The sequence below is a fragment of the Diprion similis genome, chromosome 12 (genome assembly GCF_021155765.1).
Source record: "Diprion similis isolate iyDipSimi1 chromosome 12, iyDipSimi1.1, whole genome shotgun sequence".
In the NCBI taxonomy this organism is placed as follows: domain Eukaryota; kingdom Metazoa; phylum Arthropoda; class Insecta; order Hymenoptera; family Diprionidae; genus Diprion; species Diprion similis.
This window is the reverse complement of record NC_060116.1, coordinates 7,337,828-7,403,415: the sequence shown is the minus strand read 5'-3', so window position 1 is coordinate 7,403,415 and position 65,588 is coordinate 7,337,828. Positions and strand designations below refer to the sequence as shown.

Genomic DNA, 65,588 nt, shown 5'->3' with positions numbered 1-65,588 from the left:
CTCACATATCCGTCAACGCGAAAAAAAAGGCGAGAGCGGAAAATTAATCCGAACATTAGGCAGGAAAATTAAGGGGTGCGTTAAAACAATGGACCTCTCGTTATTACGAGAAATTCGTTAGCGTACGGCAAGAGTCATTAATATGTCGATGTTGCAATGCTCCGTCGTGGCTTTCATCAGTTCTGCCAATAATACGGCGAGAATATATTTATCGCGAATCGTATCTGGTGGTGCGGGGAGTGGAAATGTAGAAGAATTAGAAATCACAAGATTCACGATATCGAATTTTCAGAAACGCGAAAATCAAATTCCTTGTACAAGTTGGAATTGCGGAAAGCCAAAATATGTGAGACCGTCAGAATTTTTAGGATTCTGCATCTGGTTTTCTGTACTTTACTTTTCTAGTAAATTTCCGCTTTCTACATGTGAAAATTCCAAAAAATGGACCCTCACGTTTTTGAATACTCAATATTGTTAGCCGACTATTTTTCGATTTTTATACATTTTTACGACTAACCATCCATCCGACACTTGATACATCCATGAATTACTATACCACTGCTTCACGGCACTTGAGCAGAGCTGTTATACCCAGACGTTCGAGAGTTTGAAATCGGCTTTAGGTATAACCAGAAAGTTTGCAATTGGCAAGTGACAATTCCCATGCCGTCGCGAATTGCCGATGAACACCAGACTGGGTCTGAAAGCAACCCTCGAGCAGCTCTCGCCGTAAGCCGTGGTCGGCCTCGACTCCCACGTCTGTAAACAGCTTAGCGATATAAGAAGAAGACCAGCCCAGCTTTTCCGAGATGGGCAATTCTCATATCCCACAATCGTTTCGGAGTAGAAATGTTATACCGTTTTAACGGCTTACCGATGTTTCTCTTCCGGAACTAGTGGAAGATATTCAACGTCCTGTCCATTTCCACTTTCATATATGGGTGAAGAAGTATTCCAACATCGGTTGCAGTGAAGCGATTATTTCTGGCTTCTGCAACTCATTACAAAAATAATTTATTCCCAGTAACACAAAGTCCGATTTTTAATTTATTATTAATTGCAGCATAATTCCGGGTATTCAACTACTACTTTATGCAACTTACTGCATGGCTGCATAAACTTTTCCGACGTACCTCGTGTGGACGCGCATAAAGTATATCTTCGCGTATACGCCGTTGCGATTAAAGCTTTAGCAGTATCGATTTCGCACGCGTTAGCTATGACAGACAGAGGGATCGTCAAAGAGCATAATAATTACTGCGCCCGCAGAGAAGAGCTCAACCCTTTGTTCCGCGCAGTCACTTTGCAAAAGGGCTGCTGCAGGGGCGAACGTCACGGTTATAACGGTGGGACAGAAAAGGAAGGCAGCATCCATTTCGGCTACACCATTATGTAATTGATTCATGTTTTACATGTCACTCCGATAGCCAAATGCGTTTGCGCGCCTTACGTTGCAGGCCAGAAATCGATTTGTCAAAAACATAAGGGTTTCTTGTTACATTGATGCTGTTTGAGATTGGAGAAGTATTATAATATACGTAAAACTCGCGCAAGGAAATGTTAATTTGAATTCAATTTACCGATCAGAAATGAAGAAATTAAAAGGAGTAAAAAAGTTTGTTATCGCAAGAATAAGAAACAATTGCAGCGATTTCGGTTAGGAAACTGTGGAACAAATAATAATTTCCATTTGTATAATAAGTAATAAGCGGCGCAAAGACAATCAAGGAAAGATTATACCCGGCTGCACATTCGTTTCATCTCTCGCGGTAGATGTTTAATTAAAGCGTTATTTGCGAGGAAAACTTTCGTATAACTTCAGAAATTAGTCATACAGACATTAATTGCCAAAGAGCTATGATGTTTGTCGTCTAAAGCGAGGCGTCTTCCGGTCGTTATCACTTCCCGAAACGCAGTTATTGAATATTCCTCACTTATACGTGAACGGCCAGATTACACGCGGTGCAAAGACGGTTTAATTGGGATTATTCGATCCTCGATGCATTAATCGCAATAAAATCAATTGAACAGCACGATTCTTGCTTATATAACTATTATGTATACCTATAAGATAAATTTATTTTTATTACTTGTTTATACCCTCATACAAATTAGCACTTATTTCATATAAATCATCTAAAAACGCAGTGAATTTTCATCAACGTTGATCTTTTATCTAAATGCACGAGGAAGGACCGTATTTTTTCTTATAATGTCGCCAAGAGACTAAAAGTCCGGTAACCAAATCGTAAAGAGCCTTTCTGTTCTTTTTTCGTATGCCATCACTGTCTATATTTATATTGCCTCTCGCCACGCCGATTCGTTTTTGTGCCCATGTTTTAAGGAGAAATAATTCTTGGTCCTAGCACTCAATAATCCAATAGCATTAGCGTAACTTTCGAAAGACCATAAGTGACTAGCAGAACAATTTGCTTTACAGTGTGAAGCGTAAGGAACTCATCCAAGAACAAGTCTGACGACTCAGTCAGATTCGATACTATAACGTAAACGTATTCGTGCCAAAGACAGCGCCGGTCAAGACCCGCGTTATCCTTTGACCCTGGCCTTTCCCCGCCATCGCCAACTTCCTTAAACTCCATTTCGGACTTTAGGGTCGATCCTTGTTGTTCCTCGAGTGTTTAGCCCGCACCCAAACTGCACGTAGAGATCATGATGCACCAGATGTGGATAGATCTTTAACCAACGCAGTAAATTAAAAATCTCTTATAATTATATATCAGTCCAGAAATTCACCGGCTCTACAGCCCTGAGCTTTGGTTCGATAAAATATTCCGCAATCTCGTTAATCAGTCCATCCGTTAATACCAATTTCAATAGGAACGGTCCGCCCCTCAATAAGATGCTGCAAAGAGACGTGAAGGTTTCTCGTTTTCCTCTCTCTTCTTCTATCTGTCTCGATCTTTTTCTACCGCGAATTTTCCCATCGCTACTGCAGTTTGTCATAAAAATTTTGACTCAGCCAATCATACCAACGCCACATGAGCGTCAATTACGCAAGAGTCGCATCGAGCATAAGGTAGCGATGTATTACTGCAGGAATATCAATGTGACACCGATGTGCCGTAAAATCACACACTCTTGCATATCGGAAGGTACTAAAAAACTTTTGCGACACATTATACTAATCGCGCTGTCACCTTTAACAACGGCCATGCATTCATCACGAATTTCTAGACATTGCAAATCTACTCTTTATTTTATCCCAATGTAGAAGCTTTATTTTCTGGGACTCAAAGTGGTGGTAAAATATGGAATCAAAAGCCATTGCTTTTTTGCATTTAAATCAGAAAAGTACATGGCGCCTTGACAAGCCTTCAAAATAAAATCCGTTCCCAGTGTCTCGCTTTTGACACGAAAATTTAACGCTCATTGAAATGGGTTACAAGATTGGAGTGTCAGTGACGAAAGGACCGAGATATACAGTTATAATAATAACGTAATACCGTCGTCGCGAAAAGCAGTGAGATAAAAATGACTGTGCGCATAAGCGAGAAGTGAATATACTGTTGCTAGAACACCGAAGGTGAATTTTTTTACGAGAAAGCGTATACGCCGTCGTTTTAACGGAGCTCTTTTCATGACGCCACGCATGCATACATGCATTCCCGTGAAGTTGGAAAACGCTGGATGGCCTGCGGTATATAATTTCAAGCACCAGGCGCTTCAATGCGTCTCTTTTTTAAGGCTGAGCTGGTGCATTTTTGCCATTAGACGAATCTGAAGTCTGTAGGGTTTTTGCCTGGTTTTTCTAAGTTCTCGTAATTGGCCAACACCGTCTGCACGGTGAATCCCCATATCGTCTCATAACCCAAAATTAATGCCGTCAGCGTAGCTCCGGCAGAAACGGCACCGCAAATTTCAGTCAGCCACAGCTGTTTATGCGGAATCACGCGTACATTACACAAAATATCAAACCATGCAGCATGCTGGAGTACCGCAGCGAATGTCACGATCATGTCTCCGTACTCTAAATGAGCCGGCAACTTATACCGTATCACGTTTGCGTAGGCACGTGTCGATAGAAATGTGTTTCTCACAATCGTGGCCGCAGTATATTCCTTGCAGACATCAATTCGTAACCACGGTATATTTTTTTTTTTTTAATGCCCAGCTATTTCATGCATCAGATAGACAGAATTTGACAGAATTTGAATTTTCGCATATCTTAAGACTTTGGAAGTTGTTGCAACTTTCGAGAAGAGTGTATCGATCTTGAACCTACATCGGAACTCCCGGAGATGTTGAAATGTGTCTGTCAATCTTTGCAGAGTATATTATAAGACGGATCGGTAACTTCGGGTGATATCGATGCAACGCCTGAGGTTCGAAACGCGTTTCATCCCTGCAAGATTCTGACTGTATGATAAATGACTTTATTTGTAAGATATCGGGCGTATCTGTGTAGTTAGAGCAATCATAAAAAACGTCGCTTCCGATCGTTTATTGAGCAACCTACTTTCTTCCCATGGCGAATTACGTATTTGATCTCCAATCAATGGGGTAGTAAACCACCCCATCGAGTTTTCGCAAATCTTCTCTAAGAACGATGCGACGGTATCAATATTACATTCAGTAGCTAGAATAGCAACCTCAATTGGTTTTTCAAAACACTTTACAGCTTGTATTTTGTTTCCCTCTTCTACAAAAGCTTTTCGAAATTTCACAGGTTTTCGATTCTCCTGTCGTGTGATCCGAACTAAACGACATATACGCGTAGACACGAAAACAAGAAAAGAGATCTTGCAATTCGAGTTTACCAATACGGAAAAAAGTAAAACTGTTTAAATTATTCAGAGATTTATCACCAATTCTTCGTACTATCTTAAATGATACAACTCCGGACGTAATGATTACAGACTCGAGGGTAAAAACCGCGATCGAAACAGCTAATATGTACCGTACATGATACAAAGATGAGCTTGTCGGATTGTGAGACGAAGCATCACGCGTGGAGAGTGTACTGCAGGATCGGGATAAACGTAATGTGTATGCTCAGATTGTGAGAGATCTCAACTCGCGTTATCAGAACCAGATGTACCGCGACTCACGCTTTCATGATTACATGTGCATGTGTGTGTGTGCGGGTGTGTGTGTGGGTGGCAGAGAGGAAGAGGGGGATGATATCCGGCGTCGCATCCGCGTTCTCTACTTGGAAAGCAACAAGGCCCCAATGCGCGAGCCGCGGATACGTGGGTCGCGTTAAGTGTGGCGGAGCTCTATGATTCTCACTCGTTTCCAGTCCTCGGCAGCCCCCCAGCCACCCTTCTCCCCCCTCGCCCTCCCCCCCATTTCCCTTCAACCCCAGCTCCGACGAGCCGAGGATCCCTGGCTGGCAGTCGCATCGCATCGCAAACAAAAGACGAGCTAGCGCGCGCCACTCATCGCCTGCGCTCGATGCGACAGCGAGTGACGTCCTCCCCCCGCCACCCTCCACCCTCTGCACCCCCGGCGTTCCCTATTCCCCACCGGTTCCCTCTTCCCGATACCCGCGCATCCCGCGCCACCCCCCACGCCGTCGACGAAAGAACGATCTTCCACCCCCGCAGCCCCAACTCTATCGCGCCCGGGCTGTTGTCACCCCCCCCCCCCCCCCACAATCCGCCCTCTTCCTGCCCATCCACCACATTTCCCCACCCCGAGCCCCCAGGCAGCGGAGCTATCTGTTGTTATCACCAGTTATTTGCATCCCTTCGTCGGAGGGATAGCCGTCGTTGTATATCTATATATACGGGACGCGAAATTTCCTGGAATTTATTTGCGGGTGGCACTCTCGCGGACGCGATTCTTCGCGAGAATTTTCACCGTTTTCACTTTTGACGAATACAGTTTATATAATGTATGTACATGCACGTTTTATGTTATACGGATTTATCGAACTTGGGTCTAATTGTAAGACGATTATTGAGGAACTTGCAGAACAGGCTTTGCACGTGATTCTGCAGGCGCAAGGTCAAGAGAAGGATGGATGCTCGGGTGACACGGTTCGTTTTACGAAACCCTCTCTCCGCAACGCTCCTTAATTAACCTGCGCTTAGACCGGGCAAACCCCACTCATTTTGGTAATCATCCCCCATACGTTAGCGCTTGGCACGGAGGTGTGGGCGCTCGTATGTATATATATAATGTAATACATGTACATTATACATAGAGAGATGCGAACGCGGCGCGTGCGGAACTGAGGTAAAAAATAAATACGTGCCAGAAGGGTTAGGGGGAAGGGGCGGATTTCGTTCGGATTTAAAATTAAGTCACCTAGTTGATGAAAGGCGTATCTGTGCCCGCGGTCTTGGATCCATGGTGTACAACGGCGAGGCGTCGAAAGTGAATTCTCAAGCCTCGGGAGAGAATCCCTGTCTTCGGAGAATACTCCCCGAAACTCCCCGGGATGCCTGTAAGTCCTTGTTCTCCGGAATGTTCCCCAACTCAGACCATTCGAAACGTCGGACGGTGCTCGCGGCGGTTGAGGGTTGCGCTGCCGGGGCTGCGAGAAGAAGGGGCTGTGACGAATCACCGGTGTTTAAAATTCCCGTGAGGCTTCGCGGTTTCGCACCGTGACGGGGTGGCGGGGGACGCTCTCGGGAGGAGAAGGAGAGCGCGGCGGGGCTGCCAGGGTGGCGGTGACGAGGAAAGGGGTTGCGTCGAGAGCCGACAGATTGCGAGAGGGACAAATAAGAGTGTATCCACTCCAAAGTGGTGACGCGAATTTCGGGTAAATTGTTTTCAAGTCCTTTGTCTCCGGCGGATCTCGCCGCACAGATTCGCCCTCTTTTACCCCCCCTTTCCTTCCTTCTCGACGCTTCCATTTGACGCGTGATACCACCTACCCTCAACCAGCCGGATCCGTACGCTGGTGAGCATCCGTCAGATTGAAATTTCGATCACTTGAAATATGCTCGCCTGACTCCCGTCGACGCGGTGAAGCACCGGGAATCGGAATTTTTATTAATAGATGCACAGGCCATTTATACTGTCCGCGTGAAATCCGATTCAGTCACTAACGTGGCTTTCCAACTTCTCGCAAAACTAATATATTTGTTGATAAATACTTGTCTAACTACAAGAGAATCGATTGAGGTGAGTGTGCCAGTTATTGACCCTTTTATTTTCCAAAATTATAAATTGTTGTTGGCACGATCTGTGACTTTCTCAATGACTAAAACCAATTGCTATTATATAGAGGTTTAGAGATTAAAATTTTTTTTCTTTTTTATTTAAGAACTAAGGATCAAACAGATACAATTAAAAAATTAACATTGAAATGCTGATTACAATTGAATATAAGATAAAAGTAGCTACGAAAGCTGTTGTCATAATAATATCGCTCATTCAGCCGCGTTACGAATCGCGATTCGGGGGCGAATGCTGAATATGTCTGATTGTGAGTCCCGTAGCGCGTCCATCTTCCTGGGATTCTGACGAAGTGACAGATACAAATGAGTGGGGGTAATAATCGGTATACGAACAGACCAGACGAGTGGAAAAATATTTGGGTCGAAGCAGTCACACCACGGATCAGAAACGTTCGCGGAGAAACGTCCCCCTTCTCCGGGTGAAATTTAATACTCTGCACCTCGATCCGTTCCCTGGAAGAGTGCATGTCGATGCGAAAGAGGGTGGAGGGCGGGCGAGTGAGGGGGGCGACACGCGGGCGCGCATCGCACAATATGTGTGTACATGATAAATACGGGGGCAGATGAGCCGAGAGTGCGGGAACCGGTGTTCGCGGGCGTATAGGTATATCTGTTTTCCACTTTTTCATCCCCCACCGCCGTGTCGACGAGGATCCGAAGCTGCAGGGTTGCTTTTAGCGCGTCGCGCCTTTGCTCGTCTCCACAGCGTGGCATTCAACAGGGCCCCGCGCGACGTTCGGCATCGCGGCTGACGGGGGGTTGGTGGGGGGGGCGGCGGGGGCGGGCAAATGATGCGCAGATTGGCCGGATCATCTCAAAAACCACCCCTAGTAGTCGGGGGTGGAATTCACCCCTCTCGAGGCCGTCAACGCCGCCGCTGCTACCACCACCGCCTCCCTCACCCTCGAACGACCACCACCACCACCACCATCGCCGCCACCACCACCACCCATCCGACGACTACGACTTCTCGATTATTATCTCATTTGGCGGTCCGAGGTTTGCGCGCCCCCGACGACTGCAGTGACAACAACCGTCTCTGATCAGACCGCACGCACTCTACACCCGTCAACCGTCCCCGGTCGAGCTTTAACCCTCCGTTCGTCGAGGTCGCGGTTTCCGACGCTCTTGACGCTCTCGTTTTTTCCGTTCCGATAAGTTTACGGATTGTTTTAATAGTTCGGTTCGTCTCTCCTAACAAGACTACCAGGTAAGTAATACGATCTTCCTCACTACATCCTCACGATTTCCTGTCTCGAATCAAGCGATTTTTTCGCTAACAATAAGTCTGCGTGCAAGTAGTTCGCTGAATGTACGACACCGCAGTTTGATCAGTCCCTTATACCATCCGCATGTTTCACCTCTTCGGTTTGCTCTTAGGCCTTCTATCATTCCTGAAAACTATGAATTTTCTTTACGTGATAGATCGTTATCACTATTTTCGGGTGTAGATAATCGGCAAACGGATTCATTGCACAAGTCTGTGACACTTTTCGGCGACAACGTTGTTGTACGAATTCCCACCCTGTGTGTATAAACTCGAAAAAGTTGTAAACTGACGTAGCTTTGTCACTGGGACGAACAACTTGGCACGTGTGTTGCAACACGCGTTATAACGTGTACATACATACCCGCGTTGAACTCTGCACGAACTCGAAACTTTCTTATACCGCGATCTAGCGTATTTCACGAGTTGTTACCGAGAATTCACACTCGGCACGAAGCAAAGAGTTATTGTACTACTTTCCTACTTCGCGCCCCTAGAGATAGAAACAATTTCGAGTTACTGTAACAATTAGGTCCCAAGATTTCACAGGACCAAAACACAAATTGACAAAACTATGCTAAATAAGCGCGACGAACCAATTGCCGCATCCACTTCTGATCGATGTGTAACGATGGGGATGGTTTCACCTGTCCCATATCGCACTTTGCTATTCAACCCCGTTGATTTGGTGATTATTTGCATTACTAATTACTTACTGATCCCAATTATTTGTGGGTGCATTTCACAACATGTATTATTGTGTAACCATTTTGACCAACGTCATTCTTTCGATGGTAATTATTTATTGAAATGAGTACATAAAGCCAACGAAATTATACTCTCCAAATGTGAATCAGTTACGACGAGTATATCACTGGAAAAAATCAGTGTATATATACACTGGAAAACAGTGAAATATCAGTGTAAAGTCACCGAATCGTCAGTGCATATGCGCTAATTTCTTCCATGGTTCAGTTGTAACTGGAAATCTGGTAATTTTCACTGATTCAAATTTAGAGAGTAGTTCATTGGACGCGAATAGTCGACGAACCTTGCCAGCCGTGACAAATAGGAGAGCCCCTGTGGTAATCGAACTGTACTTTGAAGTAAACTTTGACCTCCCTTCGGTTTCCGAAATAGGTAGAACTATAAGGTACCGGAAATTTGATCAAGGTTATCGGTTTCCTTAACTGGTAATATAATAATTTATCAGCTATTTTTAACCCCCCCGAAATTTCGAAATTCAATATCCGAGTCTACGGAGGGTGTATCGGGTGATGTTAATTAAGCGTATCGAGTGTAGGAGAGTTGTTATAGATAGTCCGTGTCGAAGATCCGATAATTAATTAATTTTTCAAGGTTACAGTTATCGTTTGTAAAAAAAAAAAAATTATTCTGCTACCGCAGCAACGAATACATATGCATATAAGCAATATGCACAGCACAAGTTATATTACACTGCGGTGTACATAAATATTTGAAATTCACTCGTATTTTCCACCGTATTTTCCCAACGCTCATGCAAATTTCGTCGCGACAGAAATTGAAACAATCCGCCAATTAGAATCGTCAGTGTGACGAGATTATGCAGATTTCCAGCGAGAATACGCGGGGGCTGAAGGGGCGGTGGTGATTCAGGGGAAGAGGAGGGGTAAAAAGGGGTGGCTAACTGTGGGAGGAAGAGAGGCAGCCAGCTTAATACGCTCGACGTTCACTTAATTCAATCTCGGAGTTGTCTTATGAATCGTAAAGCGCTACGCGCCGTGCTACTGAAGCTCTACCTCTAGTTTGAGTTTCACGAATTATTGATGATAATAATAATAATAATAATAATAATAATAATAATAATAATAATAGAAGTAACAATAATAATAACAATAACGGGAGAATCACGGAAATGGCAGTAACCGCACAAATATTAATAATGATAAAACAAATTAAGGTAATTTCAACGATAATCCTATATATATATATATTTATATATAGATAGCTTTCGAGGACTCGAATATATCTTATTATCAGAATCGAATCCAGGGTGGCACTTTCTATTAGACAACTGCAATTTGAGGCTAATAACATAAGGAATTGTTGGTAATATTTATGATGAATGGTAGATACAATGTCTTCCTCTTCAACTTCGTGTTAGATGTAGTCGCAGCGTTGTATTCTGTACGAAAAAATATGAGCGTCGGAAGATCGTGCCGGAAAAGTCGTAGAAAACTTGAGTCGTAACAGTGTCCATACAGTGTAATGGGAAAACTCACACCGTTGACTTTGACTCGCATATAACAGCTCGACGTAGATACTTACTTACAGCGCGGCCTCGGAATAGGTAATATCATCGCTGCGGCAGGAGGGTATTTATCACAATGGGGGTAAAACTGACAGCGGTCCATTTCCTGTTCGCCAGTCCATCCGTCTGTCCCAACGTCCGTCCGAAACGAGCCGGCGTCCGAGTTGTCTGTCTGGGTGAACGTAATATCTCGTCACGAAACAACATGGCCGCCGTTTGTTTCGGAAACAATGGACCGAAACAATACCCAGTCCTCCTCGATGTTCCTGTATATACCTTATACCGCACCGGAATACCTCTCTGATGTAGCTTTTCCCCCGAAGAAGAGCGGCATCCGTTCGTTGCACCGACTCACTCCTTCACTCGTTGCATTTTCATCACTGCATCACTGATATTGGCAGAGTGAAGGGGGCTTTGTGACCATCGAAGCACGTATAAGAAGGGAATGAAATGACGAAGAGACAGGAATAGAAATTATATGTAACTGATAAACGAACGAGAAGATGAGTTTTTAAGTTGACGAAGATGATTCTTCTCAAAATACAGACTCCAGCACTTGAATTTTCTATTAACTTAGCTATAAAAATGAATGTTATAGGTATATGGGATATACTCACAATCAGGATACGATACCGCTGCTAAAATCTCGAGAATAATCCAAGCTAGGAAAAACAGTTCTGAACAGAGTTTACGGGCCCACTTCTCTTCTCAATTAAATGTAAATATCAGGGTCAATATCGATCAATTGCTTCGGGTATAACGGTCTTAATTATCAGCTTATACAGTCCTGTGTTTGCTGATGTGCAGTGTGACTGCGTGTAGATTACGTACAACCGTATGTCAGACGTAAGAATGAGGGAGGTTATTTCATTGGGACTGAATATCAACGCTCCTATACTGGCGAAGTTGGAACAGCGTATAATGCACTTGACAGAAATTAGCAATCCTTAATGGATCCGATGGCGTTAACCCTCTTCAGATTTCCCCACCCCCGTCAGCCCCCTCTGTCCTTCCTGCAGCCCGATTGCGGCTCCGTCTTCGTTGGTCTTAGACGCTGCAGCATATTCAATTAATTTCACAAGACAATAGTGCTTTGGTCCAATATTAGGTGCGTATATACTGGCTGGTACATACCTACTCCTTGTTATACCGTCTTTGTCTCGAGAACAAGGGTGAAGACGGGATCGTATCATTTGAAGAGGATGTGATTCCCTTGAATTTCTCACTCTCTCCGTCAATTATAATCTGCAGACTCAAGACTCATCTTCGGTGGTATTTGTTCGTAATTATTCTTTCCTTGCCTCTTGAAATTTCGTCACTTGGTACAAACGCGAGACTAAAAAGGAGGATCCTCTCTTCGGTCTTTGTATAATCCCTCCGCTACCTCAGCGAATATCGTCGTGTTTATTCGAAGTTTGGATCTGCTTCCCTAGATTCAGAATTTACCCGTAATTAAAAGTCCGCGAAGATATAAGACGAAGCCTGAGAATTAGATGGAGATTCGAGTGAAGTTGCTGTTGCGCAGAAGTTGCAATCAACGCAGATCTTGAACGCGTCCAATTATATACTCCGGGAAGTTTTCGAGTATTAATAGATCGCATTCAGGTTTTCACCAGGTTATAATTGACGATCCTTTGCAGGATGTCGATGACGACGGGAGACCCCTCGACTCTGAAAACACCATCGACGCTCTCGGGTGGCGACCTGGTGTCTCGATTGCTGGCAGCGACTCCTCCTTACCTCTACAACGTGCCCTTGACTCCGCACAGTTTTTTCTTCAGCGAGATGCTGCGCTCATTCGTCCAGGCAAAGGCCGAGGCGTCTTCGGTGGGAAGTGGACCTCCACCTCCGCCTCGACGCCGCAAGCGTTCGTGGAGAGACGCCCGAGATGGTAGAGACAGACCGTTGGAATTGACGACGAAGGAACGCCCCCACGAGAAATACTTCAGCGTGGACGGCCATTTGGAGCACAAAGGCAAACACTTGAGTATTCAGCACCCAAGTTTAGGCTTTGAAAATAAGACGACCACTTTCGGCGAGGGTGGGACGAAAAGCCCTGAGGATCACCTGCAGGGTAAGCAGGACTTCTGCAAGCACAAAAATTACTTCGACGACCGACAATCCTTCGGCTCGCATCATCTAGCGACGTCCCAGAGCCCGACGAGCTTCCCCGTCGAACAGAAAGTAAAACCGGAAGAACTGCCCAGCGGCGATCAAAAGCTTCAATTCAACGAGCGCAACCCCATCGAAAATCTGGCCAAGTCATCGGGTGAAACTGGCTTCGCCTCCGACTCGAAGACCAAGCTTGAATTCTCACCGAGAAACTTCCCCTCGAGTCTTACGGCGCGTTCCGAGGCTCTGGCCAACCCCCAGAACTTCGGTCTCGCCTCCGACGCCCCTAATGCCGACTTCCTTCCGGCCCCGATGTGGTACCCACCGTATCCGATGCCCCAGTCGTATCCCGGGATAGACCCGCTTCATTTCTTCATCGACCTTCGCGTCTCCGGTCACATTTGGGATCGCAAACTGCAGGCCGAGAGGCAGCCGTCTTTCAAGAGTAAGCACACGTCCGCTTTCAATGTTCCCCAGTCGAAGGAGTACAACCGGCCGTTGAATCTCACCCGAGACGAGGCGTCGAGCTCAAGGACGAAGGACGAAAACTCCAAGGGGACCCATTACATTTTGAAGAACTTGACCAAGACTTACAAGGGTATTCGCGGCGCTGACAAAACTCCGGAAACATCGAGGATCCTTAAATCTGGGGAAGAAATTGATACCGGCGAAGGTAAGTCGAATTATAGGTAGGAGCTGGGTTGTACCTCGATAACAAATGCGTTGCCGTATAAGAAGAATATTACATTTCGGGTTCCAATTTAAAAAAAAATAATTCCCACGATTACGAAATGGAGAGTAGAGTGAATAGAATAATTTTTGCAACTTTCACCTCGCTTATTTCGTATTATACGTAACGCGGAGGGGGTGTCTGTGTTCTCATTTTTACAGCTAGTGGAGGACCCAGAAGCGCGGACGCCAGTCAGTCGGATACCAAAAACGACGACAAAAAGGATATTCGAGCTCTTATTGGCCTGGAGCTTGTTGTAGACTACGTCAAGGATCCGAAGGAAGTAGCGGGGGGTAAAAATTCTCCTGAAATTTCCGAGTGAGGTAGTAGCTGCGGTCTATGGTGAAAAGAAACTTGAGAGAAAATCAAGCGCTGAAATATTTTGGCGAATTATAATATCAGTATTCGTAACTTTTACCTGTACCATACCTATTAATATAGCGATATAACACCGAAGTCGTATAAAATCGTATTTGCACTAAGTCCCGGTCTGTTCCTCCAGCAGAATTAATACTCTATGTGTCCTTTGTTTTCCGTTTTTTAAAGCTGCTCAGGACTCGACTTCCATTTAAAATTAAACGCTTATCCCGGGTAATCTCCGGCAAAATCCTCGCCTGCATGGTCTTTGAACGCTTCACCAAATTCACTAGAATATTTATTTTACACGGCACAGCGTGCAAATCAGATGTCAGGGCGCTACGATTACATAGCGCGAGCTTTAAACTGTGCAAAATCACCTATACTAGGACAATATTAAGTAATGGCAACGAGTGCCAGAAGTTTACGGAATGTGTTTAGTCTAAAAACCTGCAGAATTATAGTGCGGGCGAAGCGTTAACTCGATATTTAAGGCTTTGTAAGCAGCTGTAGGTAAAACGAAAACAAAAAAAGAAAAAAAAAATATCTAGAAACATTCTTCCGAATTCTAATATATGTGATATTATCTCTGTACATAGCAACTATCCTTTATAATATAACCCCATAAAGACATGTATCTATATTATATAAATATAAATATAAATATGTATACACAAATCTGATGATACGTATCCCTACATCTACGGTGCATCAGTGCCGCAGCACGCACCAACTTCCGGTATGTAAATAATATACACTCATATATATTATATATATGTATGTATGTATATCGTATATGTATATAAACTAATAAAATCACAATTAATTCACGTCTCATTAACGCAGAAATGTTTTCTCTTCAAATTTCACTCGTATATATTGTTTTTTTCATCGCGTTTCGTTTTTTACGATTAATTCAATCAAGAAATTGCGTAAATCACCGTATAAGCCTGCACGGTTCGCATTGAAATTCCGTCAAGTAGGTACGTTACTTGATGCGGTTGTGATCGATTGATTCCTTGTACTCTGATTGCGAGCTTTGAACAGAACACTCGGAGGTAAGTGTCCAACACGTTGTTGTGCCATGGGGTCTGCGGGATACGTACGCCATAATATATATATACCCGTGTATTTCTCTGTTCGACGACGAGAGTTATACATATTATATATCTATACGTAGATACTTGTACATCTATAGTGGCATATACCATGTAATATAGGTACGAAATAAAACACTCGCTTCGTCACTTCATCATGACTCGTTCCTCCGGCGAAGCTCTTCATTTTTCAATGTGCCTCGTTATATTTTAAGAGCCCTTAGCGCCGCATTGGCGCTATATATATATATATGTATATATGTAAGCATGTATAGTAGAGATCCCCGCAGAAATGTCACAGTCGGCCCTCTTCGCCTATTATTTGGCTAATCGTCTTTTATTACGCGGGCACATCTCCGGCTCGCCACTCTTATTACCGATTCTGTTCATCGTCGACGCTGCCGTTTCCTTCGTAGTGCTCCTTATTATTGCTCGCCGACTCTCCTCGCCCTCGTTCGAATCTTTCATTTTTACGTACGCGGTGCACTGCACTGCTCTCGACATTTTCTCACACCCCTCGACCCTTTTTTTTTATTCTCACATAGAATGAAAAACCGCCCCGGTACTTTACCCTCGGCAAAACAGAAGGTGTACTCGTTACACCCTCTCGTGATCCTGCGTCCAACAGCCGCTGTTTCGCGGATGAAAAAAAACTTGGAAATTCACGATTTATGCAACTAATTATACTCGGCTTTATTTAAAATGTAAAGTAATAACTAATATCCTTTCGGGATCAACGGCAAGTCGGACTTTTCTAAGTGAAATATGTGTATATAATGCAATTATTTTTTCTGACCGAGAAGTTACACAGCATCGTTGTTAGTTATTATTCTCAACTCCAGTATTACTTCGCCTTTACGATCCTCCCTGAACACCTGAGCCCATTTCGCGTTTTCTCTCGGATCAACGACGACTTCTTTGAATCTGGGTCGTTGCTCGGGTACTTCGATCAGCTTGTAATAAACGTGGGGGCGATCCATCTCTTGCTTAATTTCCGCGTACTTTTGTTCCAGGATTCCGTATGGACGGACCTAAATTTTGCCCGCAAATAACGCTCAAGATTAGTGAAAATTATATTATATTTATATACGATTTTGATGTAAAGTTATGAATTTTTACCGGATTGATCCGTTTGAAAATCGGCAAACCAACGTCTCTGTGATAGTTGTTATAGTTACTCGACGTGTCTCCGGTTGAAAAACTGAGGTCCAAATCACGCGAGGATTGTTCAAAATCGTTCAAATTTTCGTACCCAATAATATCTTCTTTGGCGGCTGGTTCGTCGAGATAAAATACGCGCGCGTTTGCAACGCTGTGTCTCAGAAGATATAATAAAACAACGATTATTGGTACAATCATTTCTGCGCGAATCATCCGTCGTTCGTGAGAACCGGTATACTGGCAGTATAAACTCGGAATGGAGAAGAGAGCCGTTAAGAGAAGGCTTATATCAGCTCCGTCACAGATGGCTGACAACAGCTTATAATCTACCATAAGACGATTTGCGTCTGCTGTCGTTCGATCGTTAATTGAATCTTAGGAATGGCTGTTTGGGTTCTATACAGACGCGAGTAAATAATATTATTGTAGCTGACTGGAGATTCGACCGAGATTTAACAGATCTCGAATCGCTGCAAGGATTGCTTCATTGTTTTCTGCAATCAATTCCCGCCATGCCATCATCCTCAAGGTGTTACTTATTTTCATCAGTGCGCAAAGTTGAAAATTAGATTGCGGTTGACATTGGAAATAGGAAATACAGATTCCGCGCGAACACAGCAGTCGAGGAAAGACACAGAGCGACACGTAGTGGTATTTAGGTATTTCTATGATTTTTCAAAAATTTCGAACCCGTTGATCGCAAGAATACGATGTCAACGTTGAACATCTCGCGTCCATAGCTGGTGCACGTTACAAGTGCTGAATAATGCATGAAATTTATCCGGGAATCAATTCCGCCCTCGTCACCGACGGCGTCGTCGGGAGGCGAGAGCGGGCATAAATCTAAATAATTTCTGCAGCCATCCTATTTTTATTATTCCTAGGAGGGAGCGTTGAATATGCATGCAACGTCATCAACACTTCTCTCCGCACTGCAAGTGTGCCACCTTATATCGTCCGTACGCTCAAGTGCCTCGAACGGCGACGTTGAAAGCTCCTGCTTTCCATCCTAGTTAGTTTACTCAAATCTCTCGTCATTTTTATACGACGACGCGATCAGTGACGGGAAATTATTATCGGCCCAAGGTGCGTCATCGATCCCATTACAACTCCGGCGAGACGTTGTCGTAGATCTTTTACGGTGTGCCGGAGGAGGAGGAGGAGGAGGAGGAGGAGGAGGAGGAAGATCAGGATGAGGGCTGAGACGAGGGAAAGGCGATACGGTGAGGGGTGGGTTGAGATTTAGGGGATGAGACACGTGGATCTGGGGAGAGCGGGAATTAATCACCCGAAAAATCCAATATTTAAAATTTATAAGGAACGAGTCATAATTCACCGCCGAGTCCTGATAAATCTTGAAGGAATTAACGAGCCCGCGAGACGACGACACGCGTCTCCGTCTTTTCCGCTTCGTCGTAACGCGGCGGGCACAGACGGTCCACCCCTCATCCTCCACCTCCTCCTCCGCTACAGGAGGTATGAAATATAGCCGGGAACTTTTCTCATACCAGTAAAGGATGCTGGCGGGGAGTTTTCCTTCGGAGGATATGACGCTACTGCCGTCTTTGGTGAATTGGATAGGCTGCAGAGGAGGAGGAGGAGGGGTAGGAAACCAGCTGTACACATTTTGAAAGATAAGATATGTGTATGTGGTTGGGGGGAAAGCAGCCGAACATTGCGACGAAGGTGTGAAGTGGTTGGAAGAGAATAAAGCAAGATTTAGCCTCGAGTGAAGGGTAATGGACTCGCTGTATTCTGCGTATAGTAGTATTCACGTTTTGTGAACCGGTGACAAAGTGAACTCGTTTCACGTTGACAACGTGAGAAGAAATATTTAACACTGTTTAACAACGGTTTTACGAGCGCAAGTATTTACAGATGTTTGAAAATTTACACTCGATATTGCTTCGTGCGGGGAAATGAGATTTTTTTCAGTATTTACTCCAAGTAACGCTCAGAATCGATTTGGAGTTTTAAAAATAAAAATAATATTCAGAATATTGTTTCAAAAATTCTGTCAACATTCTCTGCATTCATATACAAACTTTTACTTTTTCCAAACCGAAAAGATTTTAAAAGCGACGTGGTGGTACATTCATACATGCAACATGTAAGGAAAGACGGATGATTATGATTTTTTGTGAAACAAATACCTTATTTCAGATGTATGAAGGCTGGAACATGGTCCGTTTCAATTTCTACAACTATTCTACTTCGAGTATCTTTTCGCGGTACTTAGTGTTAATCGTTTTCCAGTGATATCTAACAAGTTGAAGATAAGAGGGATTCAAAGTTTCATACCGACTCCCGGCTTCCTGTTGCGGCAAAAGTAGTTTCGGATATCGTTACCGGGATGGCGCCGTCTCTCGAGTATCTTGGCTGTGCTATCTTGTAACGTAATTAGGAACCACTGCACTGTGCCTTTGGAGATAATTTTGAACATCCGAAACTGTACAAGTTCAAATTTCGACTTTTTTTGTGCCCGAAAGAGCATGAATAAAACACAACGTGCAAACGTATTCGATTGTGAGAGAAATTGTAAAAAAATTTCGTAAGTGCCTTCTTGAAATACAAACAAGATAAAAAAAAAACAATATACAGTAATTGTTTAAAAAACAAAACCTTTACTTATTGCGAATTTTTTGCTTCACTACGCGTTTTGAAACGATTAATTTGTTTGTTTAAAAAATTTGTTGTTATTAAGATTTACTAGAAAATTTCATACACAAAGTTACGGTCCTGTCTGTAGAACGTTTATTTATAATACTGCACAATATAGCTTATTAGAGCTCGTCTGCTGTCACACAACGGTTACTTTATTACATAACAATATTTAACGTAAACGACATTCTTATATTACACGACTCGCTACTTTATACAGAAATTACTAGGACTTAAAACACCTCCGACTATGAACAATTTTCTAAAACGTAGAGATGTAAGAAAAACTCTGAACCGTTGATCCGATTTTTATCGCGGAGCATAAATTCGATTCGAGTTAACGCGTAAAGTTTTTGGCAATATAAGCTTAAATGCGCCTTGAATTGATTTTTCTGTCGATAAATGGATTATATGTTACTGTGCCAGACCTGTCTGGGCAATCAGCATATGTGGCAGATTTCCTAAGTGTTAAAATATCTCAGTCATTAACACACGCCGTTAGAGACTGATTGTAAATAACACGTTTGGATCAACCTGTTAAAATTGTACATTTGATATTACAAGTTCCACTATTCCTGATCCAATATACATTTGGGCGGTGCAGAATCTAAGGATTAGAAAATAAAAAAAACACAACTGCAGCCTTTCAAACTACCGTCGTCTCGATTTTACCGGTTCTACGAGTGTCCAGTAGTACACTTTGGATTAGGCTAAGATTCCATTTATTTTGCGGCAATAACTCTTTTGCAGATTTCATCTGTGTACTCGCTGCACTTGGCGGTACCACCAAGATCGCCGGTTAGGTATTTAGCTTCTTTTATTGTGTCGTACGCCGCGTGTTCGATTATTCTCGCATGGTCATTCAGACCCATGTATTTCAACATCATAACAGCAGACAAGAGGAGCGCTGTTGGATTTGCTTTGTCTTGTCCAGCTATGTCAGGTGCTGTACCATGCACCTGTATCAAAGTAAAATAAAAAAATAACGATTATAATAACAAGAATTTTAAGCAATGTGTTTCATTGCTCACGTAATAATTAATATTAATGCGACTTCAAAGAAAATATTTTTCAAGTATCGGTTTCAAGCAATCTTTTTACAAAATTACTGTAACTAACCGATTCGAACAGAGCACCGTTGAGGCCAATGTTTCCACTAGGTGTCAGTCCAAGACCTCCTACAAGACCAGCGCACATATCGGAGAGAATGTCACCGTATAAGTTAGGCATTACAAGAACGTCGTATTGTTGTGGGTCTTGTACCATGGTCAGACACACAGTGTCCAGATATTTTTCTTCAAATTTAACAGAGGGGAATTTTCTCGCCGCCTCCCTGCAGCACTTGAGGAACAAACCATCGGACATTCGCATGATGTTTGCTTTGTGCACCGCTGTCACCTGTAGTTAGAACAATGAAGCGTCAGCAAATAATGTTACTTGCGTTCACAGGATCCGGGATAAAAGAAAACACCTTTTTTCTGTTGTTATCTTGAGCGTATTGAAAAGCGAATTCTGCTACTCTGCGAGATGCTTCCTCGGTAATGAGCTTGATGGATTGTACGACACCATCTACTATTTCGTGCTCAATACCAGAATACTCTCCCTCGGTGTTTTCTCTGATAGTTACTACATTCACGTCGTCGTACAAGGTCTTGTAACCCTCTAACGAACGGCAGGGCCGTACATTAGCGTAAAGATTGAATTCCCTGGCGAATGAGAAGAAAAAAGTTAAATGTAATTGCCAAATAGGCTCAAGGTACTCTCTGGCATTTAATAATTGTTACTAACGTAAGCAGCTGCAAAAGGTTCTTACATCACGTTCAAATGTCACAACAAATTATTGCAGGGTGATGTTTGGCTTTCAAAGTTAAACTATTTCCTTTCGCAGATTCTGCAGCCATGTAAAAACAGATTTGTCAGACATTGATATACGAAGTCTTAGCAAGTTTCGTATTACATAAGAGGTAAATTGTTCCGCCTATCCAGTAGGAGGTTCAAGCCTTTCAAGAGAAATTATCGACAGTGGGGCATGGAAGTATCCACAGTAATATTACAAAACACATTTCTTTAACTCACTTCCTGAGGGCGAGATTGAGAGAACGGTGACCCTTTCCGACAGGAGTCATCAGTGGTCCTTTAAGTCCAATTTGATTTCTATTTATCGAGTCGATGGCAGCTTGCGGGATACCGAACAGGCCGTCGGGGCCTCGAACAGGCGTCACATCGACGGACTCCCATTCAATGGGAACCTGGATGCAAAGGAAAGACGTTATCGTATTGTTTACATTAGACAAGATAAACTGCTGTGCGTTGTGAGATGACGTTATGTAACTGAAAAAAGAGTGGCGTGACTAAAAATGTTTTCCTTTGAAAACTGGCCGATCAGCAGAGCAGTGAAACATCGCCGAGGGTCAAGTTCAGCAGACACAGCACGATCGGAGAGACGAAGGCTCTGTATATGGAGACAAACGTGAATCCTGAGCCAGTAGATTAAAATAAACCCGTTAAGGTCAGAGGTAGGACAATGGCACTTTGGTGTAATACGATCCTGGGTATGAATAAAAAATGATCGTGTGATAGGAGAAGGTTAATAATAGAACATATCGCACCTTGGCGGCGTCGAAGATCTTCTGCACGGCGGCGGAGATCTCGGGTCCGATGCCATCGCCGGGAATGAGGGTACACTTCTTGACATCGCTGCTGTAGAATCTGGTCCTGCCAATCTTTGGAGATATCTGTCGTTAAAAGACATACTTAGGTAAGCGACATCGACCTATTGCAGTCCCATTAGCGAGGGAGAACAGAGATGGGTGTCAGAAGCCAGATGCGGAGAAGAAGCTGTACGAACGGCTAACCAAGAAGCGTGGAAACAAGGGTGGGAAAAAGTGAGAGCTACGGAAATTAGAGGGTGGTAAAAATTCGCAGCGATTAGGCGATAACTCAACAATTAACACGGGCTACTCACAACTCTGCGTATCCACTGGGCTGCCATGACTTTGGATTATTTTACTCTAAAAAATACACCGCTCCTCAGGAGGTGAAAATTATTTCACGTCGGATCGACGGCAGGGAGAAAAAAAGAAGGCCTGTCTGCGGGCTGCTATTGGCCGATATCTTGGCTCGCCGTCTGCTAGGCACACCGGAAAATAGCGGACGACATTGGGCGCAAGTAGAGCGGCAAGTGGCGCCGCCTGGCGGAGAAAAGTCGAACCTCGTTTGAACGAGGCGAACCACCGACACCGCGCTACATTGAAAATCATTATTATTACGCCGTTGAGCGTCCTTTGGGAATTCCCCGTTACACTGTAAGTATTACGAATATTACTGTGTGTAATAATGAGGTGGGTAGAAGCTCTGCGTGCTTCAAGTCTTTTCCCGGTTGTTTTCTGTATTTTGTTCTCCTTGGCCTCTTTCTCGTTTCTTGCTTTCTTTTGTTTTTTCTTTCTTTTTTCTGTGACCTAAAGTACGATGCCGGGGGTGGTTCTTTTTTCCCCGTTTTCTTCTGTTGTTGATGGTTATTATGTGACGAACGAAACTTTTCAGTTGTTCGGTATATGTATGCGGACGATTTATCAATGGTAAGTTTGTGATGAAAATATTAATATGGCATACTCTCAGGGAGTTGACATGTGTTTCAATTTTGTTTTGTTTTCACCGCGAGAATCAATGTGCCGTGTTGGCCTGAATATAAGTCGAGATTTTTGGTAAACGACTTTACCCTCGAAAACTGTACTCTAAACTAAAACTGTATATTCGGGAAATTTTAGGGGATTTGCATTATCAACTGGAAATTTCGTTATCGACCGATAATTGTAATATTCTCGCGATGCAATATTCGTTCAGTGCGCGTGCGCGCCTAATCTCGAAAATCGAAAATTCGAACTTCGTTTTTTTCAAAGCATCAGTCTGAAGTTGAAACAAACGAATTGTTCATCGGATGTTTCGTGCGTGCAATAATTGAGAAAATGAATGTTTGGAGTGTAGATAAAGTGGAGTGTAGTCGTTCACAGACAAATCAAATGAACAAAAACGTTGGTCATAGTTGTGATACGAACTTTAAACTAATAGTTGTGCGGGAAGCCGACAACACCAACAATTGCCAAGCTGTGTTAAAATGCGGTGTATCGGAGAAAAATGTCGCGATTGTCGTAAAATGAAGCAAAAGCTAAAGAATTCTGAAATTCGACTTATATTCGGATCAAGAAAGAAAAAATTTCTGAATCAGAGGTCAAAAACTTGGAGTCAACTTATATTTCGGCCAACACGGTAAACTCGATCATCTAGCTTTTCGCAGTAAGTAATTTTGTATTTGCAATGCCCGCCATCTTGTATTCCGTTAAATGTTTTCTCGTTGGTATATTATTCTGAGATATTACATTCTAAAAAAGTTGTGTTATTGTTCTCGAGATTTGTTTTTGCGTAACATTTTCGTACGCAGGTACACACGAAGAAACAATGCGAAATCTGCTTTATTTATGTACCTCATAAAGAATCTGTTTCTTTCAAGTGCCTCAGGCTAATCTGTTAGATTTTTACACGAGTACATTTGTATATTATGTGAATCGTGAGAAATATTACATCTTGCAATCGATTCGACACGCAGTATTACATGGCTTCTGAAAGTTTTCAAATTGGATTGTTCATTTCTAAAGCAACACGGTCCGAGAGCTCGGCACTTACACCGCAGGATTAACGGACCATGAAAGCGAAAATTCTTGTTGAGGAAATTGTGACGTTAAATATTCAAAGCACCCACGTCCCAAATATTATTATTATTTCTATTGTTATTATCACGTCCGAGTTGAAGCTCACACCCATTCACAGCAAAAAATGCAGTTGAAGTGAATTCAATTGAACCGCAACTCGACACGTGGAATTCGATCGTTTATCTATTGATAAACTGTTAAAAAAAAAAAATGCAGCGTGTACCCGTATAATTCTTGGAAGCTGGATTTGAAGATTTCGTGGGCGTAAAACCGTCTTAAGCTGATCAATAAAGCGGCAACGATCAATGCACGCGTGAATTACTGTGCCGACCCTTCAGGGCTGAACAATAAATTTCACGTAATTATTTATTAAACCTTAACATGCGGGAGTAACGCATATTTGCCGCAGGGAGAAGAAGAGCTCGTTTCGGGCGTCCTAATTGCGCAGTATTAAATTATAATTTCATAAATGTACAATTTTACTTTCATCCGAGAATATGAAAACGTGAGATGTTGCCGCTCTGCTAGCATCGACGAACAATAGAAACGTGTCTAATTTCAAATGTAAATCTCTTTGTAGACTATATTTTTAGCTATAGTGCAAGTCCTTCACCGTCTACCTGCCTGATCGTAGTATTGAATTCAAACAATTCCTTGCGCATATACTGTATTAACACGGTGACGCGGTCCATTTGTATATCGATCAAACAAAGAGGCTCTGAACAATAGGTACATATCACTGAATCTCGGAAATTTTTTTAAAAAATTCCGTGGCTGACGAACCGCGACGCTTCATATCAATGACAATAACGTTGTCCCACCCATGCGAAGTGAATTTCCAGCATGAAGAGAGGAAGAAAAATGCAATGGATGTGTAACACGTCAATACTTCTCAAGCTCGCCTCACACGTCGTATCGCGGTCAAGCGTTTATTAGATTCGTAATAACCGTTGGATCAAATATCCCCAACGGATATTGTACGTTTATGGAGTTTTCTTGGTCATCTCAACCAGTTTTCCCGTCAATTCTTCTTTGCTATTTTTTTTGCTGTTCGTAATTTTATTTGTAAAATTTATTTTCAACCGATTCGTTACCTCGATTTAATTATTTTCATGTGTATTGCACTAAATATTCGGGTGAGTCTTCTGAATATCGAACAGTTCGAGAAATATTTAACGAAGTCATATTGGTTGGTGAGAAACATGTTTTTTTTATCGCAATTTTCTCATTCCAAAACTATCAAGTCTTCCATAGTGTACAGACTGTAGCTGCCAAAAGTAAATTTTTATTTTCATTAAATTTCGCTGAAAATGTAATATGTATAGTGTATACGCTAAGTTACAGGTGAATAAGATTTTCAATTGATAACTATCAGAACACACAGTTTTGTAAATTTTTTTTATAAGATCTTATTATTATCTTGTAAGATTTAACAAAATCCGTAGAGAAACGAAAACAAAACAAAGCGGAGTAATATCAATTTAGTCACTTAAGTACTAAGAAAAAAGTGTATCTCATTGAAAACGTTTAAATATTTGAAATAGTTCGAAAAAAATTTAACGAAAGCTTTTCTCAACCAAATGATAAAGTAAAAAAATAAATAATAAAAATCTGCGCGACCAAAGGAGCAAAAATGGTTCAGTTTTACAAGGGAATGCCTTACGAGGACTTCCGGTGAAGAATTCAACAGAGAATAACTCACGCGCTCGTAGGAAGTAGGTATAAGGTACCTAGATGCCACGGCGCACCTATAAGTCGGCAGACAATTTCAGTTCTGATGCTTTTCCTCTGCCTACGAAGAGAAGAAGGTTATACGTAACATATACGTAGACCCCGGTGCACTTCTGCCGGTTGAAAGTTGTCCCAATTACTGTGTGCAATTCTGTTTCAGACACGTACCCGGCCGCGCTCAAGTTATAAACTTCAACGCGTCCGCACCCAGATAAGATAACTAATTAGTAACTTCGGGCTACCACCTCAATTCAGAATCATTAGAAATGTTTCTAAAGTGTGCAGTATAACGCTTCGTAACAGTAACGGCACCCTAGACTTACAGTTATTACTCCAGTCGAGCTGGCCGAGTAGCCAACAATCAACCCTGCAGCCTCGACAAGTAGTGCAAGTCAACGGTTCGCGTGCTCAGGGGAGTTATAGGGGTGACTAACGCCGCTCGGAGTCTCACCGAGTCACAGAGAATGCTCCGTACGACTACCGTGGCAACCAAGAAACTGCCGGAAAAATCTCGTTCTCAGTTTTTATCGTAGGTCTGCCAGGCGCTCGCATCCCAGTCTTGAAGGGTCGAATTTCGAGAGTTTCTTATTGCTAAAATGAAAACGCGGAATCAAGCTGCTGAGAGCTTAACTCTGAACTTATGATAGTTTGAATCTATTTTTATTTCGTGAATGATGTTCGATCCACGAAAGAACGTAAATTTCATTTTTTTGGGTCAAAGGATTCGGATTTTACGAATGAACATCGTTACCCGTAGTGATTAAGCCATCGACATACCTACAGCAGCTTTATTTCGTCATCGGCGTCAAGCCAATCAGAGAGTGCGTCGATGTGTCTCGTGGTTTGAAGCGACTTTGTACAACGCGTTCAATCAATCAGTCTCTTAAAGTTCGTCAAAGTTATTCGCTGATTACCATCTAAAATGTAAAATACGAGTAAAACAAAGCTAGAGGTTATTTTTCTTCATCAAAGTGACATCACTCGCTTGATTGAAATTAAGCCGAGTGTTCGTGTAGGTATAACGTAGAGAGAGAGAGAGAGAGAGAAAGAGAGAAAGAAAAACACAAAGGAAAGAGAGGTGAAATCCGTAGTTTCATTGAAGGCTTCCAAAAGCAATCTCTCACCTTGAAAGAACGTTCCGGTTCAGATGTACCTAATGAAAAAAGGCTGTGTTTATCTTTATCAAACGTCACGGTAAAATTGGGGGGCTCAGACCTCGGGGTAAACGTGCGTGAAACCGTATCCATCAGCGTGCATCGAATGAAGCGTCGCGGGGGGGGGGGGGGGGGGGGGTATTGATGCCTTGGCATGATTTCGGTAAATACAAGAGAACATCCCGAGGGGGGAATAGGAAAGTGGAATTATGGAGATCCTTGAGGAGCTTAGACCGCATGGCATAAGAGAAGCGTGTGTAATCGGCATAACGAGCACATCGCGTATCGTCGTCGTTGCAATTGTCCCGACTATCCGTGTGCAACAGCAATCGATACCTCGGCGTGTACAGAGAGAGGCTGTATAATCGTAAAAACGCGAGTGTTGTATGAGGGCGTAAAAGTAAGCGCGTGCAGCCGGAGATGCAACGAGATTGCAGCGACGGTGGCTCGACGTCGGTGAAAATTCTCGGTTTGTAGAAACGCGCCGCGTTGACGGGGTGAATTTTTCCGTGGTAACAGACCGGCGTTGCGCGTCTGCTCGGTCGGCTATCCGGCACCCCGTGGTTCGGTAGGGGGATGACGAACGTTACTCGAGGGGTGAAAGGAGCGGTGGCGCAGAGGGTTTCGGAGTCGCGAGGCACCCTCGGGTCGTTCCGACGCTCGGCGCCGGGACGCGAAAGCTGCGGGGGCGGCGTCGCCGTCGGGGTATCGTTGACGTAGCAAGATGGCGGCGGCGTATCGGAGGCGTCTCCGTCCGCAGAGTGCTCGCCGTCGAGCAGTACGTCAACGGTGTTCGTTGCCCAGCCGTCTGTCGTGCGAGAGAGTCGAGGTTGTGCGGTCTTAAAGGGTTATTTTTCTATTAAAATCGTTGAGTAATGCAGTGCGCGACAGGGGTTCGTCCGGGGGAGGAAGAAGAAGGTGCGCGCGTTAAGTTTACGTGACGGAAGTGAGAGGCCGCCGAATGAGAGACGCTACATAGCGTAGCGTGGTAGTATTACGTGAATACAGCCGGACGGACACACGCCACATCCACGCATCCGCACATCCACACATCCACACCCAGAGACACCCGCTCACCCGCACACCCACCCTCTCCCCCCCTCCCCGAAACACACACACACACACTTACACACACTCACACACACGCGCGCGTTATGATAGCCGAGGTACGGCCGAGGGGATTTTCAGGAATCGTCGATACCTGCCGCGGGAGCCTGCTGCAGACCTCTTTCAATCTAAATCCAAAGATGCCTCGTAAACTGAGAAGACTGCCGATTGTTATTCCAAAGTATCGAAATGTATTTCTTCGTACGCGAAACGGTATACACAGACGGTGGTTTACCTGCAGCCCGTGCGCGTGACCAAAGCTCCAAGCTGCTCGTTATTAAGTCCATGCAAGACGAGTAAAACCGATCTTGCACATTTACCCGCTACCATCACCACCACCACCACCACCACCACCACCCTTAATCACTCACCCTGAACGACTTGCCATTCCATCTCATCGCCTTCCTCCTCCACGCGCTATCCGGCCAGGATCGTCGTTCCTCCGCCTCCGTTTCTCGCATTCGCGGTTCCCAGCCTGAAACACCTACGGACGACAACCCCTTGCCTAGTATACCTATTCGCATACGTGTAGGTTGTGTACTGCACACATAGGCACGGTGTAAACGGGGTATGCACAGGATCTGTTATACGTATATAATGCAGGATAGACAACCGCAGCTGCACTGATAAACTCTTGTAGTAGAATCTCATCTAGCAATCAGCAGCAGGTTTGAAATACGAGAAGGAAAGAAGAGAAATAAAGAAAAAAAAAACAAAAAAAAAAAACGAAACAAACGTGACGAGTATAATAAAAATCACGACTAAACCGACCCGCGTATATAATTATATCCGTACATAATAGATTAACGTATAGTAATATTGATTCAGCCTCGCAACAATAAACGCAAAGAGTGCAGTATTAAAAATATTTTGAATCAGCAACACCCTTCGCGACCTCGCAGTATATACATATATAAATATATAACTACATATATATATACGTATAATATTAGATTTGAAATTTAGCCAAAAACAAAAACAAAAAAAATAAATAAATAAAAAACCGACCGTAAAAACAACTTACCAGTCATTAGTGTGCTGCTGTACAGTGCCACGTTTTGAGTGTCCTTAACTTGCTTCGATATCGTCGCATCAACATGTCTCTACTAAGTGTTACAGGTAAGCTAATCACATATTTGTTGTTTACGGCTGTTATTAGCCGCGCGGTTTTCGCGGCTCTCGCTCGATCCACTTGTTATATTATGGATACGAAAGGGTTAACGCATCGCCGGCGCGTCGCTAATCGCTTGCAATATACGCCCTTTGGGAGCTGTAATGTAACTGTATTTTTCATATACCTACCTCGCGTCGTGGCATCGAATTTTCGTATTTGGTGAATAGCTAGGAGAGAAAGGCAAGCGAGTGAGAGAGAGCGAAGGAGAGCCTCTTCGCAATTAAGTAAATTACAATTTGCAAGAGTATACAACATATACATTGTACGTGAAACTATATTGCGGAGAGTCTGCGTGTGCCTGTATTAATAACGATATTGCGTAACAGGCCGCACATGCGATAATAATCTTCCTCAATTGTTCCTCCCTGCTGGACGGAATGGATGTCTTGAATTTCTGCTCGCTTTATCGTATGGAATCGTGTTATTGCTCCGATAGTGAAAAAAAGCTTGAAATTCGAGATAAGCGATTCATTTTCTTCGATACACGCACAGTACTGCACGCATTGTATTACGGACGAGCGATTTATTTTATAGTTAATCCGATTTTTCATGCGCCTTGACAGTCAACCGACATGATTCAACCCCCGAGACGCGGGGTAGCTTCAGGTCTGTACGAAACCGGCGTCGTCCAGCGATGATCGACGTTGCGTAACGAAGTAACCGCACTTTTTTCCTCTTCGTATAACTCGGTATAAATTCCGACGAGGAGGTTTTCCTACCCTTTTTCGCGCGCTGAGTCTGGGTAGGAGATTTTTTACGACGCGGTCAAGTAAACGCAGTTTGGTACAGGCAAAGCATGGCAGTCTCGGGGCAGGGAAAGGGCGAAAAGTACCGACCTCGTTACGGCCGGCTAATTGAGAAAAAGTACGTATACCTGTTTATAAATAGCTGCGGGGGGTGGAAGACGCGCGCACAGAGCGTCGAGCCCGGTTGCACACGGCGATGTGTAACCTCTGCGAGAATAGTGCAACGGTTGACCCCGACCAGCGGGGTCATTCCACCCCCGCATTCGCCCCGCAACCCCGTTGCCGCCGCGCTATCGGCTTTTATGCTCAAACCCGCGGTGCTGTGCTCGTACTATAGACCTGCACAGGGATGCTTGCGTAAAGTTAACCGCGAATTGCAATTCGGAGGATTTAAGGCGACCCTCCCGACCTCTGCTTTCGATTACGGTCGAACGCAGGGCGACAGGGTGCAGAGGGTGAATCCGTTCGATGCATCGATTCTTACAATTATAGTTGGGACGAGGAGGATTCGATTGATGCTGATGGAAGGATTCAAACATGTGTATCACAGTATTCCTGATCAAATACTAAATATGAAATGTAAAGTTTTAATACTTTTGTGATTAGTTGAAAATAATCATTCATTCAATTTTTGGGTTTAGGTGGTAAGGAATTTATCGCAGAAGCAGTTTTATAACAGCAATGGCTTACTTCAATAAACTTGAAAAAACCTGACCTGAAAGCATTGAACTTGAGAAAAAATATTATAAAAAAGAAACTGAGAAATTTACTTATTAGTATAATGAAATACCAGAACTTTTATATGTATTATTAAACTATCAATATCTGTAAAAAGTTCTTTCCACACCGGAACTATGTACAAATATTAAACATTGAATTATCTGGCTTTAAATAAACAGATAAAAATATATTTTAGCTGCCACATAATATCGACCGAATCTTTGATCGATGGAGCCGCTCGACGATCGTGCGAATTCGTTTTCTTTCCCGTGTCCGATCGCGCTTAAGACGCCCGGTTCACCCTTGATTTTCACTTCGTTTTACGATTAGTCTGTGTGTCTGGGGTTAGGGTGACTTCTTCCGGTCACCGACCTTGCGGAAGTTGAAGAGACGTCGAGTTGCCGCCCCTATTTTATACAGGCATTCGTGCTGCCTGCAGCAATTTCAATGAACCGTCGGGCGATGTACAAACAAGGTTTCGTCACAAGATATCGTTGACGATCCGGATTACGGCCAAGGGCAAACTCGTACGTGGATGGCGGAGAAAAAACATCCGGTCGGAAATACGGTCAGCCAGTTATCACACCGGAAACCAACGTAATTATCGCACTGCAGCGGTGAACCTTCGAGAAAAGAGATTGCGCGTCGTTATATGAAACGGTGTGTTAATTTACGCGACACACGGCGGTTCGTTTAATTCACCGCAAAATAGCATTTCTGTCGCCTGCGGTGTGCCTCGAATGTATTTCCGAACTGGAAGATTCTATTGAGAATAAAATTAGTCAGTCAACACAATCGACGATTTACTATTTCAGTAATAAAACGGCAAAATATTATAGATTAACAGAAAAATTTGAACAATTTTTCAAATCGCAAATATTTCCGCGCAAGTTTGAAACTATTTTTATGAGATAATTTTTTTTGCGGCAATAAATTCAGGATGATTGATTGAGAGAAAAAAAAAAAAAAAAGAAACAAATTATTCTTTATCCCATATCCAATATCGCAGGAGTTTGAAACTTTGCTTTTTGCGAATATTATACTTTTTGCTCGAATGACGCGATCGCCAGCAGCTACATATTGCAAATGCTTCAATCTTAGGTTAAGAGGACTTCTATTATTTTCTTTTTGGTAAAAATGTGATTCTCGCGACGTTGGGGGTTCGGTAATCCACGCGAAATAATTCGCGAGAGTAACCAGAGATGTCCGCGAGCCTAAGCATTGTGTATCTACACAACGAGAGACACGTACGTTCACCCCGATCCCGCAGACCAATCACGTTCATTTCCCTGGTGGAATTAATGACAATGCCCATAACGCTTCGGAGCCAGGTAGATAATTCCAACCTGACGCCCGTTATGCGATAGTACTTGTAATTAAACACGTAACGTGTAGGTATTTATTGAAATTAGAGAAGTCTTCACAGCGTTGAAACGTAAAGCTATTCTCTTTACAAAATTGGACGGATAACTTTCCCCTGCAAAGGTGTCACTTGTTATAAACAGTACAGTCATCAGGATACTGTATAAATATTATACACAAGCATTGCAGAGCACTCGAAAATTCCCTATCGCATCCAGTATCTAAAATCGCGGTGGGAATTGATTTTATTTCACGTTACCTCTGATGAGCGTCACAAAAAGATTAGGATCTCCAAGGTTAGATATATACCTAACGTATATATATATATAGAGTATAAGTGCGGGTTAACACGGGGGGTATTATTGAATATTTAGCAGCGAAGTTATAACTCAAATTTCGTACGTACGTACGTATAAAAAGAAACAACACGCGAATCTGCTTCCACTAAAGAACTAGATTATACAGTCGCGCGTTATTCAAATGAGCCGGCATGTTCGTAATTTTCAACAATCTTCTCGGCAGTGGAAATAACGAACGAGATCGTTCGATCGGCACTCGAGATACGTATATGTAAACGTGTTGCACACTCGAGACGAGATCATTACCTACACACGACGAACGATCGCTGATATATCAGGCATTTAAAGAGGCCGTTATATCTGGCAAGTTATACAGCGTTTGAGAATGGCGGCAATATCAATCTCGGTGAACTTAAAACAGCTTCGCGGGGGTCGCGGAGATGTTGCACCCGGAACCTATCCTCGTTCAGTCTCACCTGGTACGCGAGACACGCCTGGGCTTTATTTCTAACAGCATCCGGCTCATGTTCATTGAGGATTGTAACGACCCCTGCACGGAAGTGGCGATAGTAGTAGAGATCCGTTTTATTTCCACACACCTTGTACCTCTATCAGTTTTATCCCGTGTAAGAATCGGCTTCGACAAAACGGGAACAGACGAGGAGCTAAATTAAATAAACATTAAACAGCTGCTTTTGCGACTCGACGTTGGCGGTCTTGCAGCCCATATATTCTCACTATTCTCACTAGGTTACCGTGATAATTCGTAGACGATGACGTGTGTGCGTGTATGTGTGTGTGTGTCACTGAGTGTGTCGCCTACAGCAGGTACCTAACCTACTAGTTGTTGTAACGCGTGGCAGTGACGGGTCGACCCTGGCCACTCGGCACGCAAGGGTTGCAAAATACTTCATCGTGTAGCGAACTTCTACAAAGGTTGCCTTTTTATTCACCTGCGTTGTCCTTCGTTCACGGAGGATTCTGGCCGTTTGTTCGCCCGCCCGTGTCATGCAGGGAACGTGGAATCAGTGGTCTAGCATAATCGGCTCGCGTGGACCGATTGAACCGGAATTAACTTCGGAATTGCTTTGATCGGCCGTTAGTCTCTGTAAAATTCAGCGAATCTTTGAGCTCGAAGGATTTTTTATCGGGTGATGCCGAAGCCTGCTACTGCGTTGTGAGTGGAGGGAAGAAACAACTCTTCGTGGGAGAAGTTCGCTTGTAATACACATCGCGAGAACCGCTTAATCGTAGTGTTTTTCACCCAGTTTTTCCCATTTTGTGAAATTAGACACGCTAATTTACTTGTCGAAATTTTTTTTGCATAAATTTTCCAATTTTCCTTCACGTACGCGGAATCATGCAGACAGAGTTTGCTGCAACTAAAGCCGCGAGGGAGATTTCGGCCATGGCCATGATCGGTGCCTGCAGATCGTAAGAATTCCACGTCCTCGGGGTCTCGGGGCTTCGAAGCAGCCGAACAGACAGGCTGAGGGATTTGGGGGCTCTTGGGGCTAAAGCGTGCGCTCAATTTAGTTTCGGTAAAGGGTTTCTCGAGCGACGGAGAATTACAGAAATCAATATACGGCCAACAAGTCTTCGTCGTATTTAACCGATACCTCATACTGCAATTGATTATGGCTTAAAATCCTGCGTTTCTGAATGCTGCTTTTTTTTTCTCACGGCTCGCTTCGCCTCCCCTCGCAGCTTCTTTTTTGCCCGCAAAAGTCCGACTTTTCATCGTCCATCTATCTTTCAACTTTTCTAGTTTTAGTTTAGGTTAGCTTAGCATAACGAGATTTTTAAGTTTACATACTTATGCCTGTTCACATATTTGTAAATTGATTTATGCAGGATGCTCTGAAGAGACCTCAGTCCCAGAGCACGAAATAAACCCCTCCCCCCCTCCCTCACATCCGCCCTTCTTCGCACAATGCAAATGTCGTACCTGCAGGTTGTATAATAACACACCTTGCATGTTCACGCTCTAAAAAATCCAACGCACGCATCGCGTGTCTTCCCGTAATGATGCGAGTTTTGCATTAACGTATCGCTTCGTGCAGGGGATGTTTGTGAAAGGCATGCACATACCCTCCCTGATTTAACCAGCGTTACCCGCTTTCCCCTCGTCTTCACTCCTGTTCACGTGGACCTTTCACCTCGAAGCTGGCGTAATTTCAAACTCTGCACAGTCGCTTCAACGGATCAATGAAAACTTACAAAACGTATGTGTACATCTACGTACATTCGATAAAATTATTTTCTCAATCGTACAAAAATATCGCAAGTTGTACTTGCAGAATGGAAATTCTCTCCCTTTATTTTCATCCACTTGTTTATTTAATTATTAGAGGGGCTGGGTTTTTTTTTTTTTTTTCTACAAATCGTTTCGAACAAGGATGTACTGAACACACAAAGTTTTCCAGTTACGTAAAATATTCTAAAGTGTATTATATAAAAAATTCATCGCGAAACAAAAAACAAAAAAAAAAAAAAAGGAAACGTTGGATCTACAGTGGGTGAAATTTGTTTTTGGTAATGTATAACCGTGTCAAGAACGAGCAATAAAATATCCTACGTGAGAAAATTTTTATGCCGGGGGTAGGATGAAGTGACAGAGGTCGAAACATTAGGGGAAAAGGTGAAGTGAGAAGTATGTGGTGCCGCGTTTGTACGTTATATATACTTGTGAGGAAATATATTACAATTTGTGGATAAGGAATAGCACCGACGTGACGTAACCGAGTTGGACGTTACATGACGCGGATACCCGTAATACCTTTCTCTCTATACTGTGGTCGGAAGTTGGTAATAGAAAAAAAAAAGAGAAGGAACAAGGCAGAGCAAGAGCAAAAAAAACAAGAGGAATAAAAAATACTCCGACCGCGGGGAATACTTTTGACCCGCAGCCTGCATCCCGCAACGGTCGGCCGCAGATTGCAGCTTGCCTGTGCAGTTAATTAAGCGCAAAGGCAACTCTCTACCTGGTGAAACAACCTCATGCATATTGAACTATCGACAACACATTAATCGAGTTATTGAACCCACAAACTCTCTAGGGTATATGTGCCTAGGAACGACGTGATTATTACTTATGCATCACCTCGCGTACATAAGGTTTTAGTCGACGGCAACCTGCCTGTCTAGCTGTTGAAGAAGAAATTGAAAATAATCTTTCTCTTCTTTTTTTTTTCCCCCCCTCTTTACATTGCGGTGTAATTACGGTTTCGCGAATAAAAGGGAGGAAAGAATCATCCAACTTTCGGTTTTCCAAAGCTCGTTACTGCGGACTTCTCAAGCCTTGAATTCGCGACTTACTTACTTACTTACGAAAACTGGTGACACGCGGAGCGGAAACGCGGTTCTGGAAATGGTAATCAGGTTTTTGCGGCGAGACTGAAAAGTTGTATATTCTACGGTAATAGGAAGCGGAGAGTTCCGAAGATTCTTTGAGCGAAAAATGTCGTCCGGCTCGCAAGTTTCTCACTCTGCAAGCCAGGTGCAGTGATGGAGCCATGTTTCGGACCGGATGTCGCCGAAACTTGGCCTTAGCCCGCGAAACTCAGCAGCGGTGAGCCTGTTGAAGTATTGAAACGGAACCGGAAGCATTCGCCGGTACCCGGAGGATTTAGGGAAGGAGATACGGGTCGCCCAGGGGATTCGTTCGGCTCCGCGATTTGCGGCTAGCGCACAAACTGCAGCTGCTGCAGTGCGGCCAAGTGCAAGAGGGAAAGGTTATCAAAATGACGCCGATAAAAATTATCTTAAAACTACTTTGGCCGAGGTGGAATTTCGCTATTCGAACTGCGGTTATTCTTTGGAGCCACGTTTATCGGCTGCAGAAAATGGCGCCCTGGCTCAGACTGAATCAAGAATAAATAGGAGCTCAAGTTTTCATCAGTATTCAAATCTCGTCCATCGGAGGCTACGGAATCGCGTGCTCCGAATACGTATACCTATGCGAGCGTAAATTGCCGCATGCATATGTACGTACATGAAACGGTCCTCGGGTGAATCGAGGACCCTTCGACTTTAATTTCGAAATTCTTCGAGGTCGTTTAATAAAATTTTATCTTCCAAGGTTACTTCCGCAGAGCGATGAGCCGATGTCCTTCCCAATTGTCGTTGCTCTTTATTCTCTTCTCGGAGGGTTAATGCTGAGCGAAAACCCCGTGACACTGTCCACATGCAGAAACAACCCATCGGGAAATTTTTTTTCTTTTTCATCAAGCGGCTCCAAAGTCCGTTCAAACGTTTTGAAAAATTTAAATGACAATTCATCTATTCATGCAAACGATCTTGGACCAGCCGAGAACTGACCGTTGATCTCTCCGCCCGTCGGTTGACCCTTTCCAATTCGGTACTTTCGAATTTCGACGCTACATTTCAGACCATATTTCGGGATGACGAGAAACTTTCGGAAATCGAAGTACAGCCGAGCCACGAGAGATGAAATTATGTAAATCCTTTACCGATCGCAGTATGGCTTCGAACATTCGGAGACTGGGTCGCACTTTTCTGATCCTCGGCAAACTGCAGGCCTTTAGAAGGCGATTTTCAAAATTTTCTAGTTGTTTCTATAATTTTTTCCCCCTGTAGTAACGCGCTTATACAACCTTAAAATTCAAGGACTCGGAGCCGTTGACGAATCGTGGCTGCAATTCAAAGTGATTTTCTCATTAGCGTGCAATTTGCAGAGCACTCGGTGACGTGCACCTACGAAACATCGGGGTTGCGTTTGAAACGATGCAAAAATCCGACAACGTGGCAGGTAGAGCGAAGGAAGATGGAACGGATGGCTTCCTTTGCAAAGGCGGAGTGTCTTTGTGAAAAAGAAAGAAAGAGAGAGAGAGAGAGAGAGAGAGAGAGAGAGAGAGAGAGAGAGAGAGGGTGGCTGTGCGGCTGGTAACAATTCTAAAACAGCAAGTGTGAGCCAAACAATACGTGTGTGTTGTATAAGCAGTGCGGAGGCACCGGTATTATGTCTACCGGTGAGTAAATGTTTCGCTCAGCTGTCAACGATCCCCCTCTAAAGCATTACTTCGCGTTGCTTCATATGCATGACACCTATGATAAGGATGAGCGTGCGCCAGGGATGTTCAGGCGAGTCAGCTCGAGCGGTGTTTCGAAAGGAGAAAATAATCACGTCGAGAAATGTGTTACCAGCTACTCACGGATAGTCAGTGAATTGACTCTCGCGGCGATGCGAATTTAACTACCAGATTACTGCGGCATCTACGATTCCCAGAAATTGTACGGGTTGAGGGGAGGATGAAGGACGGAGGGTACGAGGAAGAAAATCTGATAAAAAAGTAATCTTATCGATTTTCTGCGTAGTATATACCTCGAGGAGTCTTGCTCCCTCTCGTTCTCTCCCTTGTATCAACGAATCTTGAATTCTATCCGTGCACCCTTGCGTCTTATACTCGCTTCGGCGGGGTGCACCGGGTAAAATTGACTTGCCGAAAAGTTTGTCACTTCTTAGCATAAGTGAAAATCACAAGTTATTTGCCGTTGCACTTGTTAGGACGTGACCTGAACCCCCAAAACCCCTGGAAAACCGAAATAAGTCAGTCGGATGTCGAGAAATCGAATTTCGAAGGCTTCGAGCGATGGTGTTAATCGTTGAAGAGATTACGATTCATCCTCGTTTCGTGGACCGAGCACAAACAAACGATCATAATTATCGGTAATTAATGAAACTTTCCGACCGGAGAAAAAGAGAAAATTCATACCCAGCATCAAGGACTGCATTGAGAACGATAAGAGCGTGGCTGGAATATCAATTCGTGGGGTTTCGAAACGTAAAACTTGTAAAATAGTGAATTACCAATTATGCGATGGGCCAAAGGGCTGCGGTTTCTTTTCGGTTCCATCTATACATGATACGGAAGCATGATAAAGTTGAACAAGAAATCTCAATCACACTGCAGCTCGTCGCGCTGGTCGATAATCATACGGAAGTGGAGTGTGAACCGAGGGTGTAGAATTTATACCTCCCAGAGCGTGCAGTTCGACCGCTTGCTGCGTGTGCAGCCTGCAGAATATCTCTCAGGACGCGGTGATAAATGTCACTCGCAGGATCATACGTCGTTGTAATACCTACCTACGTAACACAGTGTGCGTACACAGGCAACGCGGAATTCTGCAAGCACTGGAAATGGCCTATCGGATGCCTGCTGCACTGGTTCAAATATTATGGGACGATAAGAAATCGGAGCAAAGAAGAGATACGAGAAAATGTTGAACAGTAGCGAACACGGCGATTTATTATCTGTCTAGTTTCCTCTATAATACCAACAGGCAGCAGCTCTACTTAAATATATATTGACTTGTTTACAACTTTAGTTTGGACTATTTTCACTCTACTTAGACGTGTTACACGTACTTGATCATCGCGCTTCGTGCCCTTCCAGAAGTGTCAAATTTGTTTTATCAACAGTATTTAATGTTTACACTGGGCTAGGTTGAGGGCGGATTCTACTGCGGGGTTAAACTTTTACCGCGACAAGATATGAAAACGGTGAGCTTGAATAATGTTTGCGTAACTTTAATTAAGAGTGAACCGTGTAGGCGGTGGTTTTTTTTCTTTTTCTTTGTAAGCAGCGCTATTTTACCGGCAAAATTTTTGTGGTTTAATAGCGAAATTTGTCAACTGTAACGAGTGTAAAAAATGATTGTTTACCCGAAATAAAAGTACAAGCGTTTCAACGACGGTTAAGTTAATATTTTTCTAGCGTTTCGATTTACTTGCTAATATATAACGTAGTTTGAAGAGATTTTTTTTTTTCACTTTCGTCGAGTCTGCAGATTCGGATAATTGTATTGTATACTTTTCGAAAATTCATTTCCACGCTTAGCCTAACTTAGTCACGAATGCTGCTTTACACATTTCCTCGATGGTTTTTAGGAGCACTTTCATTATACAAGCGATGTTGGGCCTTGAATTTATTTCCTAAAGTTGCAAAAAAGTTTTTCACCCGCGATGTAATAAATATACGTCTGTACAGTGTACATATATGCAGAGATATTTCCGGTGAAAAAATTGGATATTACTTTTTATCGTCGGTTGAAAGAGAAGGGTCGAAATAAAAGTAAGGGATCGTCGGTCAAGTTGCAATTGAACAACGCCGAGTTCGGGAAGGTCAAAGTTAACTTTTACGTCAGAACGGCGACCCTCGTTAGTCGCTCTACCCTTTGAATATATCCGGTAAGACTTGGCAAAAGTGCGTTCACCAGTTGGATTAAGAAATCAGAAAACGGCGGAAACGCGGTCTGCCAATGCGGTTTGCGTGAAGTTTAAAAAATTCACCACTTATAATGGATCAGCGGAAGGAAAGGCAGCTTGGTCACGTGTCAGGCGTATCCACGCATACGTATATACGAAACGCGTTTACGCACTTTGCGCAGGTGCACGGATAAAGCGAACCTCGTCCCTTTCGAAGAACGAAACGCGCGATGCGAGAATCGCGGCTGATAAAAGCAGATAAGCTATCGCAATCTGGCCATCGTGACGCGTAAATATTGCTTTTAATACCGGCGGACTCTCCCTCCATAAACCATCATGAAATCTGCGACATGTGATACTTACGGTAAGGTTTTCGAATCTGTTACTTTCCTCGTTCCTGCTTCGACGCGGGGACTTTCTTGACGCATAATTTCAGACGACGACGACGGTTCTTCTTTGACTCCAAGGTTCTGTCGTCGCGAGGGATGTTCCACGAAGCATTTCTTCACCCCTTGAGGGCCCTCTTCGACAGCCCTTTAAGGACGGGTAGGTACGACTTCAAGGGAGAACGAACAACGAGTGCTTGTGTCTTATATTATCCGCGGGACGGAATTCGTTCCGCAACGCGAATGTAGCAGACGTACAGTCATGTTGGAAATCCTTTGAAACAGAAACATTACAAAACAAAGATTTTACGTGATCATTCAGCAGTAAGAAAATAAACATGTTGGAACTTCAGCCGAATTTTGACTATAAACAAATATTTTCTTATTATATTTACGTATTGTTGTGCAATTACACAGTCAGAGAAATCGTGATACTATTTTTTTAAATCGAAAGATCTGTATAGTTCGTACGTATTCTGATGAAAGACAGATCGATTTTATTCGAAAATGCAAATTTCCTACAAATTGTCCAGAGTAGATTTTTTTCGAGATCTTTAGTTGATATTAAAAGCTTACAGTCATTGTCATTATTATCGATGATAAACTTGTGCAGACGATATGTGAAGAATCCGTATTCGCGAATAAAATGAGTTATTATTTATCAGAATCGGAAGGACAATGTGAATTATTCGGTGAAAAAATTATAACACATCGTGACGAGGTCTTGACAGTTAAAATTCAGCAATTTTTTGTTTTAGTAATTCACAAGAGTGACTAGATTAACCTAAGTGACACTTTTCAAGGCTCTGCATCAGGCTTCCGTCTCACTATTTTCTTACCTAATTACACGATTTCCCCCCCCTTGAATTCGCAGAAAAACCGCTTTGTTCAGGTTAAGGTTTTTAGCACGAGATTGATGCACAATGATCGCGAAAGAACGAAGGTGGCAGGGCTACAAATTAACCTCGAAAGAAGTGGGAAACGGCGGTCGTGTTTCATTGCCGTTCGGACAAGGTCCGCGTGATTACAAAAGCGTGTGACTCGCGTGATCGCGAGGAGTTTTGTACGCCGTCTGCATCAGACACCCTCGCAAATGAGCGGAGGGATCGTGTAAAAGAACTACGCCCTCAGGTTAGCCAGTCAAGTTCCTTCGTGGAAACTTTATAAACGGCGAAAGGATTCTCTAAGGGTGGTTCGCCAGGGGTTGAAGAGCGGACGCGAGAAAAGTTATGCGTATAGGTATATATATATATATATATATATATGCGAGCGACGGTGGGCAAGATTTGAGTCGAGCACGTCACGGAGGCTTCTTCACTTCTATAGACAGACCGAGAGACCCGGACGGTCCATTGTCGACGACGACGGCGAGACGGAAGGCAATATCGGTCCCTAGACTAGCCTATATCCTACGCCTCTTTATGCCTTCAACTTCCACCTGCGCCACGATGTGTACCGTACCTCATACCAACGCCCGATCCGTACACACGTTGACTGAACGATACACGATGTGCTCGCAGACAGAATGTCGGTGAAGGTACCAAACGTGAAAGTCTCTCTATCGAATCTATAAATTTCACGTCGAAAGAATCGCTGAAAAATTATTTCGCGAACGTTAGCGCCAATTTTTTTAGTTACATTCAACAAGCACAATCTGTGCGGATTTTATGAATTTTTAATACGAACAAATACGAAAAGTATTTACATGCTGAAATCACTTTGGTTAGAATTTGTTAATAGCGTGTTGATGGAAATGGCGAAATCTTGCAATGTTTTAGGGGCCATTTAGTAATTACGTAATAACGAATTTAGCTATTTTTAAACCCCTCCCCTCCCCCAGGAAATAAGGTTATGTATTGATTTTTTAAATCCCCTTATCACATTTTATTCTAGGACAAATTTCTTCGTTTGTGTGAGGCCGAGAATTTTCATAAGAATATATATATATTGCGATACGTTATTGTACCGGCATGTGCCTTTAAATACCGAATTGGCGTACCAAATAGCCCATTGAATTTTGATACTACCGTGAAACGTGAGAGAATACGAAAGTATCAGATTACGATTGCGATACTCCGTGTCCATCCCAAATGGGTTGATCATAGTTTCAGTTACGTCTACAAATTATCCAGACGGTTTACAATAGGAAATTCAATTTATACGGTGGACGGGAGTAACGATCCGTTTTCATATAGAAATTGGAGGCTTCTAACTGCCGAGATTTTTCGACGTGTATGTACACATTTTTCATTGCACGTCTGCTGCACTCTCCCGTCAATATAGTTACCTGCAAGCGCAATTACGCCGCGAACAATGAAGCGTAAGACTTCTTTTAAAATCCTGCTGGAATTGTGTTCATTTTCTTTTTTTGCTTTCTTTTTGTTCTCTTTCATTTCTTCAAGCTCGTTTCTTGCAGCTGTTTCCGTTGCTTGAGAGACTTTTTATACTTTTGACACACGGGCTGACGTACGATGACGATCAAAACGACAACGTAATTAATTGCCGCGTTATACTTCGGCGTTAACGCGTTGCTGAAAAATAAATACCTCTACTTGATGTTCGAATTTTTGGACTAGTCACGGTCAACTCAACAAGGCTTGCATTGGAGTTGACTTTGACAAATTTATTGAAGAAACACGACCTGATTACTTTACTCTTATAGCGATTTAATTTCAAGTTTTTGGAGAATCTGCAGTAAATGAATGATGCGTACTGACATCCGGGGCTTGTAAAAATCGTTCTAAATAGTTTATTGGCTATCGGTAATTCCACGTATTTGTATAATCTAATCAATCATGCCAGTGAATTATCAGTTCGACATGACAATGACTGCGAATTACTTCATGACTCCTGCATTTCGCAATTTTATGATGCAACGATGATTGATGAAAGCTTCTTTTTACGGGAAATCATTTCACGTGTTATTGCCGCGGCGTGATTTGAGGGGTCGCGTCATATATTCACCGGCAAAATATGACGTTGGGGTCGATTCAGCTCGATTTTGAACCCGGTTTCCAGAAGATTGACTCGACAAGGAGTGGCAGCGTGAGCCTTGCTGTAATATTAATAAGCCGCACGCTGATCCCCGATATAACGACCTACTTCCGGTTGACATTTTGGGATACAGGTCAGCGCATCATACTGCGCCGCCGCCGCGTCAGGGATTACAACTTTTTTGGAACTGATAAAAACGAGAAAATCACGATCGCGTATAACTAGGTATATATAACAGTTTTACGGCGGTGACTACAGGCGAAATTTTTCGTTTCCCTCATTTTTTTCTCCCACGTTGAATAGGTGTACGAATGTAATATATCTATCGCATATACCTATAGCCCGTCGTTATTTTATATAATCCACTTTTTGTTACTGCTCGTAAAGTTATGCGATAACTTGACGCTCGGTGACCTTCGACGATCGTAACTTCTCATCTAGCTTTCGTTGAGGCGGGGCTTAAATCCGATAAGAAACAATCTCCCGTGGCCGTAAACGAAGGAATTCTCAAATTAAGAGGAAAACGATCGAAGCTCAAGGGCAAGGAAGGGCCGACTTGGGGGTGACGGTGAGACTCTAATAGAAAACCGTCGGGTTGGCCATCCATCGTCGGTCATTCCACATTGGGACACGTATTCTATTTGGTGCTGGATATCAGGATTCGCATTACGTTGATCATGTCGTCCAGCAATAGTTTGACAATATCCTTCGGCATCCGCTTTCTTCTCTTACATTTCGTACCATGGCAATCCTGATCACTGGCTATAGAATATTAGTGCAGTGGGTGAAAGCTGAAACGTTAATTGGATATCTCGTACTAAACTGCGGGTCATGAGTGTAACGAGAAGTTAAGGCCGATAATCTACTCTTCCTAACCGGAAAGGTCAATCAACGAATTTGCTCGCCAGTTTATCACGGGATTCCAAATCCGTCCGACGACATGTCGTCCCAATGATTGGGTCAAACACGTTCCATCCCAGTTGACCACTGGGTTATCCGCAGAGTCTGTCTCTTTCGTCTTTGCCTTTCTGCCTTCCAGCTTGTCGCCTTCGCATCCAGTTTTCCGCGTGACGAATCGCGTTAACTTTTGATGGAAAGCGTCGGCGTCACTGGAGAGAGTTTCACGTACTTGAAGCTATTTTTGTCGAAGGAAGTAAAAGGTTCGTCCGATAACCAATGACAATAAATTTCATGCCGCTTCTTATCACCGTCAATGGTAAACTTTCATGTTCATTGATGGACACACGAGATCGCCGCGAGTTGTTTCTTACAACTGTTTTCGCTTGATATCAACGCGCGATTCTCAACCTTGAACTTGTCGGTTTAGCACGTTTCATTGCGCACAGTGCAAAACTGGCACAAAATTCAGCTTACCATCCAGGAAATTTTCAGGCTAACGGATTCGAGTCACGGTATATACTGATGATTTTATCTAGATTTCAACTAGCCTAACTGACATAACCTGTGTCGCGAGAAGGTGATCATGCACCAAGCCGCAAAAACGCGAGACTCAAAACTATGCCATACTTGTTAAACTGTTCGTAAATGTTAGTGATTCGAGGTCCCTCACCTCCACCCTGCACTCCAACAGGTAGCCACCCTCAAAGCATACCAGGCTCCGTGAAATTTCGTGATGCAGGTCTTCCACGTATAGCAGAAGGTATATATATATATATATATATATATATATACAGTATAACTGGCTGGTTGACGCCCGTCTTCGTAATTGTTCCAATTCCAAGTAGGATTTACGTTCTACTGAACGACGACTGCCACACATATGCTGTATATTCTGCTGACGTAACTTGACGTCGGTGCGAAAGGGCGGGGGGGGGGGGGGGGGGGGGATCGTCCGTCAGCTGGTTAGTTATCGGTACACGTCGATATCCAGTGGCAATTGACATTTGACCGCACTCAAGTCGCGACGTAGATGGTAGACATATAGACATACAGCAGATCGTGTGTTGTTACTCCTTACGAGGATCCTGATCGCCCACGCAGCTTCTTCATCACCAACGAACCATCGACAATGTAGGATACTTTTCTCTCATCAATAATCCATTACATCCTCAACGCCAATCGGAATTCGTTGGCATGAAACAGCCTAGGAAACTATACACAACACATTCGAACGCTTTGAAATGAGTTGTCACATCTAAAGAGTAGGTACCTGCGAATTTCGTAATCAGTTTTTTTTTTTTGCCGATCAAAGTATCGCTCGATTACACGCATATAATATTAAGTGGTGTGCAGTTATAACGATCGAGCGGAAGTATGATTTTAAAGGATAAAACTTCTCGACATCGTGATAACATCCCATCTGAAGTACACTGAGTATTCCTGGCCATTCTCCGGCTGGCATCATGATGAATGACGAGACCTGGCTACGTAGCCTCATATTCGGAATTCTAACCGATATAGTATAGGTACGCCGCACCGTCGGGATGCCGCCGTTAGCGCGAAAAACGACTGTCCGCTTTTATCCGAGTGCTCCTTTTCGGTCCCATTTACTCCACCGTGATAAATTGTATCCCCGATTTCACCAGCAGAGGATTTTGCGAATTCGAGCACGCCGGCTTCAAAGTTGGAATTTAAAAATTTGGCATTTTTTCTCTTTACCGAGGGTCAATGGTAAATATTTAATCGGGTTAAGGGATCGGTGCGGCACACCAGGGCGAGTTATGGCTTGATGAATTACACCTCTTTTTGCTGTGCCACTATTTCGTCGCGTTTCACTTTGCCTCGAAAATTTTATATAGGATTATCCAGAGACAGGTTTGGCCTTCCTTTCCGCTGGATTAGGTTTCCTTCTTTTTTCCACTCTTTTTATAAACGCGAAAATCCGGTTCAAGTGAATAATTTTTCCACTTACATTCCGACGTATCTAGTGAGCACTTCTCGCCTCGAGTTGAACTGGATTTGCGATACTTTTCCACAGGGTATAAAGCACCGGCAATATCGTTGCCTGCCTGCTACGTTATTCGGAACGGTGGTGAAATATGCTTCCCACAATTGTTCGCCGATCGAAAAATCTCGAGTCGTGTACCGAGATTGGATATTGAATACGATGGAGAAGGATGCTGAATTCGTTCAGTTCGGGTGCGGGGAGAAATATTATCTTTATCACCCACCCCAGACGTCTGGTACCTTCGGTGAGGGATTAACTCCCAGGTGCGTAACGCAGGATCAGAATTCACAATCGATGAAACTGAGGACGTTGCTGGGTCTCACAATCAAGCGTTTATTTTAAGGTATTCGTTGTATGGGAAGAGTTATTATGCAGCAAGTTTAGCTAATGAACGTGATTCTTAATACTTTCTCAAAATTGGATAACAGTTATGTCAGAAATTCCTAATACAACAAAGAGCTGCAAATTTTAATAAAAATTCAAAATTGTAAGATCGAAATAACTAAAAAACATGATTTTGAATAAAAAATGCCAATTGAAATTTGCAGATTGTTGTTGTATAAGAAAAGATATATCGAAACCTGAAAATTCAAGAAAAAAAATCAAATTGACTGATCAAAATGATTAATTAGTTAAAAAATTATCGTTTTGCCTGCCCACTTAAATTATGATTGCAATATTTTTTGTTTTGGCCACAGAATTTGTGTAATTTCTCTCACGAGTTACACAAATCTCGTTCAATCGTTGTCAAAATATAATCATTTAAGGAGCTTTTAATTTTAATCCAAGAGGGTGAGGGTTCGACCCTAGTCGAATTGACGTGGAATGCCACCTATATCTATAACGACCCCTCTAATACATATAACATAAAATTCGTGAGTTATTCTCCGAACAGATAGAAATGATCCGGATAATATAGCAAAACAAAAAACAAAAAGTGTTTTATTTACTGGCTTGTGTACGATCATTGCTTGCAATTCCGTAGGAGGTGAAATCCAAAGCCAAATCAAACGGGCTAATGAATCAGCGTGGGTGAATCCGCCCCCCTCCACCCCGACATTTAATTCATACCCACTCGGATTGCAAATACATATAATGAGTCGAATTTCTGTATAGTTGCTTTGAATGTAGACTATTGGCAAGTCGTTTATCATTTCCTTTTTCTTTCTTTGTTTCAGTGAAGAAGGCCCGGTTCGTAGGAGTTCAAGGTACGTCCGTACCAGTGGAGTGATTTGCTGCTTCATCGAGATAATCGTGAATTTTTTGTAGAATTTCGAGTCAAATATTGATTTTGACTGTTTTTTTTCGTTCGCATTTATTTTCATTCAACTAAAAATCGGTAAAAAATTGCCAATCCGATCAGGGTGATTTATCAATCGAATCGTGCAAAACGTTTCGACGTCGGTTAATTCGACTCGATGACATTTCAGCGCAACAATTCAACACGTACGTAACGCTGAAGCTGCAGAATGTTAAATCAACAACGGTCACCGTCAAGGGAGCCAATCCGTGCTGGGAACAAGATTTTCTATTGTAAGTATACCAACCTCTGGTATTCGCACACACGGGGAAGTGGTTGCTGAATATTCATTTCGCATGGCGGGCCAACCGACTGGCCTGTTGCCCGTTTCTTCGCTTCTGAATTTATTATCTTCCGACAACACGTGCGTGAAACCCGTTTGCCCTTTCTTTCCTTTCGGCCAATGAGGCGGGCGCGGAAGGGCCGCGAGCGAATTGTCTTAAGCAAAACGCAATTACTCGACCGTCGAGGGCACGTGAAGTAGTTCTCTCTATTCATTCTCTCGCTTTTATCACCACTTTTATCCGCAATACGGATTCTTCCCCGTAATACGGATCGTTCAAATAATTCAACTCGACCCCTGAATTGTTTGTAAATTCCGCTGTCTTTGCCGTTGTCGAATCCTGTTGAGATTCGCGATATCTGGCCATCAATTCCGTTTCGATTTCAAGATTTCTCGTGTCCGTGTCAAACGCGGTTTTAGATATCAACTTATCGGTTAATTCACGGTGTATTATACCTACCCGACTTTAATCTTGTACTCTTTCATCGTCGGTAAATCCCGAGCAAGCTTTTTTCTCATGCCCGATCGAAAGGCTGGAAAAGTACGAGTCTACCCCACCCTCGAAGCGAAGGAGTACAGGTTTTTAAAAATTTTTCATTTTCCTTTTTACTTTTTTTCTCAAAGCATTTTCATTCGTGGTCTTGTAACTCTCCGCGGAAAATCAAGATTGCGGCTTTTCACTGTTGAGGGTATAAGGAGGGAACGGCTCTGAACCTTCTTATTTTCATTTTTCACTTTTTTTCCCGGACTTCGCCACGTGGCTTTAGATATATTTTCTCATTTTACGTTTGCGGGTCAAGTAGGTATTTTTTTTTTTCTCGTTTGTTTATAACGCGTGTTCCAGGACACTGAACAGCTGCCTGTAAAATACTGTGACCTACATTAACATGCCTGGTAACTGTAGCAATTTGTTTAATTAAAACGATTAATGAATACACCCCGCCTACAAATGCAGAATGATATAATAATGAAAACAGAAAAAAAAGATTCTCAATTCGCTTCTTCACAGCCAGAACAAACAATGATACTCACGAAGGGTCGTAAATTGTTTCTGATCAATACTTTGAACTCTCTTGTATTTCGTCTGACTCTGTAAAAGGTTTCCTTGCCATCCTAATTTCCTTCTTGTATACATATACAGAAGAAGTAATTTCGTTCTGTGCGGTCACCGTATTTTTCATTCGTCCGAATTCACAATCCTGCGGTAAAATTACTCTACATTTATACACACATTCCGAGCGTACGACGACGCGCAATGACGCAGAGGAACAGGAGCCCAGTTAGATCTTAAAAATGTAATTTTAATATCGAGTGCCAGCGGTGCAGAGCTTGCAAGCTCCTGCCGTAACGCTCAACCCCTGTGTCAGCTACACCCGGTCTCCCAGCTATGGCATGTGACGTTTATCGCCAGGGGACAGCCGGGACTTGTTCGCGTCCAGCAGGAGGACAGTTTTAATCTTCGTTGTATTCTTGCACAGCGAGACGAACGACCCGAACACTGGACTTCTGGTCGAGGTCTGGAGCAAAGGGATGATCTGGGACCGCGCACTCGGCTACCACTACATTCCCTTGCCGGAAGTGTCCTACTCCAACGAGGTAATGAACAACCCACGTACCTCAGACGCGAGACCCGCGACTGCATCCTCGGCACCTGAACATCCCTCGGCTGGTGCACTCCGGCGATCGTACACACTTGACAAGAACAGGAATACACGCACCGATGAGTCGGATCTCCACGTCACGGTACCGTGAATTTTCAAGGGGAGGGAAAGAGGGAAGGGAACACCTCCTCCGTTCATTTTTCCCCCAATTAGCCCGGGCAGTGATCTTTGCTTTGGGGCGTGAGGGTGTAGATTTTGTTACCGGGCGGGGATAATGGGGTTCTTGGTTTGTTTGCTTCGGTGCAACTCGGAGGAGAGTCGGAGAACGTTTAATGGCCTGTCTCTCTGCGTCGATCTATCCTCTCGTCTCGCAGCCTCTGCGTCGGCTTTTTCCATTACTCACGCCCGCCGGCAAACGTCTGTTTAGAAAATTTGAAAAAAAGTTCCACCTCTCGCAGGAATCTTGCCACTGCGGTGCACAACCAAAAATAATATGCCAGACCGTGGGAGTGTGTCGAGCAAAGCTGGAATATCGCGGAGTTGAATTTGGAGGCGAGGAAAGACCGAGACAGAGAGCAGCCGGCGCAAGTCTAGCTCACGTTACACTGATACTTGCCGAGCTGCCAACTTTCTATACGTACCCTCGCGATTGCGAGGCCAACCCAGAAACCCTAATCGGGGGTTATTAATTTCCCTAATGATGATCAAGTGCCAAGCCTCTCTGGGATTCCATTACCCTTTCCTTGTGGATTTCATTTTTTTTCTTCTTCTTATTCTCCTTCTTTCTCTTTCTGTTCCGTAGAATAAGACCTCGATGGGTTCGCGTCCGCGACACAGCTCGACTTTCCAATCAAAGGCCTAATGAGCCCGCCAATAAGGCTCGTCGCTGTGCCTGAGAATCGTGGTTTTTTCCACCTCGCTGGACAAAGCATATTCTCAGCACACAACGCCGCGGTAAATTTCGAATATAATTTTACTCTCATTAGCGTCAGGCAGCGGCAAGAGGTGACCTTAACCCTGCAGCAAAGCCAGACTGGATCTGGTTGATACAGTAGAAATACGTTAATTCAAACCGCGAGGAGAAGCACGGGACTGTGAAACCGTTAACGATCTGTCAAGGTATACTTTTCGCCCGAGTTACTGCGAGGAGAGGAAAGAGAGAGAGAGGTAGAACCAGCATGCGAGGGAAAGAAAGAGATCGAGGAGTACATAAAGGCCTCAAACTTTTCAAATCTAAATCGTACAAAATTTTTTTTTCATCTATAGAAGGAAATGTTCTGAAAATGAAAATTCCTTCTGTTCGCTCGATGCCTCGAACAGCTTTTCAATATTCCCGTGCAGGTTCGCGTTCTCGCACGATCGGAGGGCAATAATAGCTTCCGGAAACGAGCTTTACACCTACATACATCTGAATTTTCTCGAGGAACGAGTTTCGCTAATTTCAGCTGTCAATAGCAGCGAACTCTCCGGTACATAAGCGACAGAAAAGGGATTCGGGCCAATTTCTTTTCTCTACTTTTCTCTACAATTTTTTTTCTTTACTTCTTCTTCAACAAACGCGTTACGGCAATAATTGTTGGCGCAGTGCACGCGAATTCGTAACCCCTTTTACGTAAAATGCATCGAAATCCCTCGCGACTGGCAGTGTGTTCGCCGTTGGCTTGCCAAAAGATGTCTTACGCGTTATGGAAATGGAACGTGGGACTTTTGCTCGGTGAAAAAAAAAACCATCAATTATAATTTAGCGACCAATATTTGTCACAGTTTCACAAGTCGTTAACTGTAAACAGACTTTCATCCTTTATATCATTCTTGGAGAGCGATAAAGAAGACCCTTAATGGATTGAATGCAGACTGACAGTGTTTAGCAAACATGGTTTTGCCACTTTGTTCACTGATTCTGAATCTTTTGTTTCGTGTCGTTGCTCTCTATTTAAAGTAATCGGACGGAAGTTAGTACAAAATCTAATCCTATAAGAATCTACAAGAGTGAGTCAAGTCGCACTGTGCGCACGTCAGTTTGGCAAAACTTTTCATCGGATCAACGTTGTAATATTCAGCTGCAATAAAAGCTCGGTCAAAACCTTTTTCGAAACAGTTGGCTGCTCAAAATCCATCTCCAGAGTAAAATGATGTCGAGGTTCCATCAGGGGGACGGACCTGGAGAACGTCGAAACAAGCGATATTCGTAACCTCGTCGTCGCCACTCGCCTGCAAAGGCGCAAGGTGGGGGTGTGGGAAAAGGGGTGGCCCCATCCGACCTTTGAATTACATTACATCCCTTATCCGCTGACGAGGAGATCCACAAGTGGGATAGGAACGTGTATAATGCATCGCACCCAGCGCACCCAGAGCATGAGGGTGCCCGACATTCGTCTCCCTCCCTCGTCATTTCATCCCTTATCTCGGTACGTAGAGAGTAAGGCGTAAGGCGTTAGGTGTAGTAAGATACACCCTTGGAGCAAATCGGGGTGCAGAAACGCCGGAGCTTACTTGCAATTAACTCGCTTTGAAAATTGTTTCGACTCAGCGGGGGTGGATGTAGAAAAGTGGCACTGATCCACCCACGAGGATGGCTGGTGAATCGGTGTGACGTCGAATGACGTCTGCGGTCGCAGCGCGTCTCTGGGGGCTCGTGGTACTTGCAAATTAGATTAGACCGAGTTCGAGGAACAACCAGCAGCTGTAGGATTCGCTTTCGGGAGCGTCTCGTCTCGACTTTGGCCCGGGTTGAAATCGCCCCCCGGTCGGCCCTGTCGTGACGTCACTTGGCACTTAGCCAAGCGGCAACGCTCAATGAAACAGTTCGACGATGAGGGATGAGGCGGGCGATGAAGGGGCTGCTGCTGCCGCTCGCGAACGACGAATCGGGGCCGGAGGAGGGGGGCAGACGACGCGGCGTATGGCTGTACTATTAGATTGTGTACACACCGAAAGTAATTTAGCCTTCTCACGCAAGCCACCCACATGTACATGCAACGCGCGCACACACACACAAACACGTGATCCCACGCATTACGTTACGTACGTACGTCGGATCCTGATTTATGTACAGTGTAACGCTATTTGCTCCGAGTCGCGATTTGCGAGTAATTAGTCGTCAATGAATTAATCGAAGAAGATGATTCTGAGACGCTTTGTGGGCAGTTGAACTGGCGATATTTTATCAAAAACAGACAGTACGTGCATCCCTGTTCCTGTGATTTTCAGCGCATGTCTGCATAGTATTTTCATTTCGTATTGAGCGGGTTTTTTTCCATCTCTTTGTTTAATCAGAACGCTGTGTTCAGGTTATATTGTTGAAGACAATCACGTGGAGTATTTTTCTCGGTTCATTTTTAGCCTCCTCGGGTTGAACAGCGACAGCAGTAATTACTATTCATTCTATCGCGGTGATTTATCTACATGCGTGTAGTCGTGTACATTTTGCTATGAATAGTGTGTATGAATTTGATACATTGACGGTAATTATGCATCATGGTTGAGCCTTCGTGATAAAATGAATGATTCTATTATTTGGATTGTAAAAGAAATTGGAAAAGTGGTGAACTTGGACGGAATTTGAAGACTGGTCTTGAGTCAACTCGTCCGAAATCAATACCAGAGGATATGTTAAGAGCGTTTTAAAGAGTCCCGAGCATATTTCAAAGCCAGTCTGTCTCGAGGCATCGCTGTCAGCTTTGATTTTTTTTTTTTTTTTTTTCCTCAAGAAGCCAATTTTCAAAGAGGTAAAGAGGAACGGAAAGAGAGAGAGAGAGAGAGAAGGAAAAAGGAAGGAGGTACTCGTTTGATTGAAACAAAGGGAGACCTCCTTTTTCACAGATGCAAGGAATAACGTTACGTTAGCAATTATTTTCAATAATCTCCTTTGTCGTTATCGTTGATGAAGTCGGGCGTTTTCGAAGAGTTTGTCTTTTTATTCGTCTTTCACTAACTTTTCTGTTGGCTACTTCGTGATGGGAATCGGTCGCCTCGATCAACGCGGTGCATTAGCATCGATTTGAAATTATAAAACGGGCTATATCCGTGATTTTCCTCGTTGTACGCAGAAAACAAGGGATTGTGGAGAGGCTAGCCTGCCTTACGCTCTCGTCGAGGACAATCTGGGTCAGACCTGGCTTAAAATATTCATAAAGCGACACGCGAGATCTACATATGAGGTTTGACTCGCATCAGAAATCCACTCGAGTTTTGTCAAGCCTTTTCGGTACCATGCGGAGCGAAGTACGTCGACGCATTTCACCCCCGTTTAATTCTTATCCTTTTTCCCAATTTATCTACAAGTTTCCAAAACCAGTTATGAGTTTTTCTTTTTTCACCTGGGTCACGGCAAAAAGATGCCCGTTTTCACGCGTCAATTGTGCATAAGATCCCAGATGCATGTGACAGGCTGAAATTCGTATTGAAGATTTCATTTCATTCACGTGTTCAAGTTATACTTTGACCAATCGCGTCACATGTGTACAGGAATTTGAATAAGTTTGTCGATTCAAAGATTCGGCAGCACGTACATATAATATCCATCATCGGGCGGCTATCGATACGAAGTGCCGATCGGTGTCAGGGTAATAAATGATCTGGTGAGATTCTACTCGCGGGCCGAAAGGCGTGGGCGTGTCGTATTCTGAGTTTATAGCACAGACGTTGAGGATTTGTCCCGAGTTTCGAGAAGAATAGTTATTCGACTGAAAAAAGGAGCAGGCAAACGGTCCGCAAGGAAGTCCCTCCCCTCCCCCCCCCCCCCCCCCCCCGCAAACTGCAAGTAGTTTTCCTTGTCCGCTCCTCGCGACACTTTCAGCCCAGATATATATATATATCTGGTGTATATATATTGTATATATATGTATGTATATGTATACACACGACCTACTCACCCCCCTTCCAACCTCGGACCCAAAACTTCAAACGAGCAAAGTTATACGGTACTATAATTACCAATGCCGAGGCAAAGACGGTAGTGTATAGATATATTATAACGCCTCTCAGGCGACAAAATATATTCCGGTGAAGTTGATCGTGGAGGAGGAGCTTACGAGAATTAAATCTCACTTGATTGATGAAACCATTGGTCTAAAACGCAGCCGAGCTGACGAGTGAATCGCGAATGTTGTTCACTAGGTTAGATCGTTTAACTTTCTGCTGACCTCGCGCGCGGATGCTATGAAATTAGTTAAATAGAAGTTCAACATTCTTGGAGGATATTTTTTCAAGTTGGTTGTAATCGTTTCACGTGCCGTGGAGAAAAAGTAAAAGGAACAAAAAATACTTGGCATCGTTGACCCTTGCCAAAAAGGACGGACGGACGGACGGACAGGACAGCTTATCCGTTGCTTCCATGAGAAATCTACGACGTTAGCAGCTACGGGGGGGGGGAGTAGTTTGAAAAGATTTTGGCAAACGCTGAGAAGACTTTTATTGTTGGGAACACGAACGGCCTCGGAGAACGGAATCGATGTCAACGTCAGTTAGTCTCTCTCATATACACTGCAATAATTCAACGGTTGCGGATGTTTCATCCTACTTGCGAAAACTCCGTCGTTGATCTTACCCAATATAGTACATCGCAAATGCAATCATTAAATTAGGCTGAGGGTTGTTCACCTCGGAGAGATTGTGAGAGGACTTTTACCAAGTCAAGTTCTCCCAGATACCTGCCGACGTGAAAACCTAGGACAGGATATGAGGAACGAGGGGGATATATTAGCAAGAAGGGTGGCGGCGAGGGGGGGGGGGGGGGGGGATAATTATCAAGGAAGTGGTGGGAAAACGTCTCGCGTTCAGGACAGGAAAGTTTGCGCTGTACAGAACACGTACTATCGCTGAAGGTGGAGATAGCCCGCCCCTTCATTCGCGATTCTGTAACATTATCTATCCTTCTTTACTTTCCGCGGGGTTGAACGTCCCCCGGAAACCTTCCGAGAACGACCGTTAACCTAGATGAAAATAGCTCGCGCTGATCTATATGTGCTAGATATGAATTTTTTATACTTGGAAAGCATTGTTGCACAGTAGTAACTGAGCAATTACGCCGGCAGCACTTTATAACACATCAAGTTTTCTTCAAGGCATATGGCATTATTTATGACGCTTTATCTTACACGACGTAAATATATGCTTACTTTAACTCTTTGTTCGGTTATGCACGCGGTCAAAATTAATTAAGGGCGGATTTAGCCGACTGCCTAACGCTATTTGTGTAATAGATGACCTTCGATTTCGCGATCGGTATAATTACGGTGCGGGTAACTTTGTTCCATGACAACTTCTGATGTTCCTACCCTGCAAAGTCACCAATGTCCCTCCTAGCTTTAGAGTATAATTCCGACAGAGAATCGACCACTTCGCTGGCATCTGGAGTATAGATTCGGTCATTAATTTTTCACCGTTTGATATGATTGTAAGTTGTAGCTACGAATTTCAGGGTCTGGTTCATCATTGGAAAGGATTTTATAACAGCGTAGGAAGAATCAAGGGTTCCCAGAAGCAGCGCTCTTTGAGAAATGCTTTGAAACAAATATCTTTCATTCAATAATTTATTACGCGTGGATGTTCAGCTGAATTCTTGCACAACGTATATTATACAATGAGACACAGCAATCAAGAGATAATCGCGGGGGCAAATCGATGGGGGAGCGAACGTCGAAAAGGGGGTCCATCCCTCCGAGAGCAGGAGGACAAGTGACTCGTTACGGTCATCATTGCTCTGCGATTGTGGATACTAATGCCGATCGAGTGGTAAAGCGAATGAATTTATCTCGTATTGGTCAAAGATTCAACCACGCGCTCTGCTATCTGTATTCAATCATTTATCACGTGTCCTGTCTGAAACGGGACGGGACTGCGTCACTGTGCGTGAATCCTGACCCTCCTTTTGAACGGAATAATAATTCACCCACGATCCGGTTGAAAACACGTCCATTTGCCGCGTTGTAGCTATGAGACGAGCTCCGATTCGATGCTGCAAAGAATATTTCTTGTTTTTTTCAAATTCCTTCTCTTCTCAGCTGCAGTACTTTTCCGACTGCCGGTTGAATCGGGTTAGTAAGAGTACACATTGCGGGGTATTGACGTGCGGATCCCGGACTAAATTCTCAAGGGAATTTTCCACGCTTCAGCAGTGACCGCATAAACAAGCTGCATTTCCCTCGGGGTTATGGAAATCCGTCATTTCCATCCACCTCCCACCTCGTTGGACTCGATCTCACTCGTGGAGTCAAAGATCGTTAATTAAAGATTTATGAAGAGTGTACAAATAAGAGCTGGGAAGTTCCGCTATTGTTCCGTTATCTATCTCAGGGACAACTTGGGAGACCTGCAGGTTCGATCAGGACAAAGTAATCGTGGAGTAGCCTGACGTTTTTTTTCTTTACACCCATTTGCACGGCTCCGACCGACGCTTGGATTTCACCGGTTAAACAACGCAATTCTGAATAAACGATCAACAGATTAGTCCCCTCGCTTTGCCTCCGACGTAACGAAGTATTCAACTATTTTGCAGGTTCGAAGTCGAGATGATCTCGTTCGTAACCGTCTCGTGGCGTGCATGTTTCATCCAACGCGACGTCCGCAGCAGTTTCGAGGCCATTTGCTCGCAGACGTGCAAAGAGCCGTGGCGTTAATTATACGCGATTCAACTAATTTTAGCAGCAACTCTACGAGCCCAGCCCTCAACTTCTTCTGAAAGGTTGACCCGAATAATTGGCGGTTTGAAAAGCATCCGTTGGACCGTGAAATGATCGCGAATTAGGATAGTCCAATTTCTTTTTTTTCTTCTCATTTTTCACCCGCTGTACGCCCGGTGGAAAATTGAAATTTTAATTCGATTACGCGACGGAAAAATTACTACATGAGGCTGCGATCTCACCGCAAGAGAAAACGAGGAGCAGAGAGAGAGACGTAAAAAAAATTAGTCAGACGTTTTCGTTCTTACTTCACTCATTATTGTTCCTCATCGCTTAAAAAAGGCCTTCGATAGTACGCCTATCGAAATGTACCTACAGGGGTCTTTTTCACGATCATCAAGGTGCGTTTAAGCACACCTCGAGGTTTTCTAGCCACCGAAGCTATAAGAAATACGCTGACGGAGTTTCTCGGAAATAAATAAAGAAGGAAAAAGGCTACCTCAAAGCGAAGGACAGACGTGGTTCGAATAGGGCTTCCACACTGATATAAGGTTGGTATATCAAGAGCGTCGTTAACGACGACCCTGGACGACGACACCCGCTTGCTGCAGCGATAGGCCTCGTTAGAAACTCGCTTTTTGTTTAGGCTCGGGGGATTTCACCGTCAGATGATTATGGTGATGGGAAAGTGACACCACGCCGTTGAATTCATTCGGTTAATCCCTAGGAGGCTGGGGTCATGCATGGACCTCGAAGAGCTACGGTTCCAGTCGAGGAGCTAATCCTGTCCGCAAATTAGGAGCTCGGCGTCTGCTGACCTTCCGATAAAACCGCGGATTCGCATTCGCCGACACGTGACGAAGCTGCCGTCTGATTCTTTCCAGACTGATAAAACTATGGCGGAAAATTTTTTCGCCCTATAATAGCGCTCCTCAGATTCCCCGGGTTGAAAACTTTACTTGTTACCGATTCCGAAGTTTCTCAATTATAAACCGTGGCTCTGAAAACACTTCCATGCATCAGCGCTCTGTTCTTTTCTTGTCACACTTTTTCCACACCTACTGCAATGAACCGCAACTTTCGCATGACAAGGTTGGCAGCTTTTTAGATCGGTGTCGGCGAATCGGATGACGTACCTTAGTCGAATCCACGTTCAATTTCTCATTCGACAAAGCAATATTAGCCAGTGAGTGCGATTAGTTTGTACATTTCATAAAAATATCCCCGCAGAGACTCGAGGCAGCGGATAATTGATAAAAAATTTGCGCTTCTTGGTATCCAATAATTTTTTTCACCTTCGGCTTCAATCACTGGGCAATTTTTCATCTGTTTTTACCGTTTCTTTGCGTTTCCAGATCATAAAAATATTCTTTTTCTACCAATATAGCTCAAATATGTATGTAATACTCAGTATTCAATCTCACTTCTTGGTCAAGATACGAAATGAAAAAATAAACAAACAAATCTTTCCGCAAATCTCAATCCGATGTACGTTCGTTAAAAATTTCAGGTTTCGTGAAACCCTGTGACCTGTTACATTTTGATACCTTTTCACTTCTCGGAACCCTCTCATCCGCTCAAAGTATCTCTGTTCTAAACGTTCAAAGATCATAACATTAAACGTCAAAGAATCGGACGATATGTAATACTGCAAGAAATACTCTCTCTCTCTCCTCGATTTCCTCCAAGTCTGATCACGATCAGCGTCAATGTTTGACTTTAAGCCAATGGTGCTCGAAAAGACGAGAGTCAACTGGTGTGACAAGAACACCGTCTCGAAGAGTTCCCAGCGGTATAACGATCTGACTCTCGAATAAAACACAGCTCCTTAGACGGTCTGTATACATATACGTATATCCCCCGAATCAGATGCCCGGTAATCCGTTTCAAGTCTGTTTGCACGCCCAGAAATACGATCTGAAATTCCTCTGAGCCGGGACGCGTGGCTGATGGAGATATTGACTCATATCACTAGCGGTACTTTATACTGCATGCATAGTGCGTTACATGCACTCGCCAGATCCACACACACACCGACACTTTGCACACTTCGATTGCAGACGACTTCGCAATTGATCCGCAAATAGCGAGCTACAATAATATCTGTATATATTTTTACTTTTGCCCATTTGGTCGACAATCGTCAGGACGGTTCCGGTCAATGGATCAGCCTGGATTCCGAGCTGGAGATGAGAGGTGGAGAAGTAGTTGGTACGAAAACACCGACGGGACACATGCTGCTGATCGATTGTCGGTTCGAGCTGCCTTTTGGTAAGTTTTCGAGTAAATCGCGAATATTTTAACCCTCTACTTGTATTATGTACACTTTATATACGATTATTGATATTAACACTGCAACAGTAAATGTTTATATACGTACGTATATATTATATATATATATATTATAAATAATTAAGACAAACCGTATTACATACCCGTGTCCTGCAGCTATGTATAAAAATCCCGCGTAGATTTATAACGAAGGAAAATTTTCTTTTTCCTTTACTTTTTCCTCCTTCCTGACATATCTTCTCTTCGGTGTTTTTCCGGCTACGTGCCTAAAGAGAGAAAGAGAGAGATTCCGGCGGTTCATTGTCGCCTCCTGACAGAGAGATCTAGAAGGGTTGAAAGAGGTCGTCTCTCGTTCTCGGTCGGTCAAAGTCCTTCAGGGCGGTTTGCGCAGAGGGCAGCTGGAAACTGGGAATGAAAGGCATTTCACCGGCCACTTCTTGAGCAACAATAAAAGGATAGGAATAGTGATTTAGTCTCGGTCAAGGGCTAAGCAAGCAAGAGGCTTGTGAACAAGAATGGCCTTTTCAATTTTCTCGAATTCTGTGTACTCTGCTATGTAATCGGTGAAAGTAAGCGAAAGTTTAATCGAAGAACGGAGAATATATAAGCAAACTTCTGCGGCCAACAATATCACGAACGGTTAATTACGTGACTCGGTTATTTCATCCAATTAACACTGGGGTAAGTCGAGCGTGGGCGATGATAACGCCTCGCTATGAGTTCCGGGAAGGTTGCACTTGCTATTATATTTCCCCGCAGCTGAATATCTCTCTCTCTCCCGCTTTCTCTTTCTCTCGCATTTTTTCTCGCTGAATTTCTGTAGCACAGCGACGGACGGACGTAATATCGTGGTATAAGATTCGAGAGGAAAAGGAGAAAGGAGAAAGGAAAAAGAAAGGAGAAAGGAGAAAGGAACAACAACCCCCTTGCCCCGAATTCAATCCATATTATTATCGTTCGCGAACGTATCGTAGAATTTTGATTAATCGTTAACCAATCAGGAAAGTGTGACCCTCCGACCGGATGGAAATCTCTGCTAAGAAGCGAAACGGCTATGAAGTTGAGAGCGGCTCGGCCCACGTGCGGCTCAGGTACCTTCACACGTCATTCTCAAACCCATCGATATTACCGTATATTGTATTTTTATTATTATTTTTTTTTTCTTTAGTTTTACCACAGTGTAGACCGACGGCGAACCGTTCATTCGAAACGCGATCGAAGCTTGACGTGAAAAATTTTGCGAAGTTCGGTATCAATTCAGTATCTTATTTCGATCGTGAACTTATTGTTTTTATTACTATTTTTTTTTTTTTTTGTTTTTATGTTTTGTCTCGTGATTTTTCAATCGTACCTACGCGCAATCTTTTTTTCTTTTCTTCTACCTTTTTATTTTGTGAATAAATATACTTGGTTCGATTTTTAGATATCGAAAAATTTCGTTCATCCTGTGGAAAAAGTTTGTCAAATTTAATACCTCGTGGCGGCTCGGAAGCCAGCTGGGAATAACTTCGTTACAGCTTCACACGAATTTCACGAACGCGTTCGAAATTTAATCTTGTTTCGCTATAGTATGGAGTCATTCTTCACCACAAAAAAAGACTGCTTTAATTTTCCGTTGTCCTCGTGTTTTTAATTCCGATGCATTCATTCTCTTTCACGTTGCGTCGTTTTTTCTCCAATTGTTTTTATTTCTTACGTGGAAGCAAATTTTGCAGACTCGAACCGCGTTTGGTTAATAAAAGCAGAGTTTGCTGATTATCCTCGAATGAACGGCTGATCACGTTAGTCTGCACCTTGTAATTAGTCGATTTTTACCCTTTCCACCCCTTCTTGCTCGCCATGCCACTGCACCACCTACTTACTATTGTTATATAAACTTCCGTGTGCTTTTCAAACGTCCCTATAACATATATCGCCTATCATGTTATATTATAAATGTACCAAAGTTATACGTGTTATGTAATACACTGGATGATAATCTCCCTGTTTGTGCTCGCCATACGCGCGGAACCCCATTCGTCATCTACCACCCTTATAGCTATTTTCCAAAGCAAAGGTACATATCACGCTTTCGAAATGCATCGATTTTTAATAATAAACGCATCGTTCACGATGGAAGCTACCCGATACCTTTTCTCGAAGGAAAAGATTTCCACGACGGCGGTAAGTTCGATAATTTTCCTCCACCGTGAGTACAATGGATATTTTCTCGCTATATGTACTTGCTCCTATTATGTATCCTACATTCCGTATGTATGAAAGCATATTATATCCACTTGTATGCCTAATATAAAGGTACCTGCCTACCTGTCAGCGATTCGATTTGGTATCATACAAAAGCTTGCGGTCTGCCGATTAATCGAACGCCAGATTTTCATCCTTCAAGTCGTGCTCTTGTTGTTAAATTTGTATAATGTATGTTTTGTTTTAACCCTGAATCATCCAGTGTATTAATTAAGAGAAACATGGCATTGGTATCTAGCGGAATTGAGTTAGAAATTGAGATTCGGATTCTGGAAAGCAACTTGTGCAATTGTTTTTGCTCGGTGTTATCTTGAACTATTTTCACGAATATGGAAATACGAGCGAAAGCAACATAATCCAACAGCACAAGCCCAATTAGCACTATTCCCACACAGAAGCACTGCATTTTGATGAACATTTTTCTACATATCTTTTCAAAATTACCTCTCTGTCATATCAATTTCTGTGCACTTATACATATGATACAAATTTGCGAATGAAACAAATAAATATGTTCGATGTTTTCTCTTTCTTCTTCTCGATACTGATGAACATCGCTGTTTGATATTGTTATATATACTATTTGATGTTCTATTCTCTGTCTTTTCGATAAAGAACAAAAAAATCTCTGTATTCATGTTACCCTTGTATAAAACTTGCAAATGTCAAGTGTACAAACTTTATCGTGCAGCCAAATTGGGCTCACTTTCGAGTTTAATAGCAAGAAAAAAAAAGTGAAGTAACAAACACCAAGCTTTTAAATTAAGCTTGCTTCTCAAACTTGACAAAAAAGAGTCTGAAATACAGGTATAGTGGTAGCGAAAATTATCATCACTTGTGTGTTTCATTGAGCGACCCTGGGGCAGTTAAATGAATTTGCACGCAATAAATGACAGAATAATTGTAGTTGCAGATCTTAGATAAATAATCATTGCCACTTTCAATGCATCAAAATCACGTGCTAGCAGTGGCGCGGCAATAGCATTGATGGGGCGCGAATTACTGTCGTTATTTACCTCGGACTGTCCCGAGTGAATTATTTGGAAGGTACCTGCGGTCGATGCATTGAGGCTTAAGCTATGGCTGCGACACTGTATCAGTATAATTCTATCTCCACTCATTCCTTCTCATTCTTTATAGTTTACCTATTCATATACCCATACGTAAATAAACGTGTTTTCGGCCGATTATAATATTAATTTTATACGTTTCGGACGAATTCTCATGACGTAGGTGTATACCTGTAAGAATAGTGTGCTTTACGGTGGTAGGTTTTGAAAAGAAAGTAACGGTTAGCAGTCTGATAATGAAATTGGCAAAACCAACCTGCAGTAAAGACTTTTTAATATTAATCATACCCTCAGTAGAACGTAATCAGGTATAACCTATTCAAGGGAGTACATGCAGTTGTTGAAGCGAAAAATTTTATCGCCATCAGAAATTGGATTACCAATGAAAGCTGTATGTGTTCTCTTAAGCATGCGCACAGAAGCACGTGTTTCACAGATATCATATAAGATCGAAGCTCGTGGCAAAATGAAACGTATCAACACCAAGAAATATCCGATCTCAGCGGGATGTTACAACTGTGAAAATTCATACTTACAATTGATTTGAAATCAATTTTCTTCCCTACGATATTCACAATAATAAATCACACGTAGAAACGTAGAATACTCACCTGAATTAGGACGATATAGTCACATGATCATTGTAGTACGTATTATATACAAATATTATATGTATTATATAAATTGTTAAATAATCGAAGTCAAATTTCACTGCTCGTTTGCCTGAATTATGATCGTGTTACCGTAGCCCACCACAGTGAAGAGTGTTGACGATGTTAGAAAAGTGGTTGTAGAGCATATTATAATTAAGAAACGGGAAAAAAATATCGAGGATGTACGACCTGCGATTAGTCCTTTTCTAAAAACCTTTTTTTCTCGATTTAACAGATGCGAGTTATATTTTTTTGTGAAACCCTGCCAAGTTTCAGGTCAATACAGCCTTCGTATTTTTATTTGATTTCCTTTGCACATCGCGTGACTTTTTACAAAAGGCGCTGATGCCTTTGCAACAAATTTAAGTGTTAATGTACAGATAGACAGAAATTTGTTGCAATAAATAGAATTTTGAAAGTTTAACTAACGAATTTGCTAAATTGGGCAGCTCACTTTGCTTTGTTACAAAAACCTGCGTTATTTCTTGTTTTGACAGCTAAGATTCTAGCTATTTCTATATTGGAAAGAAAATTTGCTCGTCTATCGAATTGTTTTTTATTTCTTGTGCACAGCACAATTCGAGAATATAGGTTAACCGGTAGTTTTCCGCATGTCAAAATTGAAAATAAATGAAAAAAAAATAATAATAATTTGTCTCAGCTCACCCTGCGCAAATATTCCACAGAGTTCTTGGCATGCAAAAGCAAAGTGGTTCGAAACTGAGAAGGCATATTTATAGCAGAGGGGTTGCCTCCCTCGGCGAGCTGCTCACGGAGTTGAGAATTACTAAGCGCGTGCAGTAAGAGGAACACGGGATTCAAGTTTTTTGCTACTGAAAAGTTTTATTATCCTAAGCTCCAAAGTGAAAGGAATACGATGCTTTAACTAAGCGCACGCGCGAAGCGCAGCGAAGGCGTCAGGAGAGAAGAGAAAGAAGTAAAGAAAATAATAATAATAAAAATAACTGTAGTAGAAAAAAACAAAAAATAACGCCAGCAAGCTGATTATGGTAGCTCGAAAACGACTCCGTCGAGATTTTAACTTGTTTACTGTTATACATATATACATTACATGTATATGTAGCAGGTATAAAGCGTATAACACTGTAGATGTATATTTATACATAACAATACATTGAATTGTATAAAATCCATGTAATATCTGTGTAGGTTCATATATATCCAGAAGCCTTCACACATCTAAATCGTTGCGGTCTGCTTTCAGCAATATACTCGTATATATATAATAATTCTACGCTTTCTGAGGAATTTTTTCCAAGGCTCAGGAAGCTTTTTAAAAGGTTCGTTATCGTCGCCATCACTTTTGTTATTCATTATTATCATTATTGCGATTCTTATTGTTGTTGTTGTTTTTATCATTATCATCATCATTATTAACGCCCGTGTGCATAACTTCGTATAATTACAGTGTATATATGCTAAAACATATGCATGAATATATGTTGTATACAAGGTACGATAAAATATATTTTAGACCATTTATGATCTGAATCGAGTTTATTATGTATAAGTTTCACCAGAGTAAAAGTGAAAAGTGAAAAAAAAGGAAATTGAATTATACCGTGGTGGTAAAACGCCTCGTCGATAATGACTTGTTCCTGGTTAGCAGGGGAAAAAAGTAGAGTAAAAATCCTGAGTGGAAATTCTGAGTTTTATTCTTAGCCTCGTACATCGATCTTCTGATGTCGGATACGGAGGTAAAATATCAAATTTGATTCCGAATCAAAAAGCTTTTAAATCCAAGTTTGATCGACAAAAAAAAAATTTAGTTTCGGAGTTATTGTATAAAAATAAAAATGAGACTTTTCCTTAGTAAGCTTGAATTGCTAAAGAGGTCGTCTTTAACGGAAATCACTCATTCGCTACTTCATTAATTACCACATTATACTTACGCTACGAAGGTACAACAAAGTATTCTAGTATTTTATTATTAGTCTGAACGATATTCACATTGGAGCCAATTACTGGAAGGCATTGAATTGCTCAGTAGCGAGGGAAAGAAAATAAGCAAGCGCCTTGAAGTTTAAGATCCAGCTTCACGTATCGATTTCATTCCTGCTTTATCTATATCCGCCAGGATTTAATCACCTTACCACACGTTGCGCGTGACGGAGTGTGGGCAGTAAAATAATGCAAAAGTTCAATGAATCGAAGGTTTCTCGTTTCATTCCAAATGAGTTTTCAGTGTTAATACTTGTTATTTCTTAGAAAAAGAAACTCCTCCGCTTTTCTGTGGGTCTAGTGACGCGTTTGAATAATTATTTTTGTTAGGGAAATTGGAACCGAGAAGCAAAGTGGCAATCGACACTGACGTCGCGTCGTGTCGAGATGATTCTTTTTCTGTTGATCGTAGCTCATTCCTTTGTTTCGGGGCGAAAGGACTGGATTGCGAAAGCCAACGAAAATGAATAAATTCAAATGAAGTACTTCCCTCACTTTTCATACCCCAGCTCGGCGAAGTTCGGGGTGAAAAAGTCCGAAAGACAGGGTATAAAGCACTTGTTACGTGTTCCGAAAGTCGAGCTGCTCCCCCGAGACCATTGGCAAAGTTTACACGCGAACGGCGCAGCTCAACGAACTGAAGCAATGAAAGCCATAACGATAGCAATAAGAATAATAATGTAAATAATACAATTGTAATGTTCAGTCGTCAATTAGATACGAAAAAGAAAGCCGAGGAGAGGCCAAGGTGGAATCGGCCAGGTGAATATCGAATCGTTCCAGAGCTATCAGGCAAAACGGGATGACATTTCGTTTAAACGTTCTACTTACACGAAAAAAATGAAATGTACATTATAAATATTCTGTCGCGAATAAATGGACAGCATTTTTTTTGAGTCAACTTCGCATCAACTGTGCTAGATTTACCTAAGCATATTGTAACTCTCGCTATTGGCTTTGTAACTCTTATTATTGGATTTGTAAATCTTGTCAGAATTGCGGTAGATTAAAGTAAAAAAAAAAAAAAAAAAATGCTACCCATATATATTCACCAGAGGAGAAGTAAAATCTATAAATGTATTTTTCTTACCGTGTACGTTTTAAAATTTCTACAAAGGCGGCTTGAAAGGAGGAGAGAACAGAAGGATCTCTTCGCGACTTGACCTTTTTTTCTAATTGCATGCCGGGCAAAGTTAAAACCCGGTGGTAAAAATAAA

At 42.9% G+C, this 65,588-nt stretch overlaps 4 protein-coding genes across 4 annotated transcripts; 2 read left to right on the top strand and 2 right to left on the bottom strand.

The window, feature by feature from the left end:
* The first annotated feature begins 8,162 nt into the window (after positions 1 to 8,162).
* Positions 8,163 to 14,423, top strand: LOC124413315. The gene is made up of 3 exons (XM_046893821.1): positions 8,163 to 8,361; positions 12,352 to 13,496; positions 13,715 to 14,423. Exons 2-3 carry the CDS (start codon positions 12,353 to 12,355, stop codon positions 13,873 to 13,875), a joined length of 1,305 nt encoding a protein of 434 aa, XP_046749777.1. The 5' UTR covers positions 8,163 to 8,361; position 12,352; the 3' UTR covers positions 13,876 to 14,423.
* Positions 14,424 to 15,700: 1,277 nt separating this feature from the next.
* On the bottom strand, positions 15,701 to 16,516 carry LOC124413012. Its single transcript, XM_046893301.1, has 2 exons — positions 16,127 to 16,516; positions 15,701 to 16,038 (listed from the first exon to the last, which is right to left on the bottom strand). The coding sequence occupies exons 1-2, from the start codon at positions 16,499 to 16,501 to the stop codon at positions 15,811 to 15,813; spliced, it is 603 nt and encodes a 200-aa protein (XP_046749257.1). The 5' UTR covers positions 16,502 to 16,516; the 3' UTR covers positions 15,701 to 15,810.
* Positions 16,517 to 18,899: 2,383 nt separating this feature from the next.
* On the bottom strand, positions 18,900 to 21,955 carry LOC124413062 (probable isocitrate dehydrogenase [NAD] subunit alpha, mitochondrial). The gene is made up of 6 exons (XM_046893390.1): positions 21,795 to 21,955; positions 21,439 to 21,564; positions 20,906 to 21,078; positions 20,301 to 20,535; positions 19,949 to 20,227; positions 18,900 to 19,788 (listed from the first exon to the last, which is right to left on the bottom strand). The coding sequence occupies exons 1-6, from the start codon at positions 21,819 to 21,821 to the stop codon at positions 19,552 to 19,554; spliced, it is 1,077 nt and encodes a 358-aa protein (XP_046749346.1). The 5' UTR covers positions 21,822 to 21,955; the 3' UTR covers positions 18,900 to 19,551.
* Positions 21,956 to 28,539: 6,584 nt separating this feature from the next.
* On the top strand, positions 28,540 to 60,219 carry LOC124413623 (phorbol ester/diacylglycerol-binding protein unc-13-like). Its single transcript, XM_046894344.1, has 8 exons — positions 28,540 to 28,646; positions 46,523 to 46,552; positions 46,775 to 46,877; positions 48,406 to 48,523; positions 58,283 to 58,421; positions 59,444 to 59,533; positions 59,611 to 59,691; positions 60,158 to 60,219. The coding sequence occupies exons 1-8, from the start codon at positions 28,625 to 28,627 to the stop codon at positions 60,217 to 60,219; spliced, it is 645 nt and encodes a 214-aa protein (XP_046750300.1). The 5' UTR covers positions 28,540 to 28,624.
* Positions 60,220 to 65,588: the final 5,369 nt, after the last annotated feature.

Coding starts and splice junctions, on each gene's coding strand:
- LOC124413315 (XM_046893821.1), top strand. CDS start 12,353: ATGTCGATGACGACGGGAGACCCCTCGACTCTGAAAACACCATCGACG. Junction 13,497..13,714: donor AGAAATTGATACCGGCGAAG/GTAAGTCGAATT, acceptor TCATTTTTACAG/CTAGTGGAGGACCCAGAAGC.
- LOC124413012 (XM_046893301.1), bottom strand. CDS start 16,501: ATGGTAGATTATAAGCTGTTGTCAGCCATCTGTGACGGAGCTGATATA. Junction 16,039..16,126: donor TTTTCAAACGGATCAATCCG/GTAAAAATTCAT, acceptor GGCAAAATTTAG/GTCCGTCCATACGGAATCCT.
- LOC124413062 (XM_046893390.1), bottom strand. CDS start 21,821: ATGGCAGCCCAGTGGATACGCAGAGTT. Junction 21,079..21,438: donor AGATCTTCGACGCCGCCAAG/GTGCGATATGTT, acceptor CTTTGCATCCAG/GTTCCCATTGAATGGGAGTC. Junction 20,228..20,300: donor AAGATAACAACAGAAAAAAG/GTGTTTTCTTTT, acceptor TTCTAACTACAG/GTGACAGCGGTGCACAAAGC.
- LOC124413623 (XM_046894344.1), top strand. CDS start 28,625: ATGTCTCTACTAAGTGTTACAG. Junction 28,647..46,522: donor GTCTCTACTAAGTGTTACAG/GTAAGCTAATCA, acceptor TCTTTGTTTCAG/TGAAGAAGGCCCGGTTCGTA. Junction 48,524..58,282: donor AAGTGTCCTACTCCAACGAG/GTAATGAACAAC, acceptor TTTGCCCATTTG/GTCGACAATCGTCAGGACGG.